Here is a 72089-nt window from a genome sequence, read left to right as displayed (position 1 = left end):
GAGTGGATAGCTATATGAGTCTGTTTGCCGATGACGCTAAAATAATGAGAAGAGTGGAAAAAGAGGAGGACTGCTTGCTACTCCAGAGAGACCTGGACACTGTGTGGTAATGGAGCAGGAAATGGGAAATGGAATTTAATACCAAAAAGTGCAGTGTTATTGAATTTGGAAAGACTGGAATGAGAGTAGAGGGACATTATAAGTTGGGTAAGGATAAGTTAGACAAGAAGACAGAAGAGTGATGATCACAGAGAACTTGTCTCCTGAAAGACATGTGAATAAAATATCAGCTGAGACATATACAACCTGCTGAGGAACATCAGAGCAGCGTTCACATAAATTGATGAGGACATGGTAAGAAAATTAATTGTGACCTTGATACGCCCTAGACTAGAATATGCATCAGTGGCTTGGTCGCCATCACTTAAGAAACACGTTAGAAAACTGGAGAGGATACAGAGAGCGGCAACAAAAATGGCACCTAGTCTGAGCGACCTGGCGTATGAAGAAAGATTGCTGAGGCTGAACCTCCCAACATTGGGAATTAGAAGAGAAAGGGGAGATTTAATAGCGGTGTATAGGAAGATGAATGGTCTAGAGAAATTGGATAGACATGACCTTTTGATAAAAGAAGAGAGAAACTTAAGAGGAAATGGAAAACTGTTGAGAAAAGGAAATTGTAGAAGAGACATCAAGAAGAACAGCTTCCCGCAGAGGTGTGGGGGTCTGGAATGGGCTGGAGAGGGAAGTGGTGTAGGCTAAGTCAGTAAGCATATTTAAGGCCAAATTAGACGGTAGTAGTTGGAAAGATGGGACTGCACGAGCATAGCCCCGTTCCTGTAAATCACTACTAGGTAAATACAACTAGGTAAACACACACACACACACACACACACGCACACACCGATTACCATCCACAGGATTATTATCACATTATTCTCGGACATGATAGGCAAAGAAGTCTAAGCATATTTAGATGATTTAATCATCTGTAACAAGGATGGTGACAGTCACTCAGTTAGTTAGAAGCTGTTTTGCTTAAACTAAGAGAAGCTGTCCTAACGTCCAAGCTAAATAAATGTGAATTCTTAAAGGCAAAAATCATATTTTTAGGACACACTGTAGATGGAGATGGAATCCACACGATGGCCAATAATTTTCTGCCGTAAATAGTTTTCCGAAACCCGAAACCGTTGAAAAAGTTCGATCTCTTCTGGGTTGCTAGCCTATTATAGTCCTTTCAGGCAGGGCCGTTTCTAGTTCATCAGGCGCCCCAGGCAAGAATTCGTTATGGCGCCCCCCACCCTCCGGGCTGGAAATAATAACCTAAACAATTTCGAACACAACTAGCATCACAAGTTCCACAACAAAAACAATATACTTTATTAATGATTTTTTGTGATCTACACTCTACAGAGCCACATACATTAAATCAATTCAAAGCATGTATCACAGTTTCATGTTATAAAGCATTTCCATCAATTCACAGCATGTATCACAGTTTCATGTTATAAAACATTTCCATCAGTTCACAGCATGTATCACATTTTCATGTTATAAAGCATTTCCATAAATCTTCTATTTCTTATAAGGCATAGTGTTCATTAATACACATCTCATCTAAATCATAGCAATCCATAAAAATAAAAGTTTTTAGCCTCTTCTTTAAAGTAACAATATTATCACTACACTTAACATTATTTGGAAGCTCATTAAATAATCTCGGAGCACTATATTTGAACATTCTTTAGCCAAGTTCAGAATTGCACATAGGTTCATTATACATTTTTATTGCAAATCCTACCTAAGGTAAACTGAAAAGGTAATCTTGCCAATCTAAAACCAAAGAACTCAATGTATAAATGTTGAGGTCTATGCTAAAACTATTAAATAAAACTTTCCTTCACTTCTTTTCATATTTAAAACCTGATTCTTCTTGACTTCCTTGCAGCAAAATCATCTATAGTGTCATCATACGAAATCTGTTTGGATATTTCTCTATTAATACTAATTATTGCCAGCCCATTTAGGCGCTCCTGTGACATAGTAGACCTTAAATATGTTTTAATGAGCTTAAGTTTAGAGAAGCTTCTCTCTGCAGATGCCACAGTCACAGGTGTAGTGACAGCAATTCTTAATGCCACCCACATGTTTGGATAAATCTCTTTCAGGCCTTTCTCCTCCAGAAAAACAAGAAGGTCTAATGTTGTCATATTTTGCTTTGGCCATTGTTTTGGAAATGACTGCATCTCTACAATCAGTTCATCATAATTTAAGTCAGCCTGATCCCCAGATGTGAGCGTATTACACAAATCTTTTGCCTGCTTTTCTAGCTCACTAGCTGGCAGGTCAGAGAAGTTTATGAGAACACTGAATTTCTTTGCAACATCACTCATCATTCCAGTTCTCTCTCTCAGGGATTCAATGGCCACATCCACAACTACATTGAAAAATGAAAACTCTATTTTCTTCAAGGCATCGGTAATAGGCTCATCAGGGGCCTCATAAGAGAAATTATTGCCTTTTAGTAGTTCTGAGTCTTTTCTGCTTTAGTGCAGCTTCCACATTCATCTCTTCACACATCTCTCTGGCAGATGTCTGGGCATCAGCAAACCCAGTGTCTCTGTAGCTAATAAGGGAGGTTTCAGTCTTCTTGAGAATGCCAACAGCTACATCAAGATGCATGCATTGTGATTGCAGAAGTTTATTCACAGTTTGAATTTTTCTAAGGATATCATACCACACCACCGTGCAAATAGAGAACCGGTATGATCCCACCTCTTCTGCTAAGGCTTGTGCTTCAATTTTAATGGCTGGATCTGCAGTGCTTGCTCTGACCTCTAAAAGAGCATCTCTCACTTTTGCAGCCTGGAATCTTACAACCTCAACACTGTTGATTCGACTCTCCCACCGTGTGTCTGCCCAGGATTTCAAAGTTGTGTCCACATGTTTTTTTAGGGTCGACCACCTTTGAGTGGAGGCAGAAAAGAGATTAAATAGTTTCTGCAGGTAGCCAAAGTAGTCAGCTGCATCTGAGGAGCTCTTTGCTGCATCACACACAACCAGGTTAACAGTGTGTGCTCCACATGGAATAAATAAAGCCCTGGGGTTTAACTGAAGAAGTCTGGCCTGGACTCCCTTGTTTTTTCCTTTCATATTTGCCCCATTGTCATATGACTGTCCTCTGCAGTCTTCAAAGGGGATATTAAGCTCTTTAAGTTTTTTGAGGATGAGTGTTGAGAGGCCTTCTCCTGTTGTCTGCTCGGCCTCAAGGAACCCCATAAAATATTCCTTAATTTGTGCAGTGCCTTCAGCTGCAACTATTCGAATTATCACAGATAATTGCTCCTTGTGACTTAAGTCTGGAGTGCAATCTAAAATAATTGAAAAGTATTTGGACTGTCTAATTTCGGTCACCATGCACTCCACAATCCTCTCACTGATGCAGTCAATAAGCTCATTTTGAATAATATTGCCTAGGTAGGATGTATGACTGGCACCTCCTTGCACCTTCGCAATATGCTCTTTGAGAACAGGGTCAAACTGAGCCATGAGTTCAACTTTCAGAAAGTTCCCATTATTTGGCTGGTAAAGTGTGTCTGTGGACCCTCTGAGAGGAACATTTCGTTCTGCCAGACTATGAATTATAGCCACGAACCTGGTAAGTACCTCTCGCCACCTTCGCCGTTCAGTGTTTATTAGTGCCAGCTCAACTTTGTCAATTGTTTGCCCCTTTTTAATACGGCTCTCCAGTTCTTTCCATGACCCCATATTCTTTGTATGTTCTGGACTGTTCTCATGCATTTTGAGTGAGTCACTGCAGTTTTTCCAGTCATTAAAGCCATCTCTGCTTAGTTTAAATGTTTTCTGGGAAAAGAGTTTGCAACAAAAACAGTATAAACTATCTTTTTTCTTGGAATATGTCAGCCATGTTCTTTTGATTTTCTCCCCGTTCACTAGCTGTCTGTAGAAGTAGTGATGATGACAACTTCTTCCATCCTGTTTCTTTGGGAATGGGAACTCTGATTTGATTACATATGGCCCTCGACTTACCAACTCGATCCTCTCTCCATCAGACAACTCGGGTGACCAGTCAGCGGGATCAATGGGTGTTGCTGTAACAGACTCACTGTACTCACATTCATCTGTTGCTGTGCCTATTGGGGTTGATTGTGAAGTATCTTTAGGCAGGGGGAGTGGGACATCGTCATTGAGTGTGCTGCAGCTGCTGGTGCTGGGTCCTCCTTCTGTAAGAATCAAACATACACATGAAATAGCTTCTGAAGGCATCTAAATGAAATGGTCAATCACAAGAGACATAATCACATTTTTATGTTTCTGACTGTGCATCGAGTTCAGATTCTGATGCTGACTTAGTACCTTATTATATATCTAACTAGAAAAGCACTCTGAGAGCGCAGACCTCCCCCAGGCCATACTAAACAAACAAACAGACAGACAAACCAACGGGGGTGAAAACATAATCTCCTGGCGGAGGTAATAACTCTGTCCTTATCTCATGACCAACATTTCCTGAAAATTTTATAAAAATCCGTCCATAACTTCTTCGGGCCTTGGCGGAGGTATGCGCATAATGCGCTCTCCGAGTAAATATGTAATCGTTATCCTCTCTTACTACTGATGGCTGTAGTAGATTCATAATATGATATGTTAAACTCACCTGGATCTTCTACTTGGGCAGAAGGCATTGACACCGAGGCCTCCTCAGACTCCTCTGTAGCAGCTTTTACAGGTTGCTGTTGTGGCTGCAGGTATTTTCTCAATGCATCTGGACAAAAAGAAATTACAGAATATATGTTAATTATGCATATAAACATCTCAATTTTTATAGTACAAATATCATTATATTGCAGTATGTAGGCCTATGCTTAGAGCCTACAAGTTACAATTAACTTTTGAGAATCCTTGAGAATGGGTTCTTCAGACCATCATTGGCCGTTTTAATACAGATAAGAAGGATCTGAGGAACATATAAAAAAATTTAAGCTCCCATAATATTCGGTTGGCCTTTTTAGGCCTACTAACAGGGTCCCTAAGCAGTATTCGAAATAAGGTGGGGTCGGGGGGGGGGGGTTAACCCACCCCAAATGATAGAGAGACCCATGGAAATGTTTAATTTCAGAGGACTCACGATAGGTCCTCTGAAGACCCTGGCAAATGCCAATATTAACTAATATAGGTAGCACAAAAGTCGATATTAGAGTAATCCAGGAGAACTTATGATTTAAAATAATAATAATAATAATAATAATAATGATAATAATAATAATAATAATAATAATAATAATAATAATAATATAGGCTAGGCTAATGCACACAAACACAGCTGCACACATACCTCTACTTTGGACTCGTTTTTCCTCTTCCTCCTTTTTTCTTTTCTTGTTTGCTGCACCTGACAGCTTGAACTGCCTCTTCATGATGGATAAAAGCTTAAATGCTTGACAGCTGAGTTGGATTAACGAAGTGCGGGGCCTGTAGCAGATTGATTTGTTGTACAGATAATGAATATTTTATGGATTTCATTTACATTCTACAACAGAAACAAAAACGACAAAAGTCTAATGTAATGTTTTATTTGCAAGGAGAAATATAAAACAAAAAATTCAAAACCTCCCCACCACCTTTTAGCAACCAATATATTATTTGGGGTGCGCGTACCCCCAGGGATACGCACACCCCAGTTTGGACAACACTGGCCTATACGAGTATATATATCCTACACTAGTCTGCTGGGCTTGTTGTTAATATTGAAACAGACAGTCACTCACACAGTTGGAGCTGGAGTAGGTAGGAAGACACCTACCGAACGGGCGCAAGCCACTCCCGGTGAGGTATATATGGGAGGTGAGAAGGGAGCTGAAGCCCTCCAAAGACCCTTCCCATGTCCTCACTAACCGTTTCCCTATTGTCTCACCAACACCGGAGAGTAGTTCAGCATGCTCTCTAAAGACAGATCCTCTCTTTATCCACACCACACTACATTCACATAACATATACACCTTTTTCCAAAATTCAAAATTCAAAATGGCTCAATTAAGCAATGCCTCGGAGTCCCCGCCTGGGGGGGGGACCACAAATTCCCCCAGGGAGGACTCCCCTTCTGGCTGCCGACCCGAAAGGTGTCTTGATAACTCCTCGAACCTCTTTCTTCTCAATTTCTGCAACATTCGCGGTCTTCGCTCTAATTTTCATTCTGTGGAGCATCATCTCTCCTCCTCTAAACCTCACCTTCTCTTCCTTACCGAAACACAGGTTTCTGAGGCTACTGACAGCAATCTCTACTCTGTTCCCTCCTACTATCTCTATCCTAAATTTCAATCCAAAGCTGGATGTTGCGCCTACGTGCGCAACGACATCACTTGCTCTCGTGCCCACGACCTTGACTCTTCTGAATTTTCCACCATCTGGTTAAGACTTCACTGTCATTCTATTACTAAATACATCTGTGCTGTTTATCTCTCACCTAACTCTACCAACTATGTAAAATTCTTTGACTATTTGAATTCTAAAGTGGAGCACATCTTGACCCACTCTCCTTCGCTGAAATCTCCATCCTAGGAGATTTCAATGTTCACCACCAGCTTTGGCTTTCATCCTCTTTCACTGACCATCCTGGTGAACAAGCCTACAACTTTGCTATCCTCAACGACCTAGAGCAGTTGGTCCAGCACCCTACACGTATTCCTGACCGTCTTGGAGATCGGCCCAACATTCTAGACCTCTTCCTTACCTCAAACCCTTCTGCTTATTCTGTCAAACTGTTCTCTCCGTTGGGCTCCTCCGATCACAATCTTATTTCTGCATCCTGTCCTATCGCTCCTGTACATCCTCTGGACCCACCGAAGAGGCGATGCTTCTGGCATTTTGCTTCAGCTCGGTGGGACGACCTGAGGATGTACTTTTCCGATTTCCCGTGGAATGATTATTGCTTCCAGGATAGAGACCCCTCTGTGTGTGCTCAGCGCATCACAGAGGTGATTGTCTCTGGAATGGAGGCATACATTCCTCGTTCTTTCTCTACTCCTCACGCTAAAAAGCCTTGGTTTAATCACGCTTGTTCTCGTGCTGTCAATGATAGAGGTAGCTCACAAAAGATACCAGAGCCTTCAAACTAATGGTAATTATGAACTTTACATTTCTGCCCGAAATCGTGCCAAATCTATTCTCCGACTAACCAAAAATTCTTTCATTAATAGAAAATGTCAAAATCTTGCTTTCTCTAACTCTTCCCGTGACTTCTGGCATCTAGCCAAAAACATATCCTCCAACTTCACTTCTTCATCTTTCCCTCCACTCCTCAGTCCTGACGGCAACACTGCCGTCTCATCTATCTCTAAGGCTGAACTCTTCTCAAACTTTTTTAAAAACTCCACTCTGGACGATTCTGGGCATATTCCTCCTACTCATCCCCTCTGACTCCTTTATGCCTGTTATAAAGATTCTTCAAAATGATGTTTTCTATGCCCTCTCTGGCCTCAATCCTCAGAAGGCTTATGGACCTGATGGAGTGCCTCCTATTGTCCTTAAAAACTGTGCCTCCGTGCTGTCACCCTGCCTGGTCAAACTCTTTCGCCTCTGCCTGTCAACATCTACCTTTCCTTCTTGCTGGAAGTATGCCTTCACACAGCCTGTACCTAAGAAGGGTGACCGCTCCAATCCCTCAAACTACCGTCCTATTGCTTTACTTTCTTGTCTATCTAAAGCTTTTGAATCAATCCTTAACCGTAAGATTCAAAAGCACCTTTCCACTTCTGACCTTCTATCTGATCGCCAGTATGGGTTCCGCAAGGGCGTTCTACTGGTGATCTCCTAGCTTCTTAACTGACTCTTGGTCATCCTCTCTTAGCCGTTTCGGTGAAACTTTTGCTATTGCGCTGGACATATCAAAAGCTTTTGATAGGGTCTGGCACAAATCTTGCTTTCTAAACTACCCTCTACGGTTTCTATCCTTCTCTCTGTACCTTTATCTCCAGTTTCCTTTCTGACCGTTCTATTTCTGCCGTGGTAGACGGTCACTGTTCTTCCTAAATCTATTAACAGTGGTGTCCCACAGGGTGTCCTATCTCCCACTCTTTTCTGTTGTTCATTGATGATCTTCATTCCAAAACGAACTGTACTATCCATACCTACGCCGATGTCTCCACTCTGCATTAATCTACTTCTTTTAATAGAAGACCCACCTTCAGGAACTAAACGACTCAAGGCTGGAGGCTGCAGAACGCTTAGCCTCAGACCTTACTATTATTTCCGATTGGGGCAAGAAGAACCTGGTGTCCTTCAACGCCTCAAAAACACAGTTTCTCCACCTATCCACTCGACACAATCTTCCAAACAACTCTCCCTATTCTTTGACAACACCCAGCTATCACCTTCCTCAACACTAAACATCCTCGGTCTATCCTTAACTCAAAATCTCAACTGGAAACTTCATATCTCATCTCTTACTAAATCAGCTTCCTCGAGGCTGGGCGTTCTGTACCGTCTCCGCCAGTTCTTCTCCCCTGCACAGTTGCTGTCCATATACAGTGTCCTTGTCTGCCTTCGTATGGGGTATGCATCTCATGTGTGGGGGCTCCCTCACACAGCTCTTCTGGACAGAGTGGAGGCAAAGGCTCTTCGTCTCATCAGCTCTCCTCCTCATACTGATAGTCTTCTACCTCTTAAATTCCGCCGCAATGTTGCCTCTCTTTCTATCTTCTATCGATATTTCCACGCTGACTGCTCTTCTGAACTTGCTAACTGCATGCCTCCCCCCCTCCCGCGGCCCCGCTGCACTCGACTTTCTACTCATGCTCATCCCTATACTGTCCAAACCCCTTATGCAAGAGTTAACCAGCATCTTCACTCTTTCATCCCTCACGCTGGTAAACTCTGGAACAATCTTCCTTCATCTGTATTTCCTCCTGCCTACGACTTGAACTCTTTCAAGAGGAGGGTATCAGGACACCTCTCCTCCCGAAACTGACTTATCTTTCGGCCACCTCTTTGGATTCTTTTTAGGAGCAGCGAGTAGCGGGCTTTTTTTTTATTAATGTTTACTTTTTTGTGCCCTTGAGCTGTCTCCTTTGCTGTAAAAAAAAAAAAAAAAAAAAAAAACGTAACCAAACCAAACATGAGAAACTTTTATTATATACTGTACATAACATAAGATAACATAATGATGCAATACGCTTTACATCACCATTCGTAACAATATATTGTTACAAACCCACTGCCGGCCCAACACCACCTCTGGCAGGCGCGTCAGCTAGGCCGGTTTCTCAGTGACTCAGGTAACCGGCAGTACGTGTCCGCGTCAGCCAGCCAGCTCCGCCGTCACTCCCTCCAGGCTCCAGCACTCTCACACTGTCCGTACTGTAGGCACTTCCCCGTCAGATCCACAGCTCTCCACTGAGCTACAGCCTCCCACAGGCTAGGCGCAGCCCTCCAGGCGAGCCCAAGACAGTAGGAAGACACCAGAGTGCAGGAATTACCACCAGCGTCCCAGGGCAAAACCAAAACAATCCCCCGCCTTCAACTCGCCGTTCCCGCTCGCCCAGCTCCGCCTCTCCGCCTACAGCACATTATCGTACCCCGCGTAACAATATTAATTTTGGATGCCAATTTGGCGCCCCCCCCAGCAAATGGCGCCCCAGGTGACCGCCTGTGTCGCCTGTGCCTAGAAACGGCCCTGCTTTCAGGCTTTCATACACGGTTTTGCCAAAATTGCTTTGCCTCTAAAGTAATGTTTTAAAGAATTGAAGTCAGCGTTAAACAATGCTCCAGTTCTTGCATTCTCGGACTACAACGTCCCTTTAACTATTTATACAGCTGCTTCAGCCCAAGGACTTGGTGCTGTTTTGATGCAGCTCGCGGTAAACATCGTGCTATTGCCTATGTGAGTCGTACTTCGAACCAAGCTGAGTCAGACTTTTCAGTGACACATGAGGAAAGCCTGCCGGTTGTTTGGGTTCTTAAAAATTTTAGAGTTATGTATTTACAGACCATGCTGTAGTATCCAAGCGTTTTAAGGAAGAAACCTCACCGGTCGACTCGCGCAATGGTACCTGACCATCCAGGATTGGCTGCAGGAGAGCATGAGTTAGTGAGGGAGTGATAAAATGAGTCAGTGAGTGAGGAAGGGAAGGAGAAAAGTGCAAATGAGTGACAACATGCTACTGTCTGTAGAACTACAGTATTACTGAGCTCTACGGGGAAGGTGACTGACTGGCTGAGGGAGTGAATGAGTTAGAGATGAAGTGATAGAATGAGTCAGTGAGTGGATAAGTGAGTGAACAATTGAATAATGGAAAGAGGGGGACAGGTCAGCTACTTTTAGCTAGCGTCCTAATAGCTTAATATCGGCTACAACAAGACGATGGAGTCGATAATAGCCAGAAGCATTCGAGATCATCTAGAGAAACATAACTTATTCATGACTCGCAGCATGGGTTCACGAAAGGTACGTCACACCTTACCAATCTCTTGTCCTTCTAAAATATAGGAATTGAGTCGATAGATAGAGATGAAACCTGTCATGTAATATATCTTGATTTTAGTAACGTTTTTGACAAAGTTCCTCACCACCGACTGTTGCTTGAATTACAGGCTCAGGGAGTAGACGGGAACGTATTGAACTGGGTCAGGGCGTGGCTTAGAAATTGGAAGTAAAGAGTGCAAATCAATGGTAAAAGATGTGACTGGGGCTGTTACGAGTGGGTCCCACAAGGTTTGGTATTTGGGTCCACTGTTGTTTATCATTTATATCAGTGATTTAAATACAGGACTTAGTAGTGATATCAGTAAGTTTGCTGATGATTTCAAGATTGGTTAAGTAAATGAATCAGATTAGGACACTATTGTATTCCAGGATGAACTAAACAGATGGTACGATTGGGAGGGCAATGGCAGATGGAGTTCAGCGTCTGTAGGTGCAGAATTCTGAGCGTAGGTAGGAACAACACCTCACTTTTTTTTTACAGCAAAGGAGACAGCACAAGGGCACAAAAAAAAAGGAATCAATTATAAAAAAAGCTCGCTACTCGCTGCTCCTATAAAGAATCCAAAGATGTGTCCTGATACCTTCCTCTTGAATGAGTTCAAGTCGTCGGCAGGAGGAAATACAGATGAAGTAAGATCGTTCCAAAGATTTCCAGCATGAGGGATGAAAGAGTAAAGATGCTGGTTAACTCGTGCGTAAGGGATTTGGACAGTAAAGGGATGAGCTTGAGTAGAAAGGCGTGTGCGGCAGGACCGCATGGTGGGTGGAGGCATGCAGTTAGCAAGTTCAGAAAAGCAGTCAGCGTGAAAATATCGATAGAAGATAGAAAGAGAGGCAACATTGCGGCGGAATTTGAGAGGTAGAAGACTATCAGTAAGAGCAGGAGAGTTGATGAGACGAAGAGCCTTAAACTCCACTCTGTCCAGAAGAGCTGTGTGAGTGGAGCCCCCCCCACACGTGAGATGCATACTCCATACGAGGGCGGACAAGGCCCCTGTATATGGATAGCAACTGTGCGGCGGAGAATAACTGGCGGAGACAATACAGAACGCCCAACCTCGAGAAACCTGATTTAGTAAGAGAGGAGATGTGAAGTTTCCACTTAAGATTTTGAGTTAAGGATAGACCGAGGATATTTAGTGTTGGAGAGGGTAACAGCTGGGTGAATGTCGAAGAATAGGGGATAGGTGTTTGGAAGATTCTGTCGAGTTAATAGGTGGAGAAATTGAGTTTTTTGAGGCATTGAAGGACACACGGTTCCTTCTATCCCAGTCGGAAATGATAGCAAGGTCTGACGTTAAGCGTTCTGCAGCATCAAGCCTGGAGTCATGTAATTCCTGTTGAGAGGGCCTTCTGTTGAAAGAAGTTGAATAATGCAGAGTGGAGTCTTCAGGGTATGAATGGACAGGACAGTTTGTTATAGAAAGAAGATCATTGATAAATAATAGGAAGAGAGTGGGTGAAGATAGGATGACCAAGAGTCACTTAAGAGAGGAAAAAAGATCTCCATTAGAACGCCCCTTGCTGAACCCATACTGGTGATCAGATAGAAAGTTAGAAGTGGAAAGACGCTTTTGAATCTTCCGGTTAAGGATTGATTCAAAAGCTTTAGATAGACAGGAAAGTAAAGCTATAGGGCGGTGGTTTGAGGGATTGGAACGGTCACCCTTCTTAGGCACAGGCTGTACGCAGGCGTACTTCCAGCAGGAAGGAAAGGTAGATGTTGATAGGCAGAGACGAAAGAGTTTGACCAGGTAGGGGACAGCACAGAAGCACAGTTTTTAAGGACTCTCCTTCTGAGAGTTGAGGCCAGTGAGGGCATAGAAGACATCATTCTTAAGAATTTTAATAACAGGCATAAAAGAGTCAGAGAGAGGATGAGTAGGAGGAATATGCCCAGAATCGTTCAGAGTGGACTTACAGAAAATTTGAGAGAAGAGTTCAGCCTGAGAGATAGATGAGACGGCAGTGCTGTCGTCAGGGTTAAGGAGAGGAGGGAAAGAGGAAGAAGTGGAATTGGAGGAGATATTTTTGGCTAGATGCCAGAAGTCACGGGAAGAATTAGAGAAAGCAAGGTGTTGACATTTTCTATGGATGAAGGAGTTTTTTGGTAAGTCGGAGAATAGATTAGGCACGATTCCGGGCGGAAATGTATAGATCATGGTTAGTGGGAGTTCGAAGGCTCTGGTATTGTTTTTGCTTAAATGACATTTCCATAGGTAGGTATTTGTGTGAGAGGGATTTATGGGTCTTAGTGAGCCCTGATCTCTGTCCAAGGGCACGATACATTCAAGCTACAAATCGAGCAAACAGGGTACAGGGATTTATGTCAAGGAGTGTAAGCAACAGAAGCGCCGAAGTCATCCTCAAGCTATATTTTACACTATTATGACCATCTTGATTATGCGCTTCAGTTCTGGTTACCTTACTATAGAATGGATATCAAAATGTTAGAATCGGTACAGAGGAGGATGACTAAGACGATTCACGGGTTAAGAAACTTACCATATGAGGATAGATTCAAACATTCCTAAATGTGCATTCTCTAGAAAGGTGAAAGGTGCTAGGAGACTTGATTGAAGTTTATAAATGGATTAAGGGCTCTAAGACGGGGATATTAATCAGGTTTTGGTGGTAAGAGAACCTGGTAGGACACGTCGTAATGGGTTTAAACTGGATAAATTCAGATTCAATAAAGGCATAGGCAAAGACTGGTTAACTAACAGAGTGGTGGATGAGTGGAACAGACTTGGCAGTCATTTTGTGAGTTCCAATACGATAGTCACATTAAAAAAATAGATTATATAAATTCATGGACAGTGATGTTAGGTGGGGTAAGAATCACAGGTGGTTCCTTGTACAGGTCTATCGGCCTCTTGTCGACTCCTTACGTTTTCATGTTCCTATGTTTTTAAAGAACTAATGCAGCAAGGACCTGGGTGTCAATATCGCGTCAAACCTCAAATTCTCACAGCAATTCATTGACGCAGCACATAAAGCGACCAGCTTGCTGGGCTTCATTAAAATAATCATTTTATTAAATACTAAAGATGTAATACTTCCGCTTTACAATAGTTTAGTCAGACCCCACTTTATCCCCCACCATGCAATGGGCATTGCTAAATTAGGTGTTCAACGTCGGGCAACAAAAATGATCCCTTCCTTGCTCAATAAACCTTACGATGAAAGGCTCTCAACCCTTAGCATGTTCTCTCTTGAGAAACGTCGCCTCCAAGGAAAACTGATAGAATGTTTTAAAGAATGTGAACAAATCAAAACTGTTTGTAATCGATGGCACTTTGTGAACGAAAAATAATGCATCATTTTTTTTTTTTTCACCAACGTTGCAGTGCGAAAATGGAGTAAGCTCCTACCTTCAGTGGTCCAGTGCAACATTACTGACTCATCTAAAAACAAGGTTGACCAACACTTCCTTAAACTTAATATTTACTAAACTAGAATTTCAAAGTTTGGGTGCTATCGGATTATTAAAATGTCACTTAGATTGAAGGACAGACCACTATAGTCCGTTTCATTCCATCTGTCCACTCGTGAACGTAGATGTTTCAGATGCGCATTGTTAGTTTGAAATTGCGTGAAAATCAACATTATATTTTCATTGATATATTTGAATTCTTGTGGATAAATAAAACCCTCAAGCTCTATTACGTGCACCGCAAACAAGCCGATTTGGATCGATAATATACCATAGAGGCACACGAAAGAGCTTCTTGTACATCAAACAGTATAGTCTGATCATACTCGAACGACTTATAGCCTTTCAGATACCCATATTTCATCTCATTCAGGTACATAAAGTGATATATGGCTCGCAAGTGTCTATGCATAATGATATTTGATGTGTTGCATGTAAATAACATGCATGATACTCGAAATAGCCTAGCTTCACATTCAACAATATTTTTTTACAACCAAAAAAGTCGGCGCAAGATCAACAAAAAGAGTGTAGAAAAAAAAGGCCGCTACTTGCCGCTCCCACAAAATAAAATAGTATAGAGTAGCCAAAAAGGAGATCAATTTCGGGTGGAAAGGTGTTCTGATACACTCTTCTTGAAAGAGGTCAAGTCATTGGCAGGAGGAAATAAAGCAGAAGGCTGTTCCAGAGTTTACCACTGTCAGGGATAAAAAGTGAAGATGTTGGTTAACTCTTGCATAAGGGGTTTGGTCAGTATAGGGATGAGCAAGAGTGGACAGTCGAGTGCAGCGGGGCCACGGGAGGGGGGGGAAGTCATGCAGTTAGCAAGTTCAGAGGAGCAGTCAATATGAAAATATCGATAAAAGATATAGAGAGAGGCAACATGGCGGTGGAATTTAAGAGGTATAAGACTATCAGTAAGAGGAGAGCTCATGAGACGAAGAGCCTTAGACTCCACTCTGTCCAGGAGAGCTGCTTGAGTGGAGCCCCCCCACACGTGAAATGCATACTCCACACGAGGGCGGACAGGGTCCCTATAAATGGAAAGCATATGTGCGGGGGAGAAGAATTGGCAGAGACGATACAGAAAGCCCAACCTCGAGAAAACTGATTTAATGAGAGATGAGATGTGAAGTTTTCAGTTGAGATTTTGAGCTTAGGATAGACCGATGATACTTAGTGTTGAAGAAGGTGACAGCTGAGTGTTATTAAAGAATAGGGCATAGGTATTTTGAAGATTGTGTCGAGTAGATAAGTGGAGATTTTTTTTTGAGGCACTGAAGGACACAAGGTTCCTTTTACCCCAATCGGAAATGACAGCAAGGTCTGAGGTTAAACGTTCTGTAGCCTCCAGTCTGGAGTCTTGTAATTCCTGTTGAGAAAGTCTTCTGTTGAAAGAAGTTGAATAGTGCAGAGTGGAGTCATCAGCGTATGAATGGATAGGACTGTTTGTTAAAGAAAGATCAATGCTAAATAACAGAAGGAAAGTGGGTGATAGGACAGAGCCCTGTGGGACACTACTGTTGATAAGTTTAGGGGAAGAACAGTGACCGTCTACCACAGCGGAGATAGAACGGCCAGAAAGGAAACAGGATATAAAGGAACAGAGACAAGGATAGAAACCGTAAGAGGGCAGTTTAGAAAGCAAAGATTTATGCCAGACTCTATCGAAGGCTTTGGATATGTCTAGCGCAACTGCGGAAGTTTCATGTTACTTTGAATATCAATCGTTATTTACATGCAGTGCATTATTAAATTATCCTTTATTTCCACTTGCAGAGCCAGCTGTCTTCTAATCTACCTGAAATGAGATAATTATATGAACTTGAAATAACATATAGATCGTTCGAGAATGATGTGACTATGTTGTTTGATACAAGCTTGTCATCCGTTGTATCAGCAAAGGAAACAGTTTAAGGGCATATACAAAAAATATTAAAGAAAAAAAGCCCACTACTTACTGCTCCTGAATAGAGTACAAGGGAGTGGCCAAAAAGAGAGGTCAATTTCGGGAGGAGATGTGCCCTGAAACCCTCCTCTTGAAAGAGTTCAAGTCGTAGCCAGAAGGAAATACAGATGAAGGAAGAGTGTTCTGGAGTTTACCAACGTGAGGGATGAAAGAGTGAAGATGCTGGTTAACTCTTGCAAAAGGGATTTGGACAGTATAGGGATGAGCATGAGTAGAAAGTCGTGTGCAGCGGGAGGTGTGGAGGCATGCAGTTATCAAGATCGGAAGAGCAGTCAGAGTCAAAATAACGATAGAAGATAGAAAAGGAGGCAGCAACGCGACGGAAGACTATCAGTCGGAGGAGGAGAGCTTACGAGACGTAGAGCCTTAGACTCCACTCTGTCCAGAATAGCTTTATTATGTGAGGCCCCCCCCCCACCTTAAGTGAGATGCATACTCCATACGAGGGCGGACAAGGCCCCTGTACAGAAGGAAGAAAAACTGGCGGAGACGATACAGAAAGCCCAACAAATAGAAAACTGCTTTAGTAAGAGATGAGATGTGAAGTTTCCAGTTGAGATTTTGAGCTAAGGATAGACCGAGGATATTTAGTGTTGAAGAAGGTGACAGCCGAGTGTTATTGAAGAATTTGGAAAATTGTGCCGAGTAGATAGGTGGATAAATTGTTTTTCTGAGGCATTGAAAAACACAAGGTTCCTTCTACCCCAATCGGAAATGATAGCAAGGTCTGAGGTTAAGCGTTCTGCAGCCTTCAGCCTGGAGTCATGTACTTCCTGTTGGTATGGCCTTCTATTGAAAGAAGTTGAATAATGAAGAGTGGAGTCGTCGGCGTATGAGTGGACTGTGCAGTTAGTTATGGAAAGAAGATCATTGATGAATAACAGGAAGAGAGCGGGCGATAGGACAGAGGCCTGTGGAACACCACTGTTGATAAGTTTAGGGGAAGAACAGTGACCGTCTACCACAGCAGAGATAAAACGGCCGGAAAGGAAACTGGAGATAAAGGAACAGAGAGGGGAATATAATCCGAAAGAGGGCAGTTTAGAAAGCAAAGTCTTGTGCCAGACTTAATCGAAGGTTTTCGATATGTCTAGCGCAACAGAGAAAGTTTCACCGAAACGGCTAAGAGAGGATGACCAAGAATCAGTTAAGAGAGCAAGAAGATCGCCAGTAGAACGCCCCTTGCGGAACCCATACTGGCGATCAGATAGAAGGTTAGAAGTAGAAAGGTGTTTTTGAATCTTCCGGTTAAGCGAAGTAATTATCTCTCTCTCTCTCTCTCTCTCTCTCTCTCTCTCTCTCTCTCTCTCTCTCTCTCCACTTCAGGAATTCCACCTACAACACTGGTTTCCTCACATCCTTAAAAAAATACCACCATCTCTTTTATAAATTCTTCGTGGACTTATGAGTGAATAATGTATTACAGATAGCTATTCAAAACTGGTGTCTAATATAAGCAACAAGGAGCATGAAATTGGATAAGAGGTGAGGATAATAAGTAAAAAAAAAAAAAAAAAAAAGTATATCTATAAATGCACTCACCTCGAAAAAAATCAGTCCGGAGATGTATTAGGCTAATATTTTTAGTATCTCTCTCTCTCTCTCTCTCTCTCTCTCTCTCTCTCTCTCTCTCTCTCTCTCAAGCAACAGTGGCTTTAAAAAGCAGAGACTGAGTGGGCAGAAGGGATGTTAGTGTCGTGTTTTAGCGGTGCTTTTTTTTTTTTTTTTTTTTTTTACAGCAAAGGAGACAGCTCAAGGGCACAAAAAAGTAAACATTAATAAAAAAAAAAAGCCCGCTACTCGCTGCTCCCAAAAAGAATCCAAAGAGGTGGCCGAAAGATAAGTCAGTTCCGGGAGGAGAGGTGTCCTGATACCCTCCTCTTGAAAGAGTTCAAGTCGTAGGCAGGAGGAAATACAGATGAAGGAAGATTGTTCCAGAGTTTACCAGCGTGAGGGATGAAAGAGTGAAGATGCTGGTTAACTCTTGCATAAGGGGTTTGGACAGTATAGGGATGAGCATGAGTAGAAAGTCGAGTGCAGCGGGGCCGCGGGAGGGGGGGAGGCATGCAGTTAGCAAGTTCAGAAGAGCAGTCAGCGTGGAAATATCGATAGAAGATAGAAAGAGAGGCAACATTGCGGCGGAATTTAAGAGGTAGAAGACTATCAGTATGAGGAGGAGAGCTGATGAGACGAAGAGCCTTTGCCTAAATGCTCTTTGCTTAAATGTTTTATATTTGTTATTGATACTAAAACGAACTGAAATGAAAATGTGACTTCATGGGTCCATGCGCATTACCAGTGGGGGGCTACATGCAAAATTTGGTTAGGCTAGGTAAAAAAAATAAAGTCAGGACGCCTTAATTTTGTTTTGAGAGTTTGCGCGCCTAATATTTAGGCGGTTCCGCCGACATCCGTCAAGGATACAGAGTCTATGTCATGACCCAATATGAGTTAGTGTAATTTTCAGTTCATAAAATTACCTACCACTCCCGTGTTTGCCAGCATTGCTAATGTGCATCTTATATTTGCAACCAGCTCTGCCACAAGGTTGCAATCATTTTTTGTCATTTAGCTTCTTCTCAATTTTCCACCATCTGGCTAAGACTTCATTGTCATTCTATTACTAAATACATATGTGCTATTTATCTCTCACCTAACTCTACTAACTTTGTAAAATTCTTTGACTGCTTGAACTCTAAAGTGAAGCACATTTTGACTCACTCTCCCATCGCTAAAATCTCCAGTTTGGAAGATTTCAATGTTCACCACCAGCTTTGGCTTTCATCCCCTTTCACTGAGCAGCCTGGTGAACAAGCCTACAACTTTGCTCTCCTCAACGATCTAGAGCAGCTGGTTCAGCACCCTACATGTATTACCGACCGTCTTGGAGACAGGACCAGCATTCTAGACCTCTTCCTTACCTCTAATCCTTCTGCTTATTCTGTCAAACTGTTTTCTCTGTTGGGCTCCTCCGATCACAACCTTATTTATGTATCCTGTCCTATCGCTCCTGTACATCCTTTGGACCCACCGAAGAGGCGATGCCTCTGGCATTTTGCTTCAGCTCGGTGGGACGACCAGAAGATGTACATTTCCGATTTCCCGTGGAATGATCACTGCTTCCAGGAGAGAGACACCTCTGTGTGTGCCCAGCGCATCACAGAGGTGATTGTTTCTGGAATGGAGGCCTACATTCCACGGACTTTCTCTACTCTTCATGCTAAAAACCCTTGGTTTAATCACGATTGTTCTCGTGCTATTAAAGATAGAGAGGCAGCTCACAAAAGGTACCAGAGCCTTCGCACTCCTGCTAACCATGATCTTTGCATCTCTGTCCGGAATCGTGCCAAATCTATTCTTCGACTTACCAAACCTTCTTTCATCAATAGAAAATGTCAAAACCTTGCTTTTTCCAATTCTTTCCGTGACTTCTCCTCCAATTTCACTTCTTCCTCTTTCCCCCCTTTCCTTAACCCTGACGGCAGCACTGTCGTCTAATCTATCTCTGAGGCTGAACTCTTCGCTCAAACTTTCTGTAATAGCTCCACCCTGGACGATTATGGGCATGTTCCTCCTACTCATCCCCCCTCTGACTCCTTTATGCATGTTATTAAGATTCTTCATAATAATGTTTTCTATGCCCTCTCTGGCCTCAACTCTCAGAAGGTTTATGGACCTGATGGAGTGACTCCTATTGTCCTTGAAAACTGTGCTTCCGTGCTGACACCCTGCCTGGTCAAACTCTTTCGTCGCTGCCTGCCTATCAACATCTACCTTTCCTTTGCACAGCCTGTGCTTAAGAAGGGTGACCGTTCCAATCCCTCAAAGTACCGCCCTATAGCTTTACTTTCCTGTCTAGCTAAAGCTTTTGAATCAAAAGCTTTAGAAAGCGGGAAAGCTCCGGGGTTTAGGCTTTTTCTCAACAGACTGGGATGAAATCTTTACTGGTGATTTATTGTATTAAAAGATGTATTTGGGTGAAATTTTATCTCCTAAATTTCATTATTGTATTTTTGGCGAATATTTTTCAGTGAAATTTGTTAATTTTTACATGTTTTCAAAGCAATAGAACTCAAAGACTAGACACTTTATTTCTGTGAGACTTTTTGCAATTAATTTTCAGTCTATATTATATAGATTTGCCGGTTTACCTTTTCCTTTTAGGGTTTCTTTTTTTTCCTAACATTTTTTTTTCAAATTTGGTTTTTGGGGGGTGAAAAAATACAAAAAACAATGTACAAATTTTTTATTCTTCAAAATCTATATTCTGAACTGACAGAATGAAAGAAAATTAAATTATAAAAATAATGACACAAGAATCAATCATTTACCTTCAAAACTTACTGAGTTCTATAACTTTAAAGTTGCAAAAACAAAGTTAGCGGGAAACGGCAATCAAAGTTTTCTCATAATAGAAATTATATATCTCCCAGTGTAACAAAGATATTGGATTGAAAATTGTTTTCATACTATAAGAACTCATATGTAATACTTCTGCAACAGATGGGCTATATAGCAGTCTTGCAACTGCAATAAAATGAATATAAATAAAGAAAACTGCGATACACTTCTTCACTGATGATTTTCTTACTAAGTTTTCTAGAGAGTAGCACACAAGAATGACAGTAGGAGGACATCACTTGAAAATCAACCACAATTCCAGTGTAACACTCAATCACAAACGCTGCACCAATCTTTGATTTATGACCCCTGGTCATCCATGTGCCATCAAAAGACACATCAATATTCAAAATACCATCTTCTTTAGGGGTGATGCCAAGTTCATTTTCATAATAATTTTTCACAGCCTCAGTAGATTTATTCTGATAACTTTTCATATTATCTGACAGTGTCTCACAAATAACTGTCTTGTGTTTCTGATACATTCGTTCAGAAAAGTGATGCAATCCCATCAGAGCACACTGTTTCATTAGACCAGAATTTCCATTGTCATTTATCATGCTACTGTACACCATCCTTATATTGCTATCACACACCTTTTCTGTTGTATTTAGTTTTTCAGATACACTTTCAGGCTCATCTTCGTATATAATGTTCTCACAGTCACTACATTTTATCACTAGGGACACTTCAAAATGTTCGCATGTAGTTGTCAGACTACATTTGCCACCACACTCTTCACACCTGGCAACACACTCCACTAGATTTTCAAGTCGTTTCTCTTTCAGTAGCAAAAGTCTCTCACCTTCAACAGACTCACTTCTACCAGTACTGAGTAGTTTCTTTCGCACTTGAAGTGATGTCTCTCCTGCCAGCTTGCACACATCAAGTGGTGGAGATGGTGGTGGTGGTGGTGGTGGAGGCGGGGAGCTTGACGTCGCCGCTGTGCTGCTACCTCTTGACTCCGCTTCTCTCTGTCTTTTCTCTACCTTCTTCTGATTCAGTAGCTTCCCCCTCATCTTCATTATAGTCTTGATCTTCTTAGGAGGCATCGTGGTGAAAAAAAATATAAGAATTGCTAGCAACAAAGCGAAAACAGCGAGGAAAACTGTAAGCAAGCTGTATCACCCTTCTCTCTCTCAAGACAAGACGTGCCCTGAGCTGTGTATCACTCCGCCACGGCGCCACCTCGCCACTAGACTCGTGGAAAAATATCATACATGCAAGAAGCAAAAGACAGAACGATAAAATTATTATAAACAACGGAGATATAGCAAGAAATGTGCAAGTGTCTGACTAGCATTGACCACGAGGCATGGGCATTTAAAGTTTAAATACCCGCGGGCCTTTAAATCGTGCGTCCGGCAGCGCGTGTCATTACCGCCACTCGACTCGTGAAGGAATGTAGAATTCACAATGCATATATCTCAAATTTCGAATTTTTCACCCCCCCCCCTCCCGGAGCCTGCCCTTAAGAAAAAAGTTACTGCAAAATAAGCCTAGTGTTCTTAAATGAAAAAAAATAACTTAGTATTCGTAAATGCAACATTGTAACCTAGTTTTATAAATGCAAAATAATCGCTTAGTATTCGTAAATGCAAAAAAATAGCCTAGTTTTCCTAAATGGAAAATAATAGTTTAGTATTCCTAAATGCAAAACAATAGCCTTGATTCCTAAATGCAAAATAATAGCTTAGTGTTCCTAAATGCAAAATAGCCTATATTTCTAATAGCCCAGGAGCATTAGTGTTGAACCGGGAAAAAATGTAGAAAGCTGATTTTTTCAGGAAATCTATCTAGTAACATGGTACAAAGTCCCCTAAAATCCAGGCTGTGGAAAATTCATAATCCAAGATGACCGCTGATGAGTCGACCAGACACCAGAAAGACACTAAAAATGTAATAACTTTGTTACAATTCATCAGAGAGAAATTATTTTGGGGTCTAACCACATGTTTTTTGTGGGCAAGGAGTGTAAATATACCGTTAGAAATTCAATCCAAGCATTACTTTCAAAATAACCATGTGCTGTCTCAAGAAATTATTCTGCCAAATTGCAGAACTACCATAAGTAATCTGGTTCACAAAAAGAGCACAAGATTAAATTAACGAAATCCAATTTCAGTAGGATGCTAACCGCTACAAACTGTGAAACATACAATACATAGAAAGGCATATCCATACAGCATATATATCAAGAAGCAAATAATACAACAAAGAAACCATTGATCCAGTCTGGCAGGTACCAAATGTGAGTACATTTATGTCATAATATTTACAACGCAATTCTAGTTTCAACCCTCATCTGAATCTATGGATTGGCTGTTGTTACATGTCCTCCCAATACACGAGGAACACATCTCAGTGTAAAATAGCCCAGCTCTGTAACAACTGCATTTTTTCCACATCCTATTATGCAGCCACATGAGCTCATTCGCAACACCCGATCAGGTGGCACAGGTTGGTCTGTTGTAACTGGAAGCAACCTTCCATCTTGTACTTTCCATCCCCATTCAGTAGGTGCCAGCTCATTTCCGGACCACTGCTGCACTGCTAAGTAGGCCCGATATGAATGATATTTGGTGGCAGCTGATGTTGGTGGCAGGCTCTCTAAGTTGACTCCACGAGTACATAGATTTTCTACCAACCTGCCTCATGTACAGTACATACCGAAGCATATCCAGAGAGGTGGACTGAACTGCCCCATACAGTTTTAGCAAAAATTGTTCTCCAACTCTTGCCACCTCTTCATGACTTGATGAAGGCTGATGAAACACATCCAACATTCCCCATTCGTTCCTGCCTTCAATAATGGACACTGCCTTCATCTTACCTACATCGTATAAGGCTGAAACAGTATCACAGCCTGTTATAGCATGTAGGAACAAGAGATTGGTTTTAAGGTTGGGACTGATGGCCTGTTGACTAGCATGTATGCTGTAAACTGATGGATCACGTTCAAACATCATGAAAATGTTCATATCTCTAGTTGCCTGGGCAGTGAGCATCACCAGCAAATCAGTATCCTTCCCAACAACTACAACTGGTCGTTCATGGTCACCAGCTGCTGCAGTCAGTGATGTGGCTACAACGAGATGATCTGCATCTGCAGTGCTCTGCTAACGGTTCACACCATTAGACTTATTTTTTTCATGAGTATACCAATCAACCGCTGCTTGTTCTTACTGTTTGCCAGGAATGACGTTTGGGAGGTGGTAGGCACCATGTCCACCTCAAATATAATACCTGCAGATGCATTCTGGACTGCTCTCCTGTGTTGTTCTAGTGCTTTTGTTGATATGGTGCAATCGTATTCATCAAATATGATTGCTGAGCCCCTTCCATAATGATTAAGAACATGTGTCACATAGGTGTCACACACCTTTCCATATGTAGCGTCACATGACCAAGTTACACTGTGTAAGAGGTGGCCACCATCAATAATGAATTGTAAGTTCTCGGGAATCTGTAACTGGCCATTCACCTTTGACTTCAGCATAATGGCAAGGACACTTTTAATGTTTTTGCGCATCATCCCATGATGAAAAAGGGAGGGAGGGTGGGTCCCAAATTCATAACAAAGGAAATCCCGCATTTAATTATGATGCTTCATAATACATGTCACACGCATGAAAAGAACGGCAGCGTTGACTTCCACACTCTGTCCTCTTATAGAAACTTGAGATCTAGTGCTGCTGATTGACAAAACCCTGTCTTTTCGCTTCATTTTCTGATCAGCATAGTTGTGTCCTGTCATTGCTTCTGCTCCAGCTTTCCCCACTGTGTAGGATTCATCAGCATTTGCTGCAGTATTAGCAACTTCACCAGTAGAAATACAGACAAGAGATTCATACCCTTGATATGAGAACGGGGAATGTGTAGAAAGCCAATTAATGAAAGTTTCACAATCCTGACTGTCACGTGCTGTTCCGGATGGACGTAAATCAGCATGCTGGTCTGATGTGCTGTTATGAACACCACATAAGTTTTCCAGTGCATTGCAGATAGGAACACATTTTGGAGTTACAAAGACCCATTTGGTCACAGTGCTATCAGTTATTCCCCTACCACGAGCCAGTTCACCAGATGTCTTCAATAATCTCATGAGTTCTTGCTCAATTATTTGGTCTGTAAAATTCCCACTCCAAAATGTATCACTTCTCCGTATTGTGAAGTAACCATGCTTGGGGAAATTTAGAAATTCAGTTTCACCCATGATTTCAGGTAGCTTCTTCATTGAGTCAAGATACAAACGTGATGATTTAGCATAAGCAGTATGGCCTGCTGCATGGAATATCGGGATCATTTACTCACAGCATGAAGATGCAAATGCCAGTCTTCTGTGCGATCTGCTCTGATAAAGAGCATAATTAATTGCACCTGCTTTAAATACTGGATCCATAACTTGCCTGTACGACTTTGTCTAGCAGCATCTGCCATGAGATCATGTAAAATGTGAGTCAGCTGCTGAACTACCTCTTCATTCATAATGCTACTCATGTCACACTCCCTGGCAAGGAGCATTATTTGAACAGAGCAAAACTGACTGATATCCATCCCAATCAGACAACCTGGTGTCTGTAGTAAGATCCTCACAAGAGCAGCTGCTGTGAGTAAATGGGCACGAAGAGCTCTTGCATATGCATGCCCTGTCACCATATGATTCAGTGTGTTTGGCGCATAGACTGTCTGCCACAGACTCTCCAAACCACTACCGCCCATTATGTAGCCAATAAATCCCATGAATGACATCAGAAGGTGAAACCCACCAAGCCTGACTATTGTGTTCTTGAGCTCAGGGGAGGCCTTAACAGCTTTGATATACAGTGGCTGGTCAAATGTCACAAGACACTTTCCCAAAAATGGTTGATGGTTGAGATGGTGCTTGGTTGGTGAATGGAAGAATTTATATCTTGCTTTTATGATTATTGTCCCCTGTGACTGCCACCTGCATGAATCCACTCCAGGAAGGACACTCTGCTGCAGGAATAGCTTGGGAAAAACAAGCAAACTATATACTATCCAGAGATTTAGCCAGGTTCAACAGGGCTGGGAGTGGTTGAGGGGGTTCAGGTGGGTCAATTATGACTGATTTCAGTCCTGCAGATTTAGGTTTTTTGTATGGCTTTATGGGCACATGACTGAACTGTCCCATCTGCACTACAGATCTGATACTGCTGGACCTTTGTAGCAGAGATGAAACCTGATCTGTTGCTGCTGGGGTTACACATGCAATGCCACCCTTGGTATGCCACGTGCCATGACATGTTAGAGTGCGAACATATATATCTACATTGTCAAAAATAAAATTGACTAGATCTCCAGAAAGGTAAAAAAACTGCTCTCCTTTTGGTAAAAGGGCATCATATAGTCTTTGAACCTCCCTGTAGTTATCTGCAAAAGATAAACTACCGAGAAGATCAATGAGTTCACGTGAATCCAGTTTTCTATTAATATACACAGATATTCCTAGCAAAATTGGTGATATGAATGAACGAGGTCTGACAGCAGATATTATACTATGGGCAATAGCAGTGCGACGTCTTTCTGCTACTGCTCTGTCATTTGATTTAGTCTTGATTATCACTTCTAGGAGACGCCTTAAGCCCCAAATACACTGCCGAATTTTGGCCACGAACTTGACGCCGAATCAGTTCGTGAAAAAATTCGGCGACCGGTTCGCCGACATGACCAAGATTCTAACAGTTCGTGACCATTCGGCGACATGTCGGCGAATGCTCAAGACAATTCGGGGACAGTTCGGAGACATGTCGCCGACTATTCGGCGTCCAAGTCGCCGAGCTCAAAATCTGAAATGTTAACGTTTTTTTTTGTCGCGGAATAACTGGCGACAAGTCTCCGAATTGTCTTCGCATGTCCCCGAAGTGTCGGCGACATGTCGGGGACAATTCTCCGACAGTGCCAAGATTTCTGACAGCTGATCATCTGATGCCCATGTGGCATACAAGAGCACGGGAATCCGCGCCTACCTCATGGACTACTACAACACCCGGGGAGCAGTGGCCTGACAGGACAGAATTGTGGGCGAGTAAATACCATGTGTGGTAATATGTGTAGTAATATGTATGATAGTATGTGTAATAAAATGTATAAATGTGACTTGTTTTTGATTTACTCTCCTACAAATATTTTAGTATGAATGAATGTTTACGTAATATCAGTAAACAAACCAGTAACTGAAAGAAGAAATAAATCTAGATAACTGAAAATGAAACAAAGGTTAAATAATGGCAGAATAATGATATTAAGAAATAAATAAAGAAATAAATAGTAAATTAATTATGAAAGAAATGAAAATGTTAGTTCCATACCTATTTTATATATTCATGATTCTTCTTGTTTTTCATATTTTCTTGTTTACTTTTTATTATAGTATTATTTTATTCTCTATATATATATTTATATATATATATATATATATATATATATATATAGATATATATATATATAGATATATATATATTGAGAGAGAGAGAGAGAGAGAGAGAGAGAGAGAGAGAGAGAGAGAGAGAGAGAGAGAGAGAGAGATAATCCACAAATAAATAGATAGATAGATAGATAGACCCCCGTGTACACCTCCCACCGCGACCCGTTTGCCATGTCGTGATTTATTCGCCGAATATTCGGGGACATGTCCCCGAATAGTCTTGGCCATTCGGCGACATGTCGGAGACATGTCCCCGAATAGTCGGCGACATGTCGGCGACAAATTTGCCAATAAAATTTAAAATTCACCTTTCAAAATTCGGCGACAATTCGCCGAACACCGCGAATCGGACGCCGAATTGTCTGCAACATGTCGGCGACAATTCGGCGTCCATTTTGCATTCGTGCACATTCGGCGAACGGCCGCGAATTTTTCATGCAACATGAAACTTTAGCCCCAAATACACTGCCGAATTTTGGCTCACGAATGTGCGCGAATATGCAAGTCATCAAGTGTCGCGAACAAGTTCGGCATCTTTCTTGCCTGTTCTTGGCCGTTCGGGGACATGTCTGCGTCCACCACGCGACTTTTGACAGTTGGTCACGACCGCCACGAAAGTTTCATGTTACATGTTTCTTCCATTGAAAAGTAAAATATTGGAAGCCGAGAATATCGTCAATTACTCTGGTATGTATTAGTCTTACATTTGTTGCAAATTGCTGGTGATTAGTTTAGTATTTGATAATTCTTCTGTCCATGTTTTCGATGGTAACGGTTTGTATTAACATATTTACAAACGATTCATTCAAAATGGCCGCGGAGGGGTAAGATGAACCTTTAAGTTTGGGGACAGATGAACCATCAGTTCATCTTACCCATCATGTGTGAATGATTATTTTTAATCCTCATTGTAATCTGTTTGATATCAGATGCCGCGAAAATACATCAGAAAAACGGGCCGGGCCCCTGTACCCCTCGATGTGATGAAAAGGGCCTCCGCTGCATTCGACGATGGAAAAAAGAAGAAAGAAAGAAAAGAAAAGAGCCACAAAAATACTGACTGATACGCCAGTCCGGGATGAAGTAGCAGCAGAGAGAGAAGAAAAATAGGCCGCCAAGGCGAATAAAGAAATTGTGAAGAATTTGTTTGGTAAGAGACATAAGTCAAGACAGACTGCATCTATAATGTAACTTCGGATGATGATAGTGAGGACGATGTATGCGAGACCATGGATTCACTTACATAAGACTCTGATGACGATATATCGGATGACGAATTAATGGAAGGCGGTTTCGTGGTAGTGAACATTCATAACATGAAGGGAACCACACAGATATGTCGCAAGAGTCGACGTAATCGACGGTGATGAAATCGAGGGAGTTTTCATGAAGAGAATCCCGGGACACAGGCCCATTGAAAGCAAACAGGCCTTCATAATCGACCACGATGATGAAGCATCATTCGATAAAAAAGATATTTCGGTGACACTACCAGCTCCGAAAAACTTGTCTGATAGTCTGCGAAAGTCGAACCAGTTTGTGTTCCCATGTGACTTGGGAAGATTCAATCTCTCGTAGGCCTGTTGATGGACATAAGTGCATTTTGCTAAATTTTCAAAAGGATTTCTTATTCTTTTAAAAGGATGTATATGTACTATTGATACATAAAAAATGTGTACTATCCTCTTTTTTAAAGGCTTTAAAAAGGTGAAAGCCTTATCAGGAGAATATCAATTTTGTTTATGGTTAAAGTTAAATGACAGCTGCTCAAATGAACACTGACAGAGACAGGGTCACGTTACCAGGGAAGACCCCAGGTCGAAAAATCTAATAAGTGGTTCATCTTACCCCACTTCCCCCTAACTAGGAGATCCGAGCCAAAAAATATATTGTCCTCAGTCTTACACACACACACACACACACACACACACACACACACACACACACACACACATACACAGACACACGTACAGTGTAATTCAAGCAAACATATCTAAATTGAAAATGACCGTATCTCGCTTATTTCCAAAGTCAAGTTTTTTATTAACAATCAGCAGCGGACGGAAAAAATTGATAACCCGACGGGCCTGACGTGTGGGTGGGCAGTGGAGAGAGAGAGAGAGAGAGACAGACAGAGACAGAGAGAGAGGGACAGAGAGAGAGAGAGCAAATCATACGTCTAATGACCTGTATGTCCTCACTAATCTGAGGGAAATCACGAACCGTAGGTATAATAATTTATGAAGAGTAACGAGCCTCCATTATGGGAGGTAAGGGTTGCATATGACTTGCGCTACACTGTCGTGTCATCCTGACAAGATGTTGCATCACTTCCACTGTACCCCTTCACTAGTGGTGGCAGCGCTCACACGTAGGCACGCAAGCATTTAACGGGCATGAGTAAATCTTGTGTTTACACTTGTAATATTTGCTTTGTTTTGTGTATGCAGCTCAGTGTTTTAAGGAAGTGTTTTGAATCCTCGTAATATTCATTTTAAAGAAAATAAAATTGTATAAGAAATGCATTGTAATTCTCAGACAACGACGTTGTTTGTTAACGCGCATCGGATCCGGGGACGAGTAGGTTTCATTGCTTGTTTCTCAAACATCAGTTCAGTCATCTATAGGCGATGGAAAGTTTCAGATTCCGCCATAATCAACTTTACTTTTTAACTCTTAGCGGGTGATATTTTCTCAAATAGTCTCCAAAGCAAATACCCTTCACTCATCGTTAATCAAGTCATACTGAGTATACTATTCTGAGGAGACCTCGGGTAACCTTGTCCCAGGGAATCTACCCCAGCGGCCGGTGGCAACACTGCAGGGTGGCGCACGGCTGCCTGAGGTGACGGAGCTCACATATCAGGAGTCCGTCGGTAGTGGCGCGTGCCCTGTCGTAAGTGTAACCATTACGTACCCTTTGAGGCTCCTAAATACTCTTCCGAACGCATGTGACCAGTTGTTGTGTCGCGTGTAACCTAGATTGACGCAGCGACGGAGGGGCAGCCTGAGGGACCGAACACCGATTCCTGGTAAGTACTTCCGTGGGTTGCCTCGTAGCAGCACAAGAGGTTTGTACTGATGTTTCTGGAATAAGAAAGTGAAAGGATTGTATCATCTACAAGAGTACTTCCTTCCGTGTATAGTTATGTGAGCTCGTAAATTCCACCGTCGGTTACAACATAAACGGCAAATCGTGTATACTGCCCCTTTTCACCCCCCATCCCCTTTTCGTTGCTTTTTTACATAGCTCAACTGGCAATTAGCACTACCACAGCTACCATCCCCTCCCTGTCTTTGGCTTTACAGTGCCTAATATCAGGGAACTCCATGACCAATAACCCAGGAAAACTACTGTTGTCAAATCGTGGACACAAGTGTTGACACACTGTCCACTGAGTTTCGTTCACCGGCCCCGACTTTAAAATATATACACCGCATGGAAAGAGGCTAATGTTCAGATATGTCACTACATATACACTCTCCATAATTTATTAGATATGAATTTGTCAGTTGTGCACACTGATAACAAGTTTGTAATTTGTGGACGAAAATGTCTCTTATTACATTTCGTTCAAATTTAGTCAAGGACAGCTAAAGTTGTTCACAAGGCTATTATGCATTTGAATAAATGTTGTATTCATTCCTGCAACGTCCTCCCTAAGAAAATACGAAGAAAACATTGATAATTTGCACAAATATTCTGATATGCTCTAAAAATATATAATGATAAAACCATTTAACTCTCACTTGACAATGTTATGTAATGACGTCATCGACCATGCCAGCCGGCGGATTTAGGAAACTAGTAGGCTATTGTGAATTGTATTACAAAGCTATTATTTTGCATTTATGAATACTAAGCGATTCGTTTGCATTTATGAAACTAAGCCATTACTTTGCATTTACGAATACTAAGTTATTATTATGCATTTAAGAAAACTAGGCTATTATTTTGCAGTAACTTTTTTTGGTCAATTTACGGTTTCACCCAACCAACGATTTTCTCACGTGGTTCATGTTTTTCTGCTGATAGAAAATCTTTTTTTTTTTTTTTTTTTTTACGTCGTTTCCACCATAAACACTCGCCTGCGCCAGAACGGGCTGGGCCGACCATCAGGCCCCACCTGGAAGAAGCCTTGGGGCGACCATAAGGCCCCACCGGGAAGATGCCTACCGGCGCAATAGGCAACAACGTAAAAAAAAAAAAAAAAAAAAAAAAAAGTGATACCGGTCTGTAATTTAATGGATCCGCTCTCTTGCCTCCCTTAAAAATCGGTACCGTACTATGTTTGCTCTCTTCCAATCTTGTGGTACCTTTTCTTCACTCAGAGAGGCACTCATTATGGAGTGCAGTTTCTCTGCAAGTTGATCACTACATTCTTTCAAGATCCACCCTGATACTCCATCCGGCCCCGTCGCCTTTCTTACATCCAGTTTGTTCAAACTTTCTTTGACCTCCTGCACCGTTAACTGAATCTCTTGCATAACCCTTCCTTTTTCCTGGCCCGGGGGTTGTACAAAATCTTCTTTTGTAAAATTCTATGGAAGCTGTTATTCATCACCTCTGCCATCTTTGCTGGGTCCTCATATGTGGTTTCATCCATTTTCAGTTTATCGATTTTTTCTCTGTTCTTTAATTTGCCGTTCACACGTCTATAAAATAGTTTGGGTAGGTCTTTTCACTTGTCGATTATATCTTTTTCATATTTCCTTTTTTCTTCTCTTCTAATCTTTGTATATTCATTCCTTGCTTGTTTGAAATCGTTCCACGAGTTAATTCTTCTTCGTCTCCTCCATCCCTTCCAAGCTTCCTCTTTTCTCTTTCTAATTATCTCGGATCTCTTGTTAAACCACTCCTTTTTACCAACATCCTTTTTGGTTACCTTGGGGACATATCTATTTTCGGTTTCCTTGTATAGCTTTAAAAACTCCTCCCACTTATCCTGTGTACTCTTGGCTTTGTACAGCCCACTCCAATTTGCATTTTCAAAAAAGGTTATCATGCTAACAAAGTCACAATAGTTGCTTCTCCCAATTTTGTGATTTTCTTTTCGGTCAATCGTTTTATTTTCTGATACTTCAAAGTCCACAACCTCATGGTCACTCTTCGCTATTGGACAATCTACGTTAAGATTTTCTATTATTTCCGGCGCCTTACTAAATATATACCAGGTCTAGTCTTGATGCCTCGCCTTCTTTCCCGAATCTGGTATGTTCCTTGATCCACTGAGTCAGCACATGTTCCACTGCCAGTTGCAGTAGTCTTCCTCCCCACGACTCGTCTGCTCCCTGCGTCTGCCAATCCTCCCATTCCACCTCCATGCAGTTGAAATCACCCATTATAAGTATTCTCTCACACGCCCTCAACATTTCATCCTTGCAACTCACCGTCTCTTGTATCATTTGTTTATATTCCCGCAACCCCATACGCTTGTTCATGGGGGCACATACCCTACTACATAATGCCTCCTTCTTCCTTCAGCACCACCTCTGTCAAGCCTTCACCCTCAATTACCTCCTCCACCCTAATGCCTTTTTTAACCATTAACATCACACCTCCTCCCTGTTTTATCTTTTTGTCTCTCCTCCATATGTTGTTTGCACCTTCTCCAATCCCCACTACCTCAATTGAGTCACAACTTAGTTTCCGTCAGCCCCACAATATCAGGTTCTTTGTCTCTCAAATAGTCGTTAATTCTATCTACGATGAAACTATTCCATTAATATTCGTATATGTCACTTTCCACCCTTCCTCCTTTTCTGTTAGTTTTATTCCCTTCTTCCTCTCGACCCTATGAACTACTTTCTCACTTTCATATCCATTACTCTCCAAAAAAACTCCCTCTTCTTGCGATCTCTTCTCATTAAAATCACGAACCTCACCTCTAAAGGCGGCTTTACACCTGGCAATTCACGGCTGGCAATACAGGCGCAGCAGCATTTTTGGTATGGGTCTGGGTCTGGGAGCTCTTCTCGCGGTAAGTTCTCTGCAGCTGAGCGTGTCCGTCTTTTATTGCCGACTGGCGTCTGGGTAAACAACATGTCGGCGCCAATAAAACAAGAAATGACAGATGCAGATAACAAGATTTGGAGCCGGGAGGCCGAGGTGGCATTGCTAGAGGAAGTGAGACAGCATCGACACTTGTGGGACCCACAAGATAAGCTCTACAAGAAGCAGAGTCTGCGCAAAACAACTTTTGAGAGAGTGGCAGCAACATTGCGGGAAATGTTTATCTCTTTGCGAGATATCGAAGGAGGTATAAGGAACGGTTATTTTCGTGTATTATATAATCACACTATGTAATGCCTGGGGGTTGGGATGGCATGTTCCTCCCTTCTCCTTTGTTGTTAAATGCAACAATAAACAATCAATCAATCAATCAATACTACTTATGATAAAACTCGTTTACTTAAAGTATTTCTACAATATTAGGCTGATGGACCAAACTCATTGTGGTTTTAAGATATGGTAGTAACCTTTTGGGGTGTCTGGGGTGAATTCATGCCCTTGTATTTACTAGCAGTTTACGTCTTGATGCCGGCGGCTCCTCCCACGTGTGAAGGTACTTTCTCCCGAGAGCACCCAGCCGGTCTAGCCGCTAGATCGTCGTGGGTGTATTGCCGGCCAGGAATTGCCACGTGTAAAGTGTGTGTGTGTGTATGTGTGTGTGTGTGTGTGTGTGTGTGTGTGTGTAATTCACCACGACCTGATCACGCGTTGGTCTCGTAATCGCCAGCAGCAGGGACCCTCCCGACATGAGCAAGTGCTCTTTATCGTCGATCTATGGGTACTTCCAGGACCTCACACACCACACCCCCCATCCCCTTTGCTCAAGGGGGGATAGTAACCACTCCTAGTCAACGGAAAGAATCCGGCCTGAGCGGGCTCAAACTGCCGCCCTTTCAGACCGTGAAGCCTGGGAGTGTGTGTGTGTGTGTGTGTGTGTGTGTGTGTGTGTGTGTGTGTAGTTCATTCATAACACCCTCTCTCTTTCTCTCTCTCTCTCTCTCTCTCTCTCTCTCTCTCTCTCTCTCACACACACACACACACACACACACACAGAGAGAGAGAGAGAGAGAGAGAGAGAGAGAGAGAGAGAGAGAGAGAGAGAGAGAGAGAGAGAGAGAGAGAGCAACTTCAGCTGGCCGTGCAATAAGCCGGAGAGCCTTACTGCACCCACACCTCACTATCACCTGTCATCCTCGTCCATGTAGCTATCCAGTCTACTCAAACCAAGCTACCGTCGCTGCACTAACTATGTGATTGCATAGTCTATTCCATTCCAGAGAGAGAGAGAGAGAGAGAGAGAGAGAGAGAGAGAGAGAGAGAGAGAGGCGGGCCACACTTGCCATGGAGGTGGGCGGAGCTGGAGAGCCAGCCGGCAAATCAGCGAGGAGTGCGGCGCGGGGCTAGAAAACTGTACCTACCTTCGTAAATATATAAAGGATGTATAAGGGAATTGTACTGTACTGTATTCATGACCTGCCTGTGATTCTTCTGTCTCTTCCCTCCTGCAGGATAATGTCTGAGGGCGGCAGTCGAGGCGACGTGGCAATGAGAGTGATCGCGAAAGTACACAGGCCGGGGGTCACGCCGGAGGAGATGGTGGTCGGCTACAACGAGTGGTCCGAGAACTACGAGGAGATGGTGAGAGAGAGAGAGAGAGAGAGAGAGAGAGAGAGAGAGAGAGAGAGAGAGAGAGAGAGAGAGAGAGAGAGAGAGAGAGAGATGCCTTCGGTACCAAGTGCCTACGCAGAATCATGGGGTATCGCTGGAATGATTTTGCGTTAAACCGGCGACTACTCCTTGAGGTCCGGGAGTGAAGTGATGCGGCCCCTGGGGTACTCACCTGTAATCACCCGCTTCCCCGTCCCCTTAGATGATCTGGAAAGGCGGGTACCGTGGCCCCGCCATCACGCTGGAAGAGGCGCTGCGTTGGGTACCCCCGGAGCGGCGAGCTAAGGCCAGGGTGCTGGACGTGGCCGCTGGGACGGGCTGCGTGGGCCGCGAACTCCACCGGGAAGGCTTCAGGTGGGTGCCGCAGGGCCGCAGACAGGGGGATGTCCGGTCACCATACTTAAATATCCTCCAGTCCACTCCCTCCTGCCTGCCAGTGCCTCAGCCTCAACACGAGTCCAACGCCAAGAGATGAAGATAATGTGTTGGAAATTACAGCTGCTTGTGTAGAGGCAGGGCCGCTGGGTGGGAACTGGGAGCGGGCAGGAGCGGCATTACTATAGTCCATCAACTCTAACTTAAAATTGAGCCCTGTGACTTGGCCCGGGGAAACCCCCATTGTTTACAGATCTAGCGATGACCTGCGCATGACGTTTTGTCTCACTGTTAGTCTGTACGTTATCTATTTATGGAATGTACATACATTCATAATACGACTGCGTGGTGTTATGAATGGCTTGGGATTAGAGGGATTGATTGATTGATTGATATAGAGTTTCTTTCATGGCGCCGCAACATCTTGGTCATATGGCACCGGAGTAATAAAATGGAAGGCAAATAATTAAAATAATCTAAGGGTGATAAAAGTTATTAGGAAGATAGTTTTGAAATGGTCCATTCAGATATAGCACTAGTTTAAAATGCATTAGTGAAATACAAAGAACTTTCTATAAAGAGACCCTACAAGAGATGGAGGATGCCCATCTCCTGCAGATACCCCATGACGTCATGTCCAGGGGTGAACGCCTTTTCACCCAGCATTAGGGAAAGGGAAAAATTCCCATGTACATCACGACACCGGGAGAGGTACTGCTCTCGCAGACTGGGGCACTCGACCTGGGATTAGAGGGAAAGACAACGACTCAGTAAACCTTCCATATCACTTGGCAACGTGGCTCATGCAACGTTGCCGCGTGACGGACCTTGGCAACAGGCGCCAGGCCGCACCATTCAACGTTACGCCACAATGGACAAATGAAGTAGATCTCACTCTTGCGCCCTGCGCAGCCATGCAGAGAGAGAGAGAGAGAGAGAGAGAGAGAGAGAGAGAGAGAGAGAGAGAGAGAGAGAGATAGACACCCTCTCTGAGGAGAGTAATGGAGTGATGTGGCAGCAGCGCGGTCTCGTGGGGAATCCTTGTGTCGCGCCCAAGGGCTCAAGTTAAAATCGATAGGCTATACTATGTTAGGAATTAGGCCAGTTAACCGGGGGACTAGACAAATTAACTATTTCCCTTATGGAACTAGTCTCGGGCCGAGAGTTCAAGCCAACTATGAGTATCGTCTGAGCTCAAATAAGCCTTGTATGGTACTTAAATACTCGGTCATCGGCTCCCAAACCGAGACCGAATTAACTTATTCACTGCCTGAAGACTAACCACATTTACCATGAAAGGAATAACAATAGTGAAGTGATTCCTTTCATGAAATAATAACTAATTGTTCTTGCTGAATTAAAATTAAAGAGCAAGGATAATTTCACCTATGGAAACAGAGAGGAAAGCCACGCCATCTGGCGAGAGAAATTAAAAATATCGCTTCAGACCCACGTGGTTGGTTTTCTCCCACTCCACCACCGGCCTTCACAAAGTAAAGACCAAGGCACTGCAGCCCACCCATTAACTCGGACGCAGTGTACCTTCTATTAACTGACTGAGGGATACTACACCCGGCAACGAGACTTCAGAGACAACAATATCTTTTGAAACCCGCTTCTCAGCTAAGTGCCCCCAGCAGTTATTTGAGACAGATAGTTTTACTATACGGATCCGGTAGGATTATTATTTGTTCGGCTGTCTGGAGTTGCTTGTTGGATACCTTCACCACCTAAATGCTGGTAAGCACTTGTTTGTTTGGGATTGTCTGACGGGTGTGTTATTCACTTTGCGAGTGACCTAACTGTTGGGTAGGGTAAATTTACTGATTCCCAACAACTACTACTACTGCTATAACTTCTACTACTACTACTACAACTACTACAGCCGCTCCCACAGGCACATAGACGCTGTGGACCCGTCGGAGGGCATGATGAAGCAGCGGGAGACTGGCATCTATACCAACGACTTCCTGGAGTTTATCGGCAGCGGACACTCCACCGTGCCCAAAGGTATTAGTGTTTTTTTTTTTTTACATCAAAGGACACGGCTCAAGGGCAACAAGAAGAGTACAAAAAAAGCCTGCTACTCGCCGCTCCCATAAAAGATAAAAGTAATTAGTAGACAAAAAAGAGGTCAGTTTCGAGAGGAGAGGTGTCTTGATACACTCTTCTTGAAATATGTCAAGTCATAGACAGGGGGAAATAGAGACGAAGGAAGGTTGTTCCAGAGTTTACCTCTTGCATAAGGGTTTTGGATAGTATAGGGATGAGCATGAGTAGAAAGTCGTGTGCAGCGGGACCGCGGGAGGGAGGGAGGCATGCAGTTAGCAAGTTCAGAAGAGCAGTCATCATGAAGATATCGATAAAAGATAGAAAAAGAGGCAACATAGCGGCGGAATTTAATTAAGAGGTAGAAGGTTGTCAGTAAGAGGAGGAGAACTGATGAGACGAAGAGCCTTAGACTCCACTCTGTCCAGGAGAGTTGTGTGAGTGGAATTATTGTTATTGTTGTTGTTTCATATGTAAAGATTAATATACGTATTTTTCTTTTACATCTCTCTCTCTCTCTCTCTCTCTCTCTCTCTCTCTCTCTCTCTCTCTCTCTCTCTCTCTCTCTCTCTGACACATACGACCTGGTGGTCACCTCGGGCGGTATGGGCGAAGGTCACATCTCACACAGTGGCCTCGACGACGTTGTGCGCGTCGCAAAGAACGGTGAGTGAGTAAGTGAGCCTGCGTGCCTGCGTGCGTGCGTGCGTGAGTGAGTGTGAGTGTGAAAGTGTTTTTACAAAAAAGGAGACAGCTCAATGGCACAAAAAAAAAACTAATAAAAAAAAGCCCGCTACTCGCTGCTCCTGAGAAAAAGAAAATCAAAAGAGGTGGCCGAAAGAGAGGTCAACTTCGGGAGGAGAGGTGTCCTGATACCCTCCTCTTGAAAGTGTTCAAGTCGTAAGTAGGAGGAAATACAGATGAAGGAAGATTGTTCCAGAGTTTACCAGCGTGAGGGATGAAAGAGTGAAGATGCTGGTTAAATCTTGCACAAGGGGTTTGGACAGTATAGGGATGAACATGAGTAGAAAGTCGTGTGCAGCAGGGCCGCGGGAGGAAAGGAGGCATTCAGTTAGCAAGTTCAGAAGAGCAGTCAGCGTGAAAATAGCGATAGAAGATAAAAAGAGAGGCAACATCGCGACGGAATTTAAGAGGTAGAAAACTATCAGTTGGAAGAGGAGAGCTGATGAGACGAAGAGCCTTAGACTTCACGCTGTCCAGAAAAGCTGTGTGAGTGGAGCACCCTCCCCCCCACACGTGAGATGCATACTCCATACGAGGGCGGACAAGGCCCCTGTATATGGATAGCAACTGTGCGGGAGAGAAGAACTGGAGGAGACGATACAGAACGCCCAACCTCGAGGAAGCTGATTTAGCGAGAGTGGAAATATGAAGTTTCCAGTTGAGATTTTGAGTTAAGAATAGACCGAGGATATTTAGTGTTGAAGAAGGTGACAGCTGAGTGTTGTTGAAGAATAGCGGATAGGTGTTTGGAAGATTGTGTCGAGTTGATAGGTGGGGAAATTGAGTTTTTGAGGCATTGAAGGACACAAGGTTTCTTCTGCCCCAATCGGAAATGATTGCAAGGTGTGAGGTTAAGCGTTCTGCAGCCTCCAGTCTGGAGTCGTGTACTTCCTGTTGGGATGGGGTTCTATTGAAAGAAGTTGAATAATGCAGAGTGGATTCGTCGGCGTATGAGTGGACAGGACAGTTTGTTATTGAAAGAAGATCATTGATGAATAACAAGAAGAGAGTGGCTGATAGGACAGAGCCCTGTGGAACACAACTGTTGATAGGTTTAGGGGAAGAACAGTGACCGTCTACCACTGCAGAGATACAACGGCCGGAAAGGAAACTGGAGATAAAGGAACAGAGAGAGGGATAGAATCTGAAAGAGGGCAGTTTAGAAAGCAAAGACTTGTGCCAGACTCTATCGAAGGCTTTCGATATGTCTAGCGCAACTGAGAAAGTTTCACCGAAATGGCTAAAAGAGGATGACCAAGAGTCAGTTAAGAGAGCAAGAAGATCGCCAGTATAACGCCCATTGCGGAACTCATACTGGCGATCAGATAGAAGGCTGGAAGTGGGAAGGTGCTTTTGAATCTTCCGGTTAAGGATTGATTCAAAACCTTTAGATATACATGAAAGTAAAGCTATAGGGCGGTAGTTTGAGGGATTGGAACGGTCACCCTTCTTAGGCACAGGCTATACAAAGGCATACTTCCAACAGGAAGGATAGGTAGATATTGATAGGCAGAGACGAAAGAGTTTGACCAGGCAGGGTGTCAGCACGGAAGCATAGTTTTTAAGGACAATAAGAGACTCCATCAGGTCCATTAGCCTTCTGAGAGTTGAGGCCAGAGAGGGCATAGAAAACATCATTTGGAAGAATCTTAATAACGGGCATAAAGGAGTCAGAGGGGGGGTGAGTAGGAGGAATATGCCCAGAATCGTCCAGGGTGGAGTTCTTAAAGAAAGTTTGAGCCTTAGAGACAGATGAGACGCCAGTGCTGCCGTCAGGGTTAAAGAAAAGAGGGAAAGAGTAAGAAGTGAAATTGGGGGAGACATTTTTGGCTAGATAATAGCATTGGCTTTAATAGCACGAGAACAAGCACGATTAAACCAAGGATTTTTAGTATGAGGAGTAAAAAAAGAACGTGGAATGTATGCCTCCATTCCAGAGACAATCACCTCTTGAGATGCGCTGGGCACACACAGAGGGGTCTCTCTCCTGGAGGCAGTAATCATAATGAAGTTACAATTGGTCACGTATGTCAAGGTGACCTCTAAACTTGATGAAATGCTTTGTATACAAACTGAGATGGTAAACACTGACAGCTGACATTCCTACAAGGTGGCGTAATCTATCTGTCGTGTTTTTTTTTTCCATTGATATACTACAATTACTATAACAAGGTCATCCCACCGAGCTGAATCAAAATGCCAGAAGCATCGCCTCTTCGGTGGGTCCAGAGGATGTACAGGAGCGATAGGACAGGAAACAGAAATAAGGTTATGGTCGGAGGAACCCAACGGAGAGAACAGTTTGACAGAGTAAGCAAAAGGATTAGAGGTAAGGAAGAGGTCTAGAATGTTGGGCCTGTCTCCAAAACGGTCGGGAATACGTGTAGGGTGCTGAACCAACTGCTCTAGGTCGTTGAGGAGAGCAAAGTTGTAGGCTTGTTCACCAGGCTGGTCTGTGAAAGAGGATGAGAGCCAAAGCTGGTGGTGAACATTCAAATCACCCATGATGGAGATTTCAGCGAAGGGAGAGTGAGTCAAGATGTGCTCCACTTTAGAATTCAAATAGTCAAAGAATTTTACATAGTTAGTAGAGTTAGGTGAGAGATAAACAGCACAGATGTATTTAGTAATAGAATGACAATGAAGTCTTAGCCAGATGGTGGAAAATTCAGAAGAGTCAAGGTCGTGGGCACGAGAGCAAGTGATGTCGTTGCACACGTAGGTGCAACATCTAGCTTAGGATTAAAATTTAGGATAGAGATAGTAGGAGGGAACAGAGTAGAAGTTGCTGTCAGTAGCCTCAGTAACCTGTGTTTCGGTGAGGAAGAGAAAATAAGGTTTAGAGGAGGAGAGATGGTTTCCACAGTATGAAAATTAGAACAAAGACCACGAATGTTGCAGGAATTGATAAGGAGGAGGTTCAAGGTTTCAAGGTGTGTGTGTTGTGTGAATGTAGTGTGGTGTAGAAAGAGAGAGGAACTGTCTTTAGAGAGCATGCTGAACTGCTCTCTGGTGTTGATGAGACAAAAGGGAAACGGTTAGTGAGGACTTTGGAGGGCTTCAGCACCCTCCTCGCTTCCCATATATCCTCACCGAGAATAGGTCACGCCCGTTCGGTAGGTGTCTTCCTACCTACTTCTACTATAGGATCGCAAAACAGTTCCTGGTAATCCCAGCAACTTTTACGAGAGGCCTTTCAAACGGGCGAACTTAGGCGCCGTTTAGGATGGGAAAGAGCCTACATAGAGATTTCATATTTGCCTGGAGTAAACCTTGAGGCGGTCTCCCAAGGGTGGGCTAGACGACGCGCCCCCTAGCGTATGCCCCAATGATTAAGTGAGTTCCTCCTCTCCGGCACTCCAGGAGGCTTCGTGATCATCGTGATGCGCCATGAGTTCCTACAGACCGTGCCTTCATACAAGGACAAGCTGGAGCCTTACATGGACCAGCTGGAGGCGGACGGGAAGTGGAAGAAGGTAGGGAGCACCGTTGCCAGATTATCGTACTCAGAGCATCGTATTTACCGTTTTTTGACACCTAACTATTGCCAAGAAACATCGGGAATTAACTATTTTAACGATAGATATAAATGAATCTAGTTATTGAGCCCCAGGAGACATATTTGAAGTCGGAAGTTGGTAAATATATAAGAGGCTGATGATGATGATGATGGTCATAATTCCTTCAGGTGGAGCGGCGCATCGTCCCAAACTATTTATGTGACAAGGAGGGTCTCGTCTTCGTCTTCCTCATCACTAAGCCTGAGTGAGGAGGAAGAGGAGGGAAGGGAAAGGAGAGATGAAGAGGAGGAGTTATAGTGGTGCTGTGCCAAGGCTGTCTCTGTGTAACAGCCTTGGCTTTCGTCGCGGCACCCGAGACTGAGGTGAATTATCGTGCTCTGGCAACCTGGCGTTATGGCGTCTACGATGTTATATGATAGTCTACGCATAGGGCACATTTGTCTGTATTAATCATATTATTGAAATTGTCGTAAAAATCTGTTTTAGTTTATAAGACTGAGGCTGCAGAATCCTTAACCTCAGACCTTGCTATCATCTCCGATTGGGATAAAAGGAACCTTTGGGTTTTTGTGTCCTTCAATGCCTCAAAAACCCAATTTATCCACCTTTCAACTCGACACAATCTTCCAAACACCTATCCCCTATTCTTCAACTACACTCAGCTGTCACCTTATAATGCTTCAGAACTAAATATCCTCGGTCTGTCCTTAACTCAAAATCTTAACTGGAAACTTCTCATCTCTTCTCTCACTAAATCAGCTTCCTCGAGGTTGGGCGTTCTGTATCGTCTCCCCCAGTTCTTCTGCCCCGCACCGCTGCTATCCATATACAAGGGTCTTGTCCGCCCTCGTATGGAGTATGCATCGCACGTGTGGGGGGCTCCACCCACACAGCTCTTCTCTATCTTTCGGCCACTCCTCTGTTGTAAAAAATAAATAAGGTCGCTGATTATGTAGCTGTATGTGTGTGTGTGCATGTGTAATGGCAAGTTGCCAGAACACGATAACGAAGACCTCAGACTCGTGTGCTGCGACTATAGTATACGTTTAGGAATGCTTGGTCTGGGTCTTGGGGTCTTGATGATGTACAGACATGTATATATATATAATAAACGGGTGCCTACTTCCCCTCAGAATCATGTTAATCTTTGTTTGTTTCTCAAGTTAATTTAAGTGATTACTCATCCTAATTTTAAATGCGTCTGCTGTTCCTAATGTATAATGCGTCTGCTGTTCCTAATTTATAATGCGTCTGCTGTTCCTAATTTTAAAAGCGTCTGCTGTTCCTAATTTTAAAAGCGTATGCTGTAGCCCTACGTGGCGCAATGCAGAGGAAGTTACTGAAAGTAATGTTCTTAGTTCTGTTATTTTCTTCTTCTATTATGAGATATCATCATCATCATAATTTCGTTTAACGTCCGTTTTCACTCTTCCTGAGCGGTTGGACGCTTTATGGGTCTCCTCTATTCTGCTCTGTCTTCTGCCTGATGCTCATCCAATCCCATCACTGCTAAGTCTTCCTGTATACACCTTCCCCACGTTTTCCTAGGTCTACCAACTGGTCTCCTTCCTTTTACTTTCAATCTCTCCAAAACTCCCTGCACTGTATCCTCCCCTGCTTTTCACATGTCCGAACTATAGGAGTCTCCCTTCTGAGCACTGTTTCCAGGTTCTCTACTCCACATCTGTTAGCCACATCTAGCTGCACTAGATACCCTGTCTTGCTAATCTCTCCACAACTCCCAGCACTGTATCCTCCCCTGCTCCCTTCACATGTCCAAACCTTCGGAGTATTTCCCTTCTGAGCACTGTTTCCAGGTCCTCTACTCCACATCTGTTAGTTACATCTGCACTGCGCACCCTGTCTTGCCAATCTCTCCAAACCTTCCAGCACTGTATCCTCCCCTGCTCTCATCACATGTCCAAACCATCGGAGTCTTTCCCATCGGAAGGAGTTTCTTTTCAAACCGAGTCATCCGTCACTGGAACAATTTTCCTTCATAAGTAGTAAATGCGAATACTATCAACTCCTTCAAATATAGAATCGACCTTCACTTCCCTGCGTCGGGAGTAAACTGAATATTGAGGTGCTTTCATCTGCTCCTCAATATCGAGGTGCTTTCATCTGCTCGTCAATGTCGAGGTGCTTTCCTCTGCTCCCCAGGCCCCAAGTGCCTGTCGAGCAGATTAAATCACCAAAGCCGGCAACCTCGTAATGAGTCAATAGGCTTTATGTTGCCTGCATTTCCATGTTTCCATGTTTCTGATGTGGTGGCGGAGTGGTTAGCGTGCCGGCCCCGCATTCGCAGGGTTGATGATGATGAGGGTTCGAATCCGCCGCTAACCACCTGGGATTCTTCAGTCACCGCCGAGGGGCCTAAGACTACCCACATGCTGTCCTGAAGACTATCCACCAACCCGGACTCTAGAAGAAGCTATGCAAGTGAAATCAAGAATGATCTCCGGGGGGCAGCGTGAGACAATAATAATTGCGCCACTATAAACAATTGTCTGCGCCATAACGGGCTCGGGCCCACTATTAGGCCCCTAATAAAAAAAAGCCTACCGGTGCTTTAGGTCACATGTAAAAAAGGAAAAAAGAAACTGTTTCCAGGTCCTCTACTCCACATCTGTAAGCTACATCTGCACCGGACACCCTATCTTACCATTCTCTCCACAACTCCCAGCACTGTGTCCTCCCCTGCTCTCTTTACATGTCCAAACAACCGGAGTCTTTCCCTTCTGAGCACTGTTTCCATGCAGGTCCTTTACTCCACATCTGTTAGCTACATCTGCACTGGATCGACACCCTTCTGTTATGAGATATGGAACAAAGAATAAAGAAGATAATAAATTGCTCTCTCGCCCCCTCCCTCCCTCCCTCCTTCCTCGAATTGAGTCGTCCGCCACTGTAACAGCCTTCCTGCAAGAGTGGTTAGCGCATACTGTGTGATTTTCAGTTAACACAAGAAACATGTGTGCAATATTCATGCAGTGGAGAAAATGATAAGATTCGTAATATGATAACAGAAAACAGTAAAGGAAGGAATATTAATTAAGTGCATGAAACCAATTATAATCCTTTTCCACAGATAGAGATCGTGTTTTTTGTTTTTGTTTTAATAGTTTTTTCTTCTATATGAGAGATAATAATGATGATAATAATAATAATTATAATAATAATAATAATAATAGTAATAATAATAATAATAATAATAATTACAATAACAGTAATATGAGAATTGTAATAAAGGAGAAAAGGAAGAAGATACAAGAAAAAAGGAGAAAGGAGAGAATTACAGAAGAATAAGGAAGAAGAAAGAAGGAATAGAGGAAACAGAAGGAAGGGAAATATAAATAATGGAAATATATAACAATAGAGCGGGTCAAGGGGGGACGGTGGGGGGCGGGGGGCGGTACTCGGCTCACTTCGAAACAAAACAACGTGACTGAGAAAGAGTAAGGGAGGAGAGGGAGAGAATGTAAGGGAGTACGGAGGTGGGAACTGGGAAGGGAGGAGAGGAGGAAAAGGAAGGAGAGGGAGATAAAGAGTAAAGGAGGAGAGAAGATGAAAGAGAAGGGAGGGGAGAGGGAGAGAAAGGAGGGGGATGGAGTGAAAGGGAGGAGAGAGAGAATGAGGGAGGAAAGGAGGGGATGGAGGGAGGTAAGGAGTAAGGGAGGTGATAAGAGGGAGAGAAGGTGTAAGTAAAGGAAGGTGAGGGAGAGAAAAAATAAGGGAGGAAAGGAGGGGATGGAGGGAAAGGAAGGAGGTGAGGGAAATGAGTAAGGCGAGGCTCCCACTATTTCGTTTTGACGGATCCGTCGACGTTAATAATGACCTCAAAATGACGTCAGCGAAACAGCGGCCGCTCGACACGGATGATCCACTCCGTCGGTCCATCGCTCATCATTTGTTGACAAACATATAGACAGCATTAACCACAATGACTTCTTGTATATGTTTCTGTTTCATATTGTCATGATATCTAGAATACATAATTTTAATTCTGTGGTGCACCATATCTCCTCCTCTAAACCTCACCTTCTCTTCCTCACCGAAACACAGGTCCCTGAGGCTACTGACAGCAATCTCTATTCTGTTCCCTCCAACTATCTCTATCCTAAATATCAATCCAAAGCTGGATGTTGCGTCTACGTGCGCAAAGACATCACTTGCTTTCGTGCCCACGACCTTGGCTCTTCTGAATTCTCCACCATCTGGCTAAGACTTCATTGTCATACTATTACTAAATACATCTGTGCTGTTTATCGCTCACCCAACTCTACTAACTATGTAAAATTCTTTGACTACTTGAACTCTAAAGTTGAGCACATCTTGACCTACTCTCCCTTCACTGAAATCTCCATCTTGGGAGATTTCAATGTTCACCACCAGCTTTGGCTTTCATCCTCTTTCACTGACCAGCCTGGTGGATAAGTCTACAACTTTTCTCTCCTCAACGACCTAGAGCAGTTGGCTCAGCACCCTACACGTATTCCCTACCGTCTTGGAGACACGCCCAACATACTAGACCTCTTCCTTACCTCTAACCCGTCTGCTTACTCTGTCAAACTTTTCTCTCCGTTGGGCTCCTCCGATCACGACCTTATTTCTGTATCTTGTCATATCGCTCCTGTTCTTCCTCTGGACCCACCAAAGAGGCGATGCTTCTGGCATTTTGCCTCAGCTCGGTGGGACGTCCTGAGGAAGTACTTTTCCGATTTCCCGTTGAATGATTACTGCTAGTCTAATGAAGCGATCGAGAACGGCGTCAGCAGCGCCACCTGGGTACAGGTAGAGGAAGGTGCCGCCAGTCCCACACCTCATTCTTTCAATGCGCTTCGACGGAGACTGAAGGAACCTTCTCAGGGGAAGGAGGGGAGGAAGTAAGGAATGTGCACTAGTCATTCCGAGTTCCCAAAAATAGGTTTTTCAGAGATCAAAACCGTCATTTTGTGAACCCTTCATGACTAGTGCACGATAGCTAACTCCCACTTGGAGCTGGAGAAAAGGGAACTCTCTCGAAGTACCACGTACTTGAGTCTACATCTGGGTTCCGCCAAGTTGGTAAGTATAGAACCGACTGAGGTTGTTACCCTTTTTAAGTGTTACTTTTAAAGTGGTTGGTGTTAAGTGTTAAGTTTAAGGCGCGAACTGTTATCTCACTCGTCACAGGGCCGGTGTTACCGTGGCCTGCTTCACAAGTTGATTGTAGTAGGTGAGATAACACAATAGCCTTTAGTTAAGTATATCACCGTCCGCCACCCGCTGCCCACTGTCTCCTCTCCTATTCTCTGCGTCATCTCTGCTCCTCCGTTCCTTAAACTGGTAAACTCAGGAACAATCTTTCTTCATCTGTATTTCCTCCTGCTTACGAGTTGAACTCTTTCAAGAGGAGAGTATCAGGACGCCTCTCCTTCGGAAATTAACCTCTTTTTTGGCCACTCTTCTAACTTTTTATAGGGGCAGTGATCAGGGGGCTATATTTTCTTCCATTATGATTTTTTGTTTTGTTTTGTTTTACCCTTGACCCACCCCCCTCCCCACACACGCATAAGCATACACAGGTATACAGAAACAACATAAACACGGGTAGGAAACTATTAAGCCTAAAACCACAGTGACTTTTTGATCTCTGAAAAACCTATTTTGGGGAACCCGGAATGACGATAGTTATTATAGGAGAGAGATCCTTGCTCTCGCGATAAAGCCTAGAGAAAAACGACAGATATCCCAACTTCTAGTCTACAAAGTGTCTAGGCTGCACCAGCAAAATGAAGTAATAACACGTGGAACAGTCGAATGAAGCGATCGAGAACGGCGTCAGCAGCGCCACCTGGGCACAGGTAGAGGAAGGTGCCGCCAGTCCCACACCTCATTCCTTCAATGCGCTTCGACAGAGACTGGAGGAACATTCTGAGGGAAAGGAGGGGGGGAGTAAGGAATGTGCACTAGTCATTCCGGGTTCCCAAAAAAGGGTGCACGATAGCTAACTCCCACTTGGAGCCGGAGAAAAGGGAGCTCAATCGAAGTACCACATACTTGAGTCTACATTTGCGTCCCGCCAAATTGGTAAATGTAGAACCGACTGAGGTCGCCCGGACTTACCGTAGTGTCAAAGTTAAGTAATCCACTCCGTTACCCGAGAGAAATACCAGCAGAATAAATCTCCAAGGTAGTCGTGAAACTTCATTTGATAACAAAAATAGGCACAACGACCTATAGCGTAGCACAAAAAAAACAAAAAAACGCAAGGGAGAAAGAGGAACATACATTCATGGAGGGAAGAGGTAGGAGTGCACCTTCACCCTCCGTTTTTTTTACCTTGCTGCCGAGGAGTAAAAAAAGAAAGTTAAATTTCTTCCTATTCCATCTCCCTCGACGGGGGTAGTCCTAACGCAACGCAGGGGGCGTCGTCCACAGACGGAGAGATAGGAACAGGAAGCAGTGCTCCACTGGACGCTCTCCTTGACCCGGTCCAGGAATGGGTCCTAAGGAAAGCCAGGAGGCTACCCCTCGGACATCGTGAGCGCGCGGGTCATGTCCCGGATCTCCTTCCTCTATGACGGTCCTTAGGAGGCCTGCAATCCTCCTGATTGACAGAGGGAGGGCTGAAGCGGGATCACAGAAAAGGTGATGTTGATCGTGCCCCGTAGAAGCTGTTATGTAGTTCCTTAAGGCTGACACGGGGCAGAGTGGGTGAGGTTCGCTTTGCAGGCACCAGACTGGTATGACCACTGGTTGGAGACGGTGGTCGAGGCGCTCATTTTTGGCTAGCGATTTTGGGGAGGAAGCTAAGGACACTGCAGGTCCATCTGTCGTGAATGTAGTGTACCTGGGAAAACGCGTGAGAGCCCTGAGTTGCGAGGACCTGAACCCAGAGGCGAGGGCGACGAGGAACAGGGTGCGTATTAGGAGATCCATTTCTGAAGGTCTGTCCTGGTACCTAGTGGAAGATAGAGACGTTATAACCTTTTCTAGGGACCAAAAACGATGTCTCTTCTAAGGGGAGGATCATGGTGAAAGAGGCCACGCTTAAGGCGTTGAACTGAGCGGGGTCTAGGACAATTCCCCAGCCATATTTAAGAGGGTCAGCAAGGGCGGCAAGGTGAGTTGCAATTGTTTATGGCGCCCTCTTTTTCGTGTGGGAAAGAACAGAAAGAAACTCCAAGACAGTGGCCTCGGTGATTCTGTCTACACGCCTTTCTTTCACAAAGGATCGGAAACCTCTCGAATTAGATTCATATTGCCTTACTGAGGAAGGACGAAAGGCAGACAACATGCCCTCTACAGCTCTCGAGGGATAGAGGCGTCCAAGGGAGACCCGGAGAAATTCCATGCGTGAAGCGCCAGCGTGGAAAAGAGCCTGCCATGGCGAATCCCCTCGAGATTATAAGGTTCTAGCGGGAGAGGGGAGGGACACCGTTTGTGAGGTTCCGCGAACCAGGGTTGTGCCGGCCACCACGGCGCTGCCAATATTACCCTGCCTCTGAAGGACCTCAGACGATGCAGTACTTCCAGAAGGATGTTCATACATGGAGGAGGGAACAGATAAATGAACTCCCACCTGTTCCATCGTTCGGTAAATGCGTCCGGACCGCTCTCCGTTGTCCGGACTCCTCTGGCGAGGAACTTGGGAAGCCTGGCCGATGTCTTGGAGGCGAAGAGGTCGATCTGCGGTGTTCCCCACCTCCTGCATAGGTCGTCGAAATACTCTCCTCTGAGGGTCCATTCTACTGAGGAACCCTTGAAGCGGGAGAGGGCATCCACCCACTCGTTGTCCTCCCCTGGCAGGTGCATGGCCGACTGGGAAACGCGACGAGGCTCCGCGAGTTCAAATATCTGTTCCGAGAAGGACAGGAGGGTTTCTGAACGGGTGGTGCCCTGCCTGGCGAGGCAGTGGACAGTAGGGTGGATCGTTTTTATGAAGATCTTAAGTTTTTTTTCAGAAAGTTAGCATGGGGAGTCTTATTTCTTTGAGAATTGTCCCAAAAAGCATTCCTATGACATTTCAAATATATTCTTCAACATTTGCAGGTGCCCCAAAGCATTCGTCTTTCGTTTTATGTCAAAATGTTGAATTTTCTTTACATTTTTTGCCTATCCCTATGCCTTTTTCTTCAGAAAGTTAGGATAGGAAGTGTTATCTCTGAGAATTGGCCTGAAAAGCACTCCTATGAAATTTCAAAAATAATGTTGAATATTTTCAGGTGCCCCAAACCATTAGGATTTTAATTTCATGCCAAAATGTTGAATTAACGTAATACTTTTTACCTATACGTTCCAAATTGTTTTATATACTGCATATGGGTAGAATACTTGTTTCAACATTGGTTCTCAAACAATGCCTATGATATTTTAATGTTTGTCATTTTCTAGGGGCGGTCCCATTATAGTTTGAGGGGAAATTGCACAAAGAAATAATTTATTTAGTTTTTTTCTGTAATATTGTTTATAATATACAACAGCTTACCCACATTTCAAGTAATCATAAGAAATTAAAGTTTGTTGATACTCTAAATCTAGCTCTTATTTGCAGTTTAGCTGTCTTAGTGGATTACAATTAGTAATGAGAAATTAGAGTAACCCAGAACTCACCACGTGGAGGTAGCTGTCATGGAGTTCCACCCTAGCCCAACCCAGCCACCCTATCTTGTGAAGGCTAGTTAGTATTTACTTTGGTGTATACTGTTTTTTTTAGTCAAAATATGGCATCGTTTGCGTGAAGTCAGTCGGGACCTGATCCAGCCATCTCTACGATCAGAGTCACAAACTGCCAATGATGCTTCTGTCACAAGTTTAATGTCTTTCAACTGTTTGGGTATGATTTGGGAATTTTTCATGTACAAAGAATTTTCCTGTCCTGATGTTGTCAGTTATGTCAGCATCTGAAAGATGCATTGTCATCGGAGGTTCTGATACTTTGGTGTCTTGCCAGTCAATCATTTCTGTATAATATTGACAGTGAAATTTGAGTGTTGGAATTATGAACTGCAGTACACCTTCTTGGAGATCATTTATGGCTTTTAGGATACGCCGCCATCCAAGCATACGCAATATCTCCCTCTCATCTTGAATAATTACAAGCAACAGGTTCTCTGAGTGTTCAAAGAAAGCATTCCGCTGAATTACAGGTAACACCACACACTTCACTTCATCATCAAATGTTTGAAGCAAGTGCAATGTCTGAAACAGATGCTTTGGTCCAAATTCAACCTGGGGCTGCATTTGAATTTTGAACCACATCGGGGTGTAGGCAACCATTACAAAATGTACCAGTGTTTTACGTTGTTCTGTTAGATGTTGTGTACCAGCACACAGGCGGAGAATCCTATTGGCTGTTGTGAGCCATCTGGAGTGGTTTAGGTTTCCTGGATTTCTCCTTGACAGTGTGTCAGGAACAGTCCCTTTAGATATTGCTTTTCCCAATTGGTCCTGCGAAGCCATGTGGCCCACTTCTTTTGCCATCGAGTTTTTCATAAAGGTGACGTAGTGACAGCACATTGCCATGGAGCTGACAGATGAACCAATGAACTGGGTGGGCAAGGCTTTTCTCGATTTTACAAATCACCTGTTGCCGCCACCACAAAATACCTCAGAGGGGTTCAACTTGCTCACTGTTTCTGTATTTCACTCCCCGCTCACCAAGATCACAAGTGGACAAACTAGAACAAAACCAGGGAAATTAATGATTTTTCTGCTGTGTATTCCCCCAGTGAGCATGCAAGTGGACAGCAGTGACACTTATTTCTGCCAAGAGGTATTTCTCGCAACACCGGCCCGTGTAGTGGGCCAACGCCGTCATGTCCCTTCCTGCACGGCATATTTTCGTCGCCCCGCAGTGTCGAATAAATTTACTTGGCTGACCTAGCTAACAGGGTTCTTTCCTCTCTCGAATCCCATGGGTGTTACGCTCTCCCTACCAGCCCCCCCTCCCGCATTGCGCCCGCAAGAAACTAACTTTTAAAAAATCGTTTGTGCGTTTCTAGCCGTTTGCGACGCAGATATATGGGGTTCAAAATACACAGAATAATGTTTGAGTGGAGCCCCTCCCACACGTGAGATGCATAATCCATACGAGGGCGGACAAGGCCCCTGTATATGGATAGCAACTGTGCGGGGGAGAAGAACTGGCGGAGACGATACAGAACGCCCAACCTCGAGGAAGCTGATTTAGTGAGAGAGGAGATGTGAAGTTTCCATTTAAGATTTTGAGTTAAGATTAGACTGAGGATGTTTAGTATTCAAGATGGTGAAAGCTGAGTGTTGTCGAAAAACAGGGGATAGGTGTTTGGAAGATTGTGTCGAGTTGATAGGTAGAGAAATTGGGTTTTTGAGGCATTGAAGGACACAAGGTTCCTTTTAGCCCAATCGGAAATGATAGTAAGGTTTGAGGTTAAACGTTCTGCAGCCTCCAGTCTGGAGTCATGTAATTCCTGTTGAGAGGGTCTTCTGTTGAAAGAAATTGAATAATGCAGAGCGGATTCATCAGCGTATGAGTGGATAGGACAGTTTGTTATGGAAAAAAATATCATTTATGAATAACAGGAAGAGAATGGGTGATAAGACAGAGCCCTGTGGAACACCACTGTTAATAGGTTTAAGGAAAGAACAGTGACCGTCTACCACAGCAGAGATAGAACGGTCGGAAAGGAAACTGGAGATAAAGGAACAGAGAGAAGGATAGAATCCGAAAGAGGGCAGTTTAAAAAGCAAAGACTTGTGCCAGACTTTATCGAAGGCTTTCGATATGTCTAGCGCAACTGAGAAAGTTTTACCGAAACGGCTAAGAGAAGATGACCAAGAATCAGTTGAGAGAGCAAGAAGATCGCCAGTAGAACTCCCCTTGCGGAACCCATACTGGCGATCAGATAGAAGGTTAGAACTGGAAAGGTGCTTGTGAATCTTCCGGTTAAGGATTGATTCAAAAGCTTTAGATAGACAGGAAAGTAAAGCTATAGAGGGGTAGTTTGAGGGATTGGAACAGTCACCCTTCTTAGGCACATGGTGTACGAAGGCGTACTTCCAGTAAAAAGGAAAGGCAGATGTTGATAGGCAGAGACGAAAGAGTTTGACCAGGTAGTACAGTTTTTAAGGACAATAGGAAGCACTCCATAAGGTCCATAAGCCTTCTGAGAGTTGAGGCCAGAGAGAGCATAGAAAACATCATTCCTAAGAATCTTAATAACGTGCATAAAGAAGTCAGAGGGGGGATAAGTAGGAGGAATATGCCCAGAATCGTTCAAAAGTTTGAGCGAAGAGTTCAGCCTTAGAGATATATGAGACGGCAGTGCTGCTGTCTGGGTTAAGAAGAGGCGGGAAAGAGGAAGAAGTGAAACTGGAGGAGATATTTTTGGCTAAGTTTTTTTTTTTTTTTTACAGCCAAGGAGACAGTTCAAGGACGTAAAGAAAAATATATATAAAAAAGCCCGCTACTTACTGCTCCTGAATAGAGGTCAAAGGAGTGTCCAAAAAGAGAGGTTAATTTCGGGAGGAGAGGTGTCCTGATACCCCCCTCATGAAAGAGTTGAAGTCGTTAGGCAGGAGGAAATACAGATGAAGGAAGATTGTTCCAGAGTTTACCAGCGTGAGGGATGAAAGAGTGAAGATGCTGGTTGACTCTTGCATAAGGGGTTTGGACATTATAGGGATCAGCATGAGTAGAAAGTCGTGTGCAGCGGGGCCGCGGGGGGGAGGGGGGGGAGGCATGCAGTTAGCAAGTTCAGAAGAGCAGTCAGCATGAAAATATCGCTAGAAGGTAAAAAGAGAGGCAACATGGCGGCAGAATTTGAGAGGTAGAAGACTATCAGTGTGAGGAGGAGAGCTGATGAGACGAAGAGACTTTGACTCCACTCTGTCAAGGAGAGTTTTGTGAGTGGACCCCCCCCCCCCCCTCACACACACACATGAGATGCATATTCCATACGAGGGCGGACAAGGCCCCTGTAAATGGATAGCAACTGTGCTAAGTACCAAAATTCTTTTGAAGAATTAGAGAAAGCAAGGTGTTGACATTTGCTATGGATAATGGCGTTTTTGTTAAGTCGAAGAATATAATTGGCACGATTCCGGGCGGAAATGTAAAGATCAAGGTTAGCGGGTGTTCGAAGGCTCTGGTACCTTTTGTGACCTGCCTCTCTATCTTTGACAGGACGAGAACAAGCGTGATTAAACCAAGGCTTTTTAGCATGGGGAGTAGAGAAAGTACGTGGAATGTATACCTCCATTCCAGAGACACTCACATCTTTGATGCGCTGGACACACACAAAGAGGGGTCTCTATCGTGGAAGCAGTAATCATTCCACGGTAAATCGGAAAAATACATCCTCAGCTCGTCCCACCGAGCTGAAGCAAAGTACCAGAAGTATCGCCTCTTTGGTGGGTCCAGAGGATGTACAGGAGCAATAGGACAGGATACAGAAAAAAGGTTGCGATCGGAGGAGCCCAACGGAAAGAACAGTTTGACAGAGTATGCAGAAGGGTTAGAGGTAAGGAAGATGTCTAGTATGTTGGGCCGGTCTCCAAGACGGTCGGGAATACGTGTGTAGCAAGCCACCTCTGAAACGGTCGCGTACTCTCCTCCGGTGAGACAAGGAAAATGGTGTGGCAGCACAGACTCAATTAGTGAATGTTTTGATGTTCTTGTCTCTCGTCGCGCTCCTTGTTGTCCGTGTTGCGTCTTTAATGTTTGTCTCTCTTGTTACTCGTTTATCTTCCACTGTCTGTCCTCGCCCTTCTATTGTTAACTCATATTGTTTACTACACACACTAACATGTATATGTCATCTACACCATACAACATTCATACACACGCATACACACACAAACACCTTTTCTATGTGTTTTGTTTGCCCTTATGACCTGTACGATTTTTATGTCAATAAACAACCCTGACGGATATTGACTTTCTCTATCCGTGAACCAATTAACTCTCGGAACACTCGTTACCACCTACAATTGGTGACCCCGGAGTGTTGCTATGGTTCAAGGCGGCTTGTAAACCGGTGCCGTTTATAAGGGTGCTCTCTCCCAGAGCGGTGGACCTGGGTCTGAAATGATCCATTCGTCTACCCTCTCCTGAGGCAATAAACCTCACCTCTGCTTGGGGGTCGTGAGGTTGAGCCGTGGGCGTAGTTGCCACCTTCAGGGTTCTCTCCCCCGCCCTCCCCCAGACACCCTCTGTGCCCTCTTCCAGGCGCCTTCTGCGCGTCCTCCAGGTACCCTCTGTGCCCCGTCCCCAGGCGCCTTCAGCACCTCCTCCAGGCACCTTCAGCGCCTCCTCCAGGCACCCTCTATGCTCCCTCTCCAGGCCCCTTCTGCGCCCTTCAGGCACCTTCTGTGCCCCTGGGTGCTCCTCCCACCGCTCACACACCCACCCACCCCCACCCCTCCTTCTCCCTGACCTCCCGCTGGTCCGGCGACTGAGACACGCACACCGTGTGACACTACATAGACTCAGTGAACACTCAAACACAGTTCGACACATTACTGAGACACACAGTGCCGCACATACTCAGTGTACACGCCACACAGACTCAGAGAGACACGCAAACACAGTGTGACATCCCACTGGGATTACTGGCTGCCCCCTGGATTTATCACCGCCCTTTTGGATTACCTTACTCTCCTGTGGATCCTTATGTACAGTGCAGTGCCTCCAACAGTTCAGTGCAGCAAGTCCCCAGCAACAGTTAGTGTCACAGTGTTACCTACTAAGCGTACAGTGTTGTGTTACAGCGCCTATAGTACACAGTCTGCTCGATTCACTCACGGACTGCCGCGGCCCCTAGCAAGCGCCAGCACCTATAGTACACGCGGTTCGTTCTGCTCTCACGGACTGCCACGGCCCCTGGCACATGCTGGCGCCCCTCACTCCTCAACCTGCTGTGGCCCCTGGCACGCTGGCAGCTAGTGCCTTCACACGCAGTTCCCTTGACGCTCTCTCGGACTGCCGTGGCCCCTGGCGCGTTTACGCCAGTGCCTTTTGCCCATCTCCACACCGTTCGAATTCACCATGCTTGACGACGACAACTTCCTCTACAACAGCGGTGTCCTTCAGAACACCACTCTTCTGCTCAGGACCCGTCTACGTGGTTCGCGATTTTGGAGTGCGGATTCAAGCCTTTCAGGATCTATTAAACAACCAACCACTCAACTCACCTCAGCTCGACTCACCGTAGCTGTTCTCACTGCGCTACTCACTCCGGCTCGACTCACCGTAGCTGTTCTCACTGCGCTACTCACTCCAGCTCGACTCACCGTAGCTGTTCTCACTGCGCTACTCACTCCAGCTCGACTCACCGTAGCTGTTCTCACTGCGCTACTCACTCCAGCTCGACCCACCGTAGCTGTTCTCACTGCGCTACTCACTCCAGCTCGACTCACCGTAGCTGTTCTCACTGCGCTACTCACTCCAGCTCGACTCACCGTAGCTGTTCTCACTGCGCTACTCACTCCAGCTCGACTCACCGTAGCTGTTCTCACTGCGCTACTCACTCCAGCTCAGCTCTCCGTAGCTGTTCTCACTGCGCTACTCACTCCAGCTCGACTCACCTTAGCTGTCCTCACTGCGCAACTCATCTCAGCTCGACTCACCGTAGCTGTCCTCACCGCGCAGCTCACCCCAGCTCGACTCACAGCATCAGGGAATATTTCGTTCCTCCTTTCTCGTCACTGGGGGTCATTATCTGTAGCAAGCCCCCGCTGAAACGATCGCGTACTCTCCTCCGGTGAGACAAGAAAAATGTTGTGGCAGCACAGACTCAAGTAGTGAATGTATTGATGTTCTTGTCTCTCGTCGCGCTCCTTGTTGTCCGTGTTACGTCTTTAATGTTTTTTTTTGTTTTTTTTTTACACCTAAGGAGACTGTTCAAGGGCGTAAAGAAAAAAAAACCGCTACTTACTGCTCCTGAATAAAAGTCAAAGGAGTGTTCAAAAAGAGAGGTCAATTTCGGGAGGAGAGGTGTCCTGATACCCTCCTTTTGAAAGAGTTCAAATCGTAGGCAGGAGGAAATGCAGATAAAGGAAGATGGTTCCAGAGTTTACCAGCGTGAGGAATGAAAGAGTGAAGATGCTGGTTGACTCTTGCATAAGGCGTTTGGACAGTATAGGGATAAGCATGAGTAGAAAGTCGTGTGCAGCGGGGCCGCGGGAGGGGGGGAGGCATGCAGTTAGGAAGTTCAGAAGAGCAGTCAGCATGAAAATATCGATAGAAGATAGAAAGAGAGGCAGCATGGCGGCGGAATTTGAGAGGTAGAAGACTATCGGTATAAGGAGGAGAGCTGATGAGACGAAGAGCCTTTGACTCCACTCTGTCAAGGAGAGCTGTGTGAGTGCCCTCCCCCCCCTACACATGAGATGCATATTCCATACGAGAGCGGACAAGGCCCCTGTAAATGGATAGCAACTGTGCGGGGGAGAAGAATTGGCGGAGACGATACAGAACGCCCAGCCTCGAGGAACCTGATTTAGTAAGAGATGAGATATCATGTTTCCAGTTGAGATTTTGAGTTAAGAATGGACCGAAGATGTTTAGTGTTAAAGAAGGTGATAGCTGAGTGTTGTCAAAGAATTGGGGATAGTTGTTTGAAAGATTGTGTCGAGTGGATAGGTGGAAAAACTGTGTTTTTGAGGCTTTAAAGGCCACCATGTTCCTCTTGCCCCAATCGGAAATAATAGTAAGGTCTGAGACTAAGCGTTATGTTGCCTCCAGCCTTGAATCGTTACGTTCTTGCAGGGTGGATCTTCTATTAAAAGAAGTTGAGTAATACAGAGTGGAGTCGTCGGCGTAAGAATAGATAGGACAGTTCGTTTTGGAAAGAAGATAATCAATGAACAACAGGAATAGAGTGGGAGATAGGACAGAACCCTGTGGGGCACCACTGTTAATAGGTTTAGGGGAAGAACAGTGACCGTCTACCACGGCAGAAATAGAACGATCAAAAATGAAGCTGGAGATAAAGGTACGGAGAGAAGGATGGAAACCGTAGGAGGGTAGTTTGGAAAGCAAAAATTTGTGCCAGACCCTATCAAAAGCTTTTGACATGTCCAGCGCAATAGCAAAGGTTTCACCGAAACGGCTAAGAGAGTATGACCAAGAGTCAGTTAGGAAGGCTAGGAGATCACCAGATATAATGTGTATATTATAATGTACATGTGTATGTATGACTGTACGTGTGGCGACAACCGGTCGGTGTCTCACAACAGGATGTCAAACAACACGTCGCGCTTTTGACCGTGGGAAGCTGTGATGAACTGACACTAGGATCAGCAAATGATGACTTTCATCAACAGTCATCAACCGGAACCCACACCCTTCCGGACAAACAACAAGCAAATAAAACGGGCGAACAACGCGGAGAAGGGAGAGAAGACGGGTGACGGGCAGGCGAGCGGTGCTCTGCCGCCCCGCGCCCTGCAGCGGTGTGGCTGTCTCTGATTTCGTGCGTCTCGCTCACGTAAACTGTAAACCTTATGTAGTACAACTGTTAATATAGTTAAAATACATTTGGTATTTGTATTAACCTGAGAGAGAGAACTAAAGTGAACTAAAGTGAACTTATAACGGCTACCGCTCGGCCACACATCACTTACTAAAAGGCTATTGTGTTGTCTCAACTGGAGAACGCAGGCAACAGGATCACCGGACCTGACGTGAGATAACAGTTCGCGCCTTAAAATTATTAAATATTGACACATAACATAACAAAAAATGCTAACACAGTAGAACGCCACTTGTGAAACCCATACTGGCGATCAGATAGAAGGTCAGAAGTTGAAAGGTGCTTTTGAATCTTCCGGTTAAGGATTTATTCAAAAGCTTTAGATAGACAAGAAAATAAAGCTATAGGACGGTAGTTTAAGGATTGGAACGGTCACCCTTCTTAGGTACAGGCTGTATGAAGGCATACTTCCAGCAGGAAGAAAAGGTAGATGTTGACAGGCAGAGGAGAAAGAGTTTGACCAGGCAGGGTGACAGCACGGAGGCACAGTTTTAAGGACAATAGGAAGCACTCCATCAGGTCCATAAGCCTTCTGAGGATTGAGGCCAGAGAGGGCATAGAAAACATAATTTTGAAGAATCTTTATAACAGGCATAAAAGAGTCAGAGGGGGGATGAGTAGGAGGAATATGCCCAGAATCGTCCAGAGTGGCGTTTTTAGAAAAAGTTTGAGAGAAGAGTTCAGCCTTAGAGATATATAAGACGGCAGTGTTGTCGTCAGGACTGAAGAGTGGAGGGAAAGATGAAGAAGTTAAGTTGGAATTGTTCTTGGCTAGATGCCAGAAGTCACGGGAAGAGTTAGAGAAAGCAAGGTTTTGGCATTTTCTATTAATGAAAGAGTTTTTGGTTAGTCGGAGAATAGATTTGGCACGATTCCGGGCAGAAATGTAAAGTTCATGGTTAGCATTAGTTCGAAGGCTCTGGTACCTTTTGTGAGCTGGCTCTCTATCACTGACAGCACGAGAACAAGCGTGATTAAACCAAGGCTTTTTAGCGTGATGAGTAGAGAAAGTACGTGGAATGTATGCCTCCATTCCATCCTCAGGTCGTCCCACCGAGTTGAAGCAAAATGCTTGAAACATCGCCTCTTCGGTTGGTCCAGAGGGTGTACAGGAGCGATAGAACAGGATACAGAAATAAGATTGTGATCGGGGGAGCCCACGAGCATAAGCAGAAGGGTTAGAGGTAAGGAAGAGGTCTAGAATGTTGGGCCTGTCTCTAAGACAGCCAAAGCTGGTGGCGAACACTGAAATCTCCTAGGATGGAGATTTCAGCGAAGGGAGAGTGGATCAAGATGTGCTCCACTTTAGTTAGTAGAGATAGGTAAGAGATAAACAGCACAGATGTATTTAATAATAGAATGACAATGAAGTCTTAGCCAGATGGTGGAAAATTCTGAAGAATCAAGGTTGTGGGCACGAAAGCAAGTGATGTCGTTGCGCACGTAGGCGCAACATCCAGCTTTGGATTGAAATTTAGGATAGAGATAGTAGGAGGGAACAGAGTAGAGATTGCTGTCAGTAGCCTCATAAACCTGTGTTTCGGTGAGGAAAAGAAGGTGAGGTTTAGAGGAAGAGAGATGGTGTTTCACAGAATGAAAATTAGAACGAAGACAGCGAATGTTGCAGAAATTGAGAAGAAAGAGGTTTGAGGAGTTATCAAAACACCTCCCGGGTCGGCAGTCAGAAGGGGAGTCCTCCCTCACTGGGGGAATTTGTGGTCCCCCCCCAAGCGGGGACTCCGAGGCAAGGTGAAGGTGCGCCATTTTGAAATTTCAATTTTGGGAAAAGGTGAATATATTGTGTGAATGTAGTGTGGTGTGGATAGAGAGAGGAGATGTCTTTAGAGAGCATGCTGGACTACTCTCTGGTGTTGGTGAGACAATAGGGAAACAGTTAGTGAGGACATGGGAAGGTTCTTTGGAGGGCTTCAGCTCCCTTCTCACTTCCCACATATACCTCACCGGGAGTGGCTTGCTCCCGTTCGGTAGGTGTCTTCCTACCTACTCCAGCCTGTCTCAGTTTGTCTCTCTTGTTACTCGTTTATCTTCCACTGTCTGTCCTCGTCCTCCTATTGTTAACTCATACATATTGTTTACTACACACACTAACATTTATATGTCATCTACACCATTCACACGCATACACACACAAACACCTTTTCTATGTATTTTGTTTGTTTTTATGACCTGTACGATTTTTATGTCACTAAAAAAGCCTGACGGATATTGACTTTCTCTATCCACGAACCAATTAGCACGTAGAACACTCGCTACCGGCTACACGTGCAGGGTGCTGAACCAACTGCTCTAGGTCGTTGAGGAGGGTAAAGTTGTAGGCTTGTTCACCAGGCTGGTCAGTGAAAGATGATGAAAGCCAAAGCTGGTGGTGAACATTGAAATCTCCCAAGATGGAGATTTCAGAGAAGGGAGAGTGGGTCAAGATGTGCTCCACTTTAGAATTCAAATAGTCAAAGAATTTTACATAGTTAATTGAGTTGGGTGAGAGATAAACAGCACAGATGTATTTAGTAATAGTATGACAATGAAGTCTTAGCCAGATGGTGAAAAATTCAGAAGAGTCAAGGTCGTGGGCACGTGAGCAAGTGATGTCGTTGCGCACGTAGACGCAGCATCCAGCTTTGGATTGAAATTTAGGATAGAGATAGTAGGAGGGAACAGAGTAGAGATTGCTGTCAGTAGCCTCAGAGACCTGTGTTTCATGGAAACATGGAAACATGGAAATGCAGGCAACAGAAAGCCTATTGGCTCATTACGAGGTCGCCCGCTTGGGTGATTTAATCTGCTCGACCGCCACTTGGGGCTTGGTGAGCAGATGAAAGCACCTCGATATTGAGGAGCAGATGGAAGCCCCTCGTTATTCAGTTTACTCCTGACGCAGCGAAATGACGGTCGATTCTATATTTGAAGGAGTTGATGGTATTCGCATTTACTACTTCTGAGGGAAGATTGTTCCAGTGGCGGATGACTCGGTTTGAAAATAAACTCCTTCCAATGTCTGTGTTACATCGACTCGACTGAATGGGTAAACCGTTATTTCTAGTTCTTGAGTTGGTTTGCAGTTCAAAGAATTTGGAGTAATCGACGTTACTGAACTTTTTTAGATACTTGAAGACTTGAATCATATCCCCTCGTAGGCGTCTTTTCTCCAATATAAAGAGATTGAGTCGCTTGAGTCACTCCTCGTACGGTTGAGCCATGAAGGTTGGAATCATCTTTGTGGCGCGTCGTTGAATCCTTTCCAGTAAAGCAATGTCCTTTCTGTAATTGGGAGACCAGAACTGCACTGCATACTCGAGGTGCGGTCTTACCATGGAATTATACAAGGATAGCATCACGTCTGGTGTTTTACACTCGAAGTTCCTCGCTATGAACCCGAGCATAATGTTGACCTTGTTGTATGCTTTTTTACAGTGATTCGCGTGTTTCAGGTCACTGCTGATAGTGACTCCAAGATCCTTTTCCTCCTGCATCGCTTGCAGAGGTCTCCCATTCATGATGTATGTGTGGTTACTATTTTGGGACCCAATGTGCATGACTTTGCATTTGTCAACATTAAAAGACATTTGCCATTTTTCCGACCATTCGATAATGTGATTGAGGTCTTTCTGAATGATTTCGCAGTCGCAGTCGCACCTTGGTGTCATCTGCAAATTTCGATATTGTGGATTTCAGTCCTGATTCTAGGATTTTAAGGTTTACTGCCCTTTTTATTTCTCTGGTCATCCACGGTGGATCTACGGCCCCATTTACTCGCCTGGATTTCGTAGGCACTGTAGCCTTCTCTACTTGCAACAGCTTATCTTTGAAGACGTTCCACGCGTTGTCGATTGTATTGTCGGTGATGCCAAGTTGGTCCCAGGTCGTAGGGGGAAGCAGTGCACGGGCTAAGTTGAAATTTCCTTTTTTGTAATCTGGTATCACTGATGGATTATCTACGAGTTTGTGACATATGTTGATATTAAAACGGATTAAGTGGTGACCGCACCCATTAAGTTTCTCACCAACTGCACAGTCGCGAATGAGGTCGGGGTCGCTTACTAATACCAGATCTAGCAGATTGTTTTCTATTGTTGGTTGAGTTACAACTTGAGTGAGGAACGAATCCTCCACCATTTCTAAAAGCCTGTTACCCTCTTGATCTCCAGTCATCAGTCCCCAGTCAATGTTAGGGCAATTAAAGTCCCTAATTATAATTGCTTCCTTGCTTTGTGTTAGAGAGTGAATCTCTTCGCAGAGGGCAGTGTCATCGGCTGCCTGTTGTTTCGGAGGCCTGTATACGGTTGCAAGTGTTAGTTTCTTGTTATTTGCGGTTATTTCCACATAGACAGAATCGTATTTCTCTGCGTCCTGTTTGTCTATTTTTATGGCAGGGAGTGTACTTTTTACGTAGCAAACTACTCCTCCTCCTTTCTTGTGCTTTCGACTTTTGTGGAAGCTTTCGTACCCAGGGAATGACATTTCGGATTCTAGATGGGTAGAGTTGGCCGAAGTCTCTGTGATGGCTACCACATCTGGCTTCTCTGTTGCAATATACGCCCTAATTTCGTCCTTTTTGGGTATTAAACTACGTGCATTTGTGTACATGATAGAAATGTGGCCGTGACGAGTTGTACCAGTTCGCTTGTCGGAGGCGAATCAAGTACGAGTTCCGGGGGGCAGCATGAGCCAATGCAAGATGGCGCCACTATAAACACTCGCCTGCGCCAGAACGGGCTGGGTCGACCATCAGGCCGCACCTGGAAGAAGCCTTGGGCCGACCATCAGGCCCCACCGGGAAGATGCCTACCGGCGCAATAGGCAACAACGTAAAAAAAAAAAAAAAAAAAGTTTCTTGTGAGTCGCACTGACGCTACGGGTTGGTTGATTAAGGGCTGCCTTTGCCCCGTCCTCGCCCGCCGTTTTTTGAAAGGCTTTTCGAAAAGCTTTTCACTGCCTCGTCCAGAAGCCTCCCGAAACGCGCCGATCCAACCTCATTCAGATGTAGTCCATCGTTCCAAAACAAGTCTGGGCGCTCAAGGAAGTGGTGCCAGGCGTTTGTAAACGCCACGCCTTCGTCGTCACAAATTTCCTTCAGACTAGTATTGATGTTGCTCGCTTTGCTGTTGAAGCCGGCGTAAGCGCTGATTCTGGGTAGAATTCCAGAGACAATGACGTGAGGGGACTTGGTCTTGTAACGCCGAATGACCTGACGGTATTTTGATAGTAGGGCCTGAGTTTGAGTAAACTGAACGTCATTTGTCCCCGCGTGAATCAAATAAACTGTGTCTTCCTTCGCGAGTTCCGTGACAGCATCGACAGCTGAAGTAATGTCGTCCAGTTTGGCTCCTGAATACATTCACGCCTACGCTTCTCTGTATTCCTGCCGCAGAATTCCGTTAATTGACCTCTAACCAGTGAGTCCCCTACAAGTCTAACAGATGTTTTCAGCTTGTCTGTGCCCTGAAACTGTGTCTGATCTACGCAGACCACAGCAGGAAGAATGGTCTTGTGGCGTCTAATGGATGAGTATTGAGGAGTGTGAGTGTGGTGGCGACTGGACGTGGAGGCGTTAGGAGGGCTGGTGGAGGAGAGGGACAAGGGGGAGCCAAGGGAAGATGAGGAAGAGGCGGAAGGGGTTGACTGCAGGGGAGTAGAGGAGGAGGATGTTGAGGATGTGCAGGAGGGGGCAGAGGCGGAGGAGGAGGAAGGGGAGGAAGGGGTTGACTGGGGAGGAGTAGAGGAGGAGGATGTTGAGGATGTGGAGGAGGGGGCAGAGGCGGAGGAGGAGGAAGGGGCGGTAGGGGTTGACTGGGGAGGAGTAGAGGAGGAGGATGTTGAGGATGTGGAGGAGGGGGGAGAAGAAATGTATGAGGAGGCGGCAGAGGCGGAGGAGGAGGAAGAGGATGAAGGGGTTGGCTGGGGGGGAGTAGAGGAGGAGGATGTTGATGATGTGGAGGAGGGGGCAGAGTTGGAGGAGGAGGAAGGGGCGGAAGAGAAGAGTGAGGAAGAGGAATGGGAGGAAGAGTAGGTCGTGGTGGTGATGGTGGGATGGGTGGGGAGGGGCGGGCGCGGGGTTGGCGGTGCTGGTGGTGGAGGGTGAAGAGGGAGAAGAAGAAGATGAAGAAGAAGAAGAAGAAGAAGAAGAAGAAGAAGAAGAAGGAGGAGGAGGAGGAGGAGGGAGTTGAGGGTGTGACGTCACGATGTCCCAAAGTAAAGAATTGGAGCGTTGTAGATCCTCGTTGGTTGTTTGTAGTGCCTGAATACGTAAGTCTAAGACACAGTACCTACACATCGAGTCGCTGGTTTGGTAGTGAATCGCAGCATATTTCTTTGAACAATTACAGCAATTGAAATAGTTGGACGGCATGATTACTTCTTTTTTTATTTACTGTTGCAAGACGATATATCGGTGAGCTTTACAGTTAAGATGAATTTTGTATCCGCGTGGGCTATGGTGAACACCTGGATGGAGGCGGCTTTAAATCGGTCGAGTCACGCGGGAGAGTTTGAGGTGTGGCGTCTATGAGGGCCCACACGTGTTTTCCCTCTGGGATTAAAATTCTCTGGGGGATTAAAATTTTCCTCCTTTTCAAAACAGGTGTGCTGGTATACGGGTCAAGCTTTGTACTTCTACGTTAGTGACATATTTTCTACGTTAGTTAGACATAAGAAGCTCACTGTCTTTCACTGGGTGCTGTGTTAGGTCGTGTAGTTGTAATGCTACTGAGGAAAGACAGGAAACACAAAAAAGTCGATATATAACTTAACCGCTCAGCTCAGCAGGGAAGTCCTCTCACTGTAAGGTAATCCTCGCAACACTTCAAACACTGCGCAACACTTCAAACACTAGTTAGACGCGTCACAGCACTGAGTTAGACGTTAATTAATTAGGTTGAGTGGTGCTAAATAAGACAAGTAAACAAGCACAGTTAGTCGTTCGATTTCTGAGAAGGCGTACGGGCCTATTTAAGTAACGGTTAATTAAAAACGTGGATGAACGGATTTCAAAAGTTGTGACGTTAAAATGTAACACACGGAGTCGATTTACACACACGGAGTCGATTTACACACAAAATAACAAGTGTCGTTTCACCAGACGAGGCGAAAAGCAAGGTTAAGGTTTGATGCCGGTAGGGCAGCGAGGTCAACGTCCGTCCCTTTGAGGAGGTCAGGCGAGACTGAGGAGGTCAGGGGAGAAGAGAAGGTGAGGTTTAGAGGAGGAGAGATGGTGCTCCACATAATGAAAATGATGTATCCTACATATCATGAAAATATGAAATATAAGTACTTAGCTACAAAATAACATATACAAGAGGTCGTTGTGGTTAATGCTGTTCATATGTTTGTCAACAAATGATGGACGATGGACTGACAGAGTGGATCATCCGTGCCGAGCGGCCGCTATTTCGCTGACGTCATTTTGAGGTCATTATTAACGTCGACGGATCCGTCAGAACGGAATAGTGGGAACCTCGCCTTACTCATTTCCCTCACCTCCTTCCTTTTCCTCCATCCCCTCCTTTCCTCCGTTATTTTTTCTCTCTCTCACCTTCCTTTACTTACACCCCTCTCTCCCTCTTATCACCTCCCTTACTCCTTACCTCCCTCCATCCCCTCCTTTCCTCCCTTATTTTTTCTCTCCCTCACCTTCCTTTACTTACAGCCCTCTCTCCCTCTTATCACCTCCCTTACTCCTTACCTCCCTCCATCCCCTCCTTTCCTCCCTTATTCTCTCTCTCCTACCTTACACTCCATCCCTTCTTTCTCTCCCCTCCCTTCTCTTCTCTTCCATCTTCTATCCTCCCTTACTCTTTCTCTCCCTCCTTTCTTTTCCTCCTCTCCTCCCTTCCCAGTTCCCACCTCCCACCTCCCTTACATTATCTCCCTCTCCTCCCTTACTCTTTCTCAGTCACGTTGTTTTGTTTTGAGGTGAGCCGAGTACCGCCTCCCCCCCCCCCCACCGTCCAACTTTGACCCGCTCTATTGTTATATATCTCCATTATTTCTATCTCCCTTCCTTCTGTTTCCTCTATTCCTTCTTTCGTCTTCTTTATTCTTCTGCAATTCTGTCCTTTCTCCTTCTTTTTTTTTCTTCCTCTCTTCTCCTTTATCACACTTCTCATGTTACTGTTATTGTAATTATTATTATTATTATTATTATTAATATTATTATTATTATTATTATTATTATTATTATCATCATCATTATTATCTCTCTCTCTCATATAGAAGAAGAAGAAAACTATTAAAACAACAAGAAGAAAAAACAACCTCTATCTGTGGAAAATGATTATAATTGGTTTCATGCACTAAATTAATGTTCCTTCCTTTACTGTTTTATATTATCATATTACGAGTCTTATCATTTTCTCCACTGCATGAATATTGCACACATGTTTCTTGTATTAATTGAAAATCACACAGTATGCGCTAACCACTCTTGCAGGAAGGCTGTTACAGTGGCGGGCGACTCAATTCGAGGACGGAGGGTGGGAGGGAGGGGGCGAGAAAGCAATTAATTATCTTCTTTATTCTTTGTTCCATATCTCATAATAGAAGGGTGTCGATCCAGTGCAGATGTAGGTAACATATGTGGAGTAAAGGACCTGCATGGAAACAGTGCTCAGAAGGAAAGACCTGATGGTTTGGACATGTTAAGAGAGCAGGGGAGGACACAGTGCTGGGAGTTGTGGAGAGAATGGTAAGATAGGGTGTCCGGTGCAGATGTAGCTTACAGATGTGGAGTAGAGGACCTGGAAACAGTTTCTTTTTTCCTTTTTTACATGTGACCTAAAGCGCCAGTAGGCTTTTTTTTTTATTAGGGGCCTGATGGTGGGCCTGAGCCCGTTATGGCGCAGACAATTGTTTATAGTGGCGCAATTATTGGCTCATGCTGCCCCGGAGATCATTCTTGATTTCACTTGCATAGCTTCTTCTTGAGTCCGGGTTGGTGGATAGTCTTCAGGACAGCATGTGGGTAGTCTTAGGCCCTCGGCGGTGACTGAAGAATCCCAGGTGGTTAGCGGCGGATTCGAACCCTCATCATCATCAACCCTGCGAATGCGGGGCCGGCACGCTAACCACTCCGCCACCACCTCAGAAACATGGAAACATGGAAATGTAGGCAACATAAAGCCTATTGGCTCATTACGAGGTTGCCGGCTATGGTGATTTAATCTGCTCGACCGGCACTTGGGGCCTGGGAGCAGATGGAAGCACCTCGACATTGAGGAGCAGATGAAAGCACCTCGATATTGAGAAGCAGATGAAAGCACCTCAATATTCAGTTTACTCCCGACGCAGTGAAGTGAAGGTCGATTATATATTTGAAGGAGTTGATAGTATTCGCATTTACTACTTCTGAAGGAAGATTGTTCCAGTGACGGATTACTCGGTTTGAAAAGAAACTCCTTCCGATGGGAAAGACTCCGATGGTTTGGACATGTGAAGAGAGCAGGGGAGGATACAGTGCTGGGAGGTTTGGAGAGATTGGCAAGACAGGGTGCGCAGTGCAGATGTAACTAACAGATGTGGAGTAGAGGACCTGGAAACAGTGCTCAGAAGGAAATACTCCGATGGTTTGGACATGTGAAGGAAGCAGGGGAGGATACAGTGCTGGGAGTTGTGGAGAGATTAGCAAGACAGGGTATCTAGTGCAGCTTGATGTGGCTAACAGATGTGGAGTAAAGAACCTGGAAACAGTGATCAGAAGGGAGACTCTATAGTTCGGACTTGTCAAAAGCAGGGAGGATACAGTGCTGGGAGTTTTGGAGAGATTGAAAGTAAAAGGAAGGAGACCAGTTGGTAGACCTAGGAAAAGGTGGAAAAGGTGTATACAGGAAGACTTGGCAGTGATGGGATTGGATGAGCATCAGGCAGAAGACAGAGCAGAATAGAGGAGACCCATAAAGCGTCCAACCGCTCATGAAGAGTGAAAACGGACGTTAAACGAAATTATGATGATGATGATGATATATCATAATAGAAGAAGAAAATAACAGAACTAAGAACATTAAGTGACCTTGGATACGTTCAGTTCACTCCCGACGCAGTAAAGTTACTGTCAGTGGAAATGGAGTTGATCGTTTCCGCACTGACTACTTCTGCGGGGAGGCTGTTCCAGTGGCGGACGACTCTGTTAGAGGAAGGAAGTATGGAGGAGGGATGGGAGCGAGTTTTTTTTTTTTTTTTCGTTAATCTTTGTTCTCTCGTTCCATCTCATCCTTCCACATGCTCACTGCCACATAAACTTCACTACTCTGTTACTTAACTTAAATTGCTGATCATTTCACTTGACTTTCAGATTAAATAAGGTAACTTCCTCTGCATTGCGCCACGTAGGGCTACAGCAGACGCTTTTAAAATTAGGAACAGCAGACGCTTTTAAAATTAGGAACAGCAGACGCATTATAAATTAGGAACAGCAGACGCATTATACATTAGGAACAGCAGACGCATTTAAAATTAGGATGAGTAATCACTTAAATTAACTTGAGAAACAAACAAAGATTAAGATGATTCTGAGGGGAAGTAGGCACCCGTTTATTATATATATACACATGTCTGTACATCATCAAGACCCAAAGACCCAGACCAAGCATTCCTAAACGTATACTATAGTCGCAGCACACGAGTCTGAGGTCTTCGTTATCGTGTTCTGGCAACTTGCCATTACACATGCACACACACATACAGCTACATAATCAGCGACCTTATTTTTTTTTTTTACAACAGAGGAGTGGCCGAAAGATAGAGAAGAGCTGTGTGGGTGGAGCCCCCCACACGTGCGATGCATACTCCATACGAGGGCGGACAAGGCCCTTGTATGTGGATATCAGTGGTGCGGGGCAGAAGAACTGGAGGAGACGATACAGAACGCCCAACCTCGAGGAAGCTGATTTAGTGAGAGAAGAGATGAGAAGTTTCCAGTTAAGATTTTGAGTTAACCCTAGAACACTAAACCGAGTCCATATGGATTCAGGCTCCATGCGGTTTCTGGGAATTCTTTGTGTGGTGTCCACATAAATGACTAATTGGCAACTTTTATTGTTTACACCATTAGTCACTAGCCGGATGCCATAGAGAGTGCACGTGCTTCCCTCCCACGCCTTTGCAGTTTTCCATGGTAAGTAACAGTGTATCCATTTGGAACACGTTTATGTGTAATGTTACACCAACTGCACAGTCGCGAATGAGGTCGGGGTCGCTTACTAATACCAGATCTAGCAGATTGTTTTCTATTGTTGGTTGAGTTACAACTTGAGTGAGGAACGAATCCTCCACCATTTCTAAAAGCCTGTTACCCTCTTGATCTCCAGTCATCAGTCCCCAGTCAATGTTAGGGCAATTAAAGTCCCTAATTATAATTGCTTCCTTGCTTTGTGTTAGAGAGTGAATCTCTTCGCAGAGGGCAGTGTCATCGGCTGCCTGTTGTTTCGGAGGCCTGTATACGGTTGCAAGTGTTAGTTTCTTGTTATTTGCGGTTATTTCCACATAGACAGAATCGTATTTCTCTGCGTCCTGTTTGTCTATTTTATGGCAGGGAGTGTACTTTTTACGTAGCAAACTACTCCTCCTCCTTTCTTGTGCTTTCGACTTTTGTGGAAGCTTTCGTACCCAGGGAATGACATTTCGGATTCTAGATGGGTAGAGTTGGCCGAAGTCTCTGTGATGGCTACCACATCTGGCTTCTCTGTTGCAATATACGCCCTAATTTCGTCCTTTTTGGGTATTAAACTACGTGCATTTGTGTACATGATAGAAATGTGTGACGAGTTGTACCAGTTCGCTTGTCGGAGGCGAATCAAGTACGAGGTCCGGGGGGCAGCATGAGCCAATGCAAGATGGCGCCACTATAAACACTCGCCTGCGCCAGAACGGGCTGGGTCGACCATCAGGCCGCACCTGGAAGAAGCCTTGGGCCGACCATCAGGCCCCACCGGGAAGATGCCTACCGGCGCAATAGGCAACAACGTAAAAAAAAAAAAAAAAAATAAATAAAAAAGTTTCTTGTGAGTCGCACTGACGCTACGGGTTGGTTGATTAAGGGCTGCCTTTGCCCCGTCCTCGCCCGCCGTTTTTTGAAAGGCTTTTCGAAAAGCTTTTCACTGCCTCGTCCAGAAGCCTCCCGAAACGCGCCGATCCAACCTCATTCAGATGTAGTCCATCGTTCCAAAACAAGTCTGGGCGCTCAAGGAAGTGGTGCCAGGCGTTTGTAAACGCCACGCCTTCGTCGTCACAAATTTCCTTCAGACTAGTATTGATGTTGCTCGCTTTGCTGTTGAAGCCGGCGTAAGCGCTGATTCTGGGTAGAATTCCAGAGACAATGACGTGAGGGGACTTGGTCTTGTAACGCCGAATGACCTGACGGTATTTTGATAGTAGGGCCTGAGTTTGAGTAAACTGAACGTCATTTGTCCCCGCGTGAATCAAATAAACTGTGTCTTCCTTCGCGAGTTCCGTGACAGCATCGACAGCTGAAGTAATGTCGTCCAGTTTGGCTCCCGGAATACAATAACGCCTCCGCGTCTCTGTATTCCTGCCGCAGAATTCCGTTAATTGACCTCTAACCAGCGAGTCCCCTACAAGTCTAACAGATGTTTTCAGCTTGTCTGTGCCCCGAAACTGTGTCTGATCTACGCAGACCACAGCAGGAAGAATGGTCTTGTGGCGTCTAATGGAAGAGTAGAGGAGTGGGAGTGTGGTGGCGACTGGACGTGGAGGCGTTAGGGAGGGCTGGTAGAGGAGAGGGACAAGGGGAGCCAAGGGAAGATGAGGAAGAGGCGGAAGGGTTGACTGCAGGGGAGTAGAGGAGGAGGATGTTGAGGATGTGGAGGAGGGGGCAGAGGCGGAGGAGGAGGAAGGGGAGGAAGGGGTTGACTGGGGAGGAGTAGAGGAGGAGGATGTTGAGGATGTGGAGGAGGGGGCAGAGGCGGAGGAGGAGGAAGGGGCGGAAGGGGATGACTGGGCAGGGGTAGAGGAGGATGTTGAGGATGTGGAGGAGGGGGAGAAGAAATGTAAGGAGGAGGCAGCGGCGGAGGAGGTGGAAGAGGATGAAGGGGTTGGCTGGGGGGGAGTAGAGGAGGAGGATGTTGATGATGTGGAGGAGGGGGCAGAGTTGGAGGAGGAGGAAGGGGCGGAAGAGAAGAGTGAGGAAGAGGAAGGGGAGGAGGAAGAGTAGGTCGTGGTGGTGATGGTGGGATGGGTGGGGGAGGGGGCGGGGGTGATGGCGGTGCTGGTGGTGGAGGGTGAAGAGGGAGAAGAAGAAGACGAAGAAGAAGAAGAAGAAGAAGAAGAAGAAGAAGAAGAAGGAGGAGGAGGAGGAGGAGGGAGTTGAGGGTGTGACGTCACGATGTCCCAAAGTAAAGAATTGGAGCGTTGTAGATCCTCGTTGGTTGTTTGTAGTGCCTGAATACGTAAGTCTAAGACACAGTACCTACACATCGAGTCGCTGGTTTGGTAGTGAATCGCATATTTCTTTGAACAATTACAGCAATTGAAATAGTTGGACGGCATGATTACTTCTTTTTTTATTTACTGTTGCAAGACGATATATCGGTGAGCTTTACAGTTAAGATGAATTTTGTATCCGCGTGGGCTATGGTGAACACCTGGATGGAGGCGGCTTTAAATCGGTCGAGTCACGCGGGAGAGTTTGAGGTGTGGCGTCTATGAGGGCCCACACGTGTTTTCCCTCTGGGATTAAAATTCTCTGGGGGATTAAAATTTTCCTCCTTTTCAAAACAGGTGTGCTGGTATACGGGTCAAGCTTTGTACTTCTACGTTAGTGACATATTTTCTACGTTAGTTAGACATAAGAAGCTCACTGTCTTTCACTGGGTGCTGTGTTAGGTCGTGTAGTTGTAATGCTACTGAGGAAAGACAGGAAACACAAAAAAGTCGATATATAACTTAACCGCTCAGCTCAGCAGGGAAGTCCTCTCACTGTAAGGTAATCCTCGCAACACATCAAACACTGCGCAACACTTCAAACACTAGTTAGACGCGTCACAGCACTGAGTTAGACGTTAATTAATTAGGTTGAGTGGTGCTAAATAAGACAAGTAAACAAGCACAGTTAGTCGTTCGATTTCTGAGAAGGCGTACGGGCCTATTTAAGTAACGGTTAATTAAAAACGTGGATGAACGGATTTCAAAAGTTGTGACGTTAAAATGTAACACACGGAGTCGATTTACACACGGAGTCGATTTACACAAAATAACAAGTGTCGTTTCACCAGACGAGGCGAAAAGCAAGGTTAAGGTTTGATGCCGGTAGGGCAGCGAGGTCAACGTCCGTCCCTTTGAGGAGGTCAGGCGAGACTGAGGAGGTCAGGGGAGAAGAGAAGGTGAGGTTTAGAGGAGGAGAGATGGTGCTCCACATAATGAAAATGATGTATCCTACATATCATGAAAATATGAAATATAAGTACTTAGCTACAAAATAACATATACAAGAG

The 72089-nt window shown here is 44.5% G+C and overlaps 2 protein-coding genes across 2 annotated transcripts; one reads left to right on the top strand and one right to left on the bottom strand.

The window, feature by feature from the left end:
- Positions 1-2884: 2884 nt before the first annotated feature.
- LOC127002591 (uncharacterized) lies at positions 2885-5789 on the bottom strand. The gene is made up of 4 exons (XM_050868674.1): positions 5360-5789; positions 4682-4789; positions 4054-4247; positions 2885-2968 (listed from the first exon to the last, which is right to left on the bottom strand). Exons 1-4 carry the CDS (start codon positions 5439-5441, stop codon positions 2885-2887), a joined length of 468 nt encoding a protein of 155 aa, XP_050724631.1. The 5' UTR covers positions 5442-5789.
- A 23848-nt stretch (positions 5790-29637) lies between these two features.
- Positions 29638-41238, top strand: LOC127002518 (uncharacterized). Its single transcript, XM_050868587.1, has 5 exons — positions 29638-29790; positions 34280-34409; positions 34642-34793; positions 36712-36824; positions 40971-41238. Exons 2-5 carry the CDS (start codon positions 34284-34286, stop codon positions 41198-41200), a joined length of 621 nt encoding a protein of 206 aa, XP_050724544.1. The 5' UTR covers positions 29638-29790; positions 34280-34283; the 3' UTR covers positions 41201-41238.
- Positions 41239-72089: the final 30851 nt, after the last annotated feature.

Source organism: Eriocheir sinensis, chromosome 23 (genome assembly GCF_024679095.1).
Source record: "Eriocheir sinensis breed Jianghai 21 chromosome 23, ASM2467909v1, whole genome shotgun sequence".
In the NCBI taxonomy this organism is placed as follows: domain Eukaryota; kingdom Metazoa; phylum Arthropoda; class Malacostraca; order Decapoda; family Varunidae; genus Eriocheir; species Eriocheir sinensis.
Note: the sequence above shows the minus strand (reverse complement) of the source record. Positions and strands in the feature narration are given on the sequence as shown.

Coding starts and splice junctions, on each gene's coding strand:
- LOC127002591 (XM_050868674.1), bottom strand. CDS start 5,441: ATGAAGAGGCAGTTCAAGCTGTCAGGTGCAGCAAACAAGAAAAGAAAA. Junction 4,248..4,681: donor TGCCCAAGTAGAAGATCCAG/GTGAGTTTAACA, acceptor TGATTCTTACAG/AAGGAGGACCCAGCACCAGC. Junction 2,969..4,053: donor ATGGAGAGAGGATCGAGTTG/GTAAGTCGAGGG, acceptor CTCCACTCAAAG/GTGGTCGACCCTAAAAAAAC.
- LOC127002518 (XM_050868587.1), top strand. CDS start 34,284: ATGTCTGAGGGCGGCAGTCGAGGCGACGTGGCAATGAGAGTGATCGCG. Junction 34,410..34,641: donor CCGAGAACTACGAGGAGATG/GTGAGAGAGAGA, acceptor CCGTCCCCTTAG/ATGATCTGGAAAGGCGGGTA. Junction 36,825..40,970: donor ACACTCCACCGTGCCCAAAG/GTATTAGTGTTT, acceptor CCGGCACTCCAG/GAGGCTTCGTGATCATCGTG.